A 72089-nucleotide genomic window follows, 5' to 3' on the forward strand; every position below is an offset into this window, starting at 1 on the left:
TTTAGTAAATAATAGCTTAATTTTCAGTCAGTCTGCCTGGCACACATGGTTTTGTATGAGAAGATTTGGTATATACTTTTATTATGTATTTATAGTGCATTGTTTGTAATTTTGGAGTTTGATAGTTCCAGTCCTTTTTACTTTGATTTTATTGAAAAGAGTGTATATTATATTCCTCAAAAATTCTCATTTTGTATTCTATCATATGAGTCATATGAATCATATGAGTGTCTCTTAAGGCTAATTCACACTGTACCGACAGATTGCGACAACTGGCAACAGATACACTGGTCAGGTTTTGTCTGATTAGTGTGTCATCATCTACTGGCATTGGTTGGCGCTTGTTTTCGCCAAATGAATCGACATTTGTCGGCTCTTGGGATATCTGAGAAGTGGTCGGCTGTCAGCACTGGTCTGTGTCTGATGGTGTGGTGTGAACTGGCCTTTAGTGGTCCCTCTTATCGGATTAATGCCCAGAGCTTTGGAATGAGTGGTGTGCCTAGAAATCCTTTTCATTTCTTTTCAAACTTTTACTGGCTCGGTTAGTTTGACATCCAATGAAACCCTGTGCAGCAGAGGCCCTTGTTCAGAGGCACAGGAGTCAGTAAATAAAGCCAGAATCTGTATTTTTGGGTGAACTGTTCCTTTAGTTATTATCCATTGAATAACTAGGAAATTGTTTTCAGAGACTAAGTTAGCTGCAGTTGTTGTTGATCATCTGGTTAAAAATAAAGCATTATGTAAAATCTGTAGTTCTTGGGACCATGAGACTAGCATTAGAAAATAACACATTTTTTGTTTTCATATACCCATATATTTATTTCTTGACATTATAGATTAAATTATAGAATAAATGTGTCGTTATAGAATAAATATATTTGTACAATGTTTATGTTTTTCATTTTTAACTAATTCGAACTACATTTTACCAAAAAAAAAAAAAAAAAGAAATCTTAGTAAGTTTACCTGACATCAAAATGCAGTTTGTTCCCTTTTTCTGTTCATTTATGATTTTTATATCTAATTTTAATTCTTCTGTTTGAGATATGCACTTTATTGATGGATGTCAGTATTCTGGAAGAAATAGGTCATTCACTACCATCTTTCAACACACACTTCTGTTTGTTTGTTTATTAACATGCTAAAGTATTTATGCCTTCTTTCCTTTTTTTAATATACCTTTTTAATAATTTTTTGGTGACTTTCCTGATTCCTAAAGGGTAACAATGGCTGTTGTATATGCTGAAGATTAATTTATTTAATACATTGTTAAACAAATTTTCCGGATGAAAGTTTTATTATTTTGATAATTCATTGTATTAATAAATGCTTGCTAAATGGTTGACTGCTTTAATATATTTAACATGTTCAAGGTTTGGAATTTGTTTAGTATGTACTTGAAGCTTTTTTAACATCCATGAGTATAAAGGAGTATGTTGTTACAATGTTGCAAACAGTCCTGGAAAGCAGTGATGCTGGGAATGAACATTTATGGCCCGGAGCATTAAATATACTCTTAAAGTAGTGAACCCTTTGTGTATAAATAGTGAAAAAACACTTTTTGAGCTGTACTGTATCAGTTTTTACTTTTGTAATTTTTGCACAGTACAAGACATTGTTCAACAGTTATTGTGCATGTGATGAACTGATGAACTGACTTTATTCCTAATGTGGATCTTAAATCCTTGTGTTATTTATCTTAAGGACATCAACATATGTACTTTCCATTTTCACAATATAGTGTTTTTTTTAAACATTTGTAAAATCATAAATATGACTTATTATGTCCCTGTATTGTGTACTTTACTTTCACCATGTTACTTATTACTTAGTTACTTATTTCACCTATGCTTTTATTTATAATTCAGATGTTACTGTATGCTCTTAGTGGTGCATAAATTCCTTTCAGTCCATTATAAACCGCAAACTTTTTTTTAGAATCTTCTGGTGCTAAATGTGGACTTTTCTGGGAGTTTTCCATGGGGTAGTTGAGAGTTTAAGCTCTTAATGTAATTTGTAATACTTTCAGGGATGAAATGTGTGTCTAAAAATTATTTTTAAGATCAGCCAGGACAGATATAAATGGAAAAGTAATACCAAAATTATTCCAGAAACTGCGATGTGATGTAAACTCTTGTTACTGTTTTGTGATGGGTGTTACAGTAGTAAGTCTATGCAAACAACTGTTCTCAAATGTGAATAAATATCACTCATCAGGTCTCATTTAGCTACCTGTACTCTGTTTTTATGCTCCCTGTGTACCATGATCCATTGCACAGGGACTCCATTAACAATAAATGTGTGTTTGTGAAAGACTTTTCTCTGGGTTTCTTTTTTTGTACCAGTTTTTGTACCAAATAAATTTAAATGGCTGCTTAAGATGAGAAACTTCCTACTGTATAAGAGCTCTGGAGAAAGCTGTAACCGCCAGCCTGAGGACGTTGTGCGCATTCAGCATGCCTGTCTAACTGAAAGCATTGGACTCTTATGAGACAAATCACAGTTCAGCCCTCATATCAATGTATTTGTCAATTCTGCACATGGCACAACTAGGTGACTCATTATATTTGATCAACAGAAGTGTGACACATTTATGAGGGTATATGGCAGTTCTACAGTCATTTTTGCATGGCTTTGTTATGTTCACTGGGAAGGAACTGTTGTATTGCAGAGCAAAGCAATAAAACAAGTGAAGCTTAGGTCAGGAATACATTACGAGTTGTTCTATATTCACTTTCAGACTTGTTTATGAAGCCCAAGTTATTTTGTTAAATCTTAACACAATCATTATGAAAGTGTGTCAGGAAAACCTAAGAAGCAGGCCTTACACAAATACTTCTAATTATATTATTATACAATTAGACTGATAGCTCTATTAAAAATACACGTTTGAATACATTCCTAAATACACTTTGTGCATCACAATCTTTATGAAAGAGGGAACACAAATAATGATCGCTGACTTTTGAGAAATGGGACAGAATTTTATCTGCCGTTATTTTTGAAAATGGCAACATTGATGCTAGAAATGTATATTTTTTTCCACTTAATTTTTAATCAAAATTGTGACATTACCTTATCTCTCATTACCCATTAAACCATCAATATTCTGAACGCATAATATTTATAAAAATATTATAAAAAATGCACCATTAAGAAATGTGTGTTTGTGAAAGCCTTGTAGGGTAATTTTATATTCATATGCACGGTTTGACATTTAGAATTGCATAAATGTCTTTATGAATTATATTTACTTATTCCTATTTCATAAAAATAGATACTGGCTTTTGAGATTTTCCTTAGCAATCATATTCAGATGACATATTGTCATATTGTGTGCAGGTTTTGTGTTATAGGCATTTGAGTAAATGTCTTTGGTTCCTCACAGTTCTGCTCTGACATTTACTGTGAACGGCAGAACATATGCATTGCCATGGGAGTATTGCCTGACAATTACAGTTATATATACAGAAGAAAATGAGAGCTGTTAAAAGCGCTGATTATAGGGTGGAATCGGGACAGAGCCATTTTTCTGCCCATGCCACAGAGACGAGCCAGGAGGCTTCCTCTGAGAGCTCCACAAACCCACACGCACAGAGGGATTATGGGATAGTACAAGGACTGAATACTCTCTAGATGTGCTAATAACCTAGCATTGTTAGCATAGAAAGGTTGATTTGTGCCAACACTTTGCGGGATCCAGCAGGGGGCATGAGAGAGTAGCAAAGCTAAAGGTCTGTAATAGGCTATCTGAAGAAAGCAGTGTGTTAGCATTTCCATTCATATCAAAGGCTGCATCCGAAATCGCATGCTTCCATACTATGTAGTTGACAAAAAATAGTATGTGAACAGAATAGTTTGTCCAAATTCACATTATTATAGTCATACTACACATTCATACTATAGAACATACTCTTTTAAGGGTCGCAAAGTAATTACTTATTCAATAGAAATACATACTCAGAGAGTATGAATGGTTGGTTCCAAAATTGCAAGCGCATACTTGCATTCTGTCTATGAATAAAGACACACATACTGTTTTTAGCCTACTGTGTAGTAGGAAAGTATACAATTTTGGATGCAACTATTGTTTTTTTGTCTGCTATAAAGTAGAGAAGTGTGTTTTTGTCTACTATATAGCAGAAGTATACATATCCAGATACAGCCATGATATCTGGACATAGGTTTTGTTGAGCCAATCACATGAGCCGTAAATGTCATGTGACTAATTACTGGAATAAAATCCAAGTAGGTATAACTGCTGACCGGAGATCATTACTAGTTACTGTCCATTTCAAGCTTTTGTTCAAAATTATGTGATCTATATGCAGCTTGCAAAATGTTTATTTTGTTAGAATAACACATTTTGTTATTCTATTCAAATTTTGTAGATGGGCATTTGTATAAATGTAATTAGGGGTTGTAACTTAAATAGGCAATTCATAAAACAACATAATTGTTCAAGACAAAATACATAACTGTATATTGAGCAAGATGCTTTATTTTGATAAAATATTTTTTAGCTTGATTTTGCCATGGCTTAAAGGTATAGTTCACCCAAATATGAATATTGTGACATAATTTACTCACCCTCATGTTGTTCCAAACCTGTGTCACTTTCTTTTTCTAGAGGAACACAAAAGAAGATGTTTTGAAGAATGCTGGTAACCAAACAGTTTTGGTTCCTATTGACTTCCATTATATTTTTGACCCTACAAGTCAATAGCAACCAAAACTGTTTGGACATCTTCTTTTGTGTTCCACGGAAGAAAGAAGGTCATACAGGTTTGGGACGACAAGAGGGTGAGTAAATAATGACAACATTTTCATTTTTTGGTGGAATTTGCCACTGCTGTCATTTTTGATTTGTATCTTGAGAGTCAATACTTCATAAAGCAATGCCATTAGACAGTTTCTGCTCTCCAGATGTGACTGTTGGTAATCTGACAGTGAGGGATAAACTCAATTTAAGAATATTATACATGTGTGTCTCCACCTAGTGGTCATTGTTTTAAAATGTAAACTTTATGACAGCACCTGAGGGCAAGCAGAGATGTGATGTGTTGGATGCACATGACATACATAAACCGGGAGTGATTCTAAAAAAAATTCTATGCATTTACTAGCATGTTTTGCTTGGTTGCTTAGGACTTCTAAACAAAGGATTCCAAAAACTGTACAGATTTACCACACATTTTGAGACATGATTTGAAAATAAAAAATCTCCCCCAGAAATACCCAAATACACAAGTGTAAAAAGACCATGCTCTGTCACCTTAAATGTGTCACTACAACAACATGAAATGCCATATTCTCTCCTGCAGGCCTCCAGAAGTTCTATCTCATAAAACCTGCTTCATCTCTGAACCTCACTCAGTGAAAGTTAATGGAAACGGCAGCAGTGGAGAGATTTCCCCTTTAACCATCTCTCAAGTGTGAAACCGTTCCCTCTAGGGTCCTGTATGAACACGTTTTGTATAGGCTGGGTTTAAACTTTGGAAACGTCACACTCTGTCTCCCTCCACTGGCCTGCATAATTGAAAGTGCCTATGCATGAAGATATAGCCAAGATGGCATATCAATGGCAAATTATATCAAGGGCAGATTTCTTAGAAAAGGGCTTTTCACATTTAACACATGATGTTAAAGGTGAAGTGCGCAATTTTTATTTTTGATTAAAACGCTTTTTGCTATCTAATGTAAGAGACAACTTTAAAGAACCCATTCATAAACATCCTGACCAGCCCAACAAAGTAATCTGCATGAGTTTGAACCAGTACTGTCTGTCCACCAATGGCAGATGAGGAAGCTACTTCCATCATGAAATAAACAAAAAAAAAAAAAAATTTTTATTGTATTTAATGTATGCATTTTATACAATTGTGACCTTTTCTTGCAATTCTGAGTTTATATCTCAATAAAAAAAATTATTGTCATTTTGAGAAAAAAAGTCTGAATTGCAAGATATGTACAGTCAGAATAGTGTTTTGTGTTTATACCAGAAAATAAAAAAACTATATTTTCTATATTTTTACATCTCACAATTCAGTTTTCTTCTTGCAATTTTGAGTTTATATCTAACAATTCAGACTATTTTCTCTCCGTTTCAAGAAAAAAAAGGTTAGAATTGTTTTGTTTTTACACCCCACAATAAATGATAAAAAAGTAATATTCCTCACCAATGCAATGCAATTTTATATCTCGCAGTTCTGAGTTTATATCTCTAATTCAGACTTTTTTCCTACCAACTCTGAGAAAGAAATATCAGAATTATGTTTTGTGTTTATGCCATGAAATTTCAAAATAATTAAATAAATACATATTTGTATCTTTATTTATCTATTTATTTAATTTTTACAATTGTGAGTTCTGTCTCGCAATTCTGCATTTTTACAATTGTGTCTGAATTTGTCTGAATTGTGAGATATAAACTGAAAATTGCAAGAAAAAAACTATTAGGAAAATAGAAAAAAGAATTAGTTTAAAAAGTAGCAATTACCTTTTTAATAATGATTGGTGGAAATAAACTTATATGAAGAAAGTGTTTTTAGAAAACATTTTTATAAAAATAGACTTTTTGCAATTCTATTTGGTGATGGTCAAGGATCAAAACACACTTTTAACTGTTGCTTGACAAGGGCTTAATACGTCCTAAATGTTAATCAAAGGTAATAATTTATAAGGAAACAATAAACAAGGATGCCAGCTGAAGCCAGGAAATTAATCCAGGAAGTTTCTTAACTACAGTTTACACAGTCGCCAGACATCTGAAGTATATGATTTATTGTTATTGCCTCGTAATTTCCAGCTGTGATTTTATGATTCAGAGTGATGGCGCTGTCACTTAAACCATGAGAGGGTGGGGTTTTCTTAGCCCCTCCCATGCTCTTTGAAGGGGTTGTGAGATCCAGTTGTGTTCTGCCCTGCTGCTGTACTGACCTCTCCCACGCAAAAATAAAACTCTATACCGTACAGCTTTAAAACCCTCCATCCTTACCAAATGGCTTATATCAATATTTTGTTGGTGGGATCCTGTCACTTCCCCCACCTGCCTCAGTTCACTCCTGCTGTTTCCTCTTCCTTTCAATTAACTTGCAATGTGCCCACCTGCCCAAACATATTACAATAACTACACTAGTACAAACATTATTCTAACTCACAATACCAAAGGTCATTCAGGTCTGATAAAATATGGGCCATCATTATTATAGTCTCAGCCTCAGATGACCTGTCCACAGACCATCCACAATCTGGTCACTGACTATCTAATGCATATTGCACACAAATCACTGGATTTACCAGAATTTTCGAATGGCATTAAAAAAAATATTTTGTGTCTGAACAATTACCCAAGAATAATATAATATAATATAATATAATATAATATAATATAATATAATATAATATAATATAATATAATATAATATAATATAATATAATATAATATAATATAATATAATATAATATAATATAATATAATATAATATAATATAATATAATATAATATAATATAATATAATATAATATAATATAATATAATATAATATAATATAATATAATATAATATAATATAATATAATATAATATAATATAATATAATATAATATAATATAATATAATATAATATAATATAATATAATATAATATAATATAATATAATATAATATAATATAATATAATATAATATAATATAATATAATATAATATAATATAATATAATATAATATAATATAATATTTATATTATATTATATTATATTATATTATATTATATTTATATACTATATCAATGTAACATTTATACAGATTCCATTAAGTACAGTATTCATTTTTTTTAAATAGTTCTACAAATGTTAACATTTGCAAAATGATAAATTTAACATTTATTATGCATTTTCCTAAAATGACTAAAAATAGCCATTGCTCAGGCATTCATCATCATTGCTTTAAGGACACAAGGAACCTGCTCTTGAAACCTAAATGTTTAAGATGGGGATGACGCTATGCCTTCCAAGGATATGCGTGCCCTCCTCACCAAGATAAAGCACCATAGCCCTGTGTCTCAATTCATCTTAAGCACTGATAAGCTTAACTGTATGCAAACACTGAGTAAAGTGACACATGGCTTCCTATAGCCTGTATTTACTGCATACTAACTAAACAGTGAACAGAACCCCTCTGCAGAACCCCTCTGTGAGTGGAGAGTGGAAAACAGATTGAACAAGTTACTCTCCAGAAGGCTGCCCTTCAGTTTAGCAGCTAAATCTAGATCTAAATCTAGCAGCTAGATCTCTGACACTTTTCTACTAGAAAGGCTGCAGGAAAAGGTCAGCCAAATCCCTTTTGTTCAGAAGTTTTATATTTCTATAAACTAGAGAAAGAAAATAAATTATAATTATTTTATCATTGAAAAAAAAAAATCACATGTAAGGACTAATATATCATTTTATATCTGTATTTTGTAGATGCTGTGCCTATGGCACAATGATTCCCCCATTTTAACCGTGACTTCAGGAATAATTATATTAATGATATCAACCATAATTAACAAGCAGCCATCTGATTAATTTAAACCGCTCTGAATCTCCACACTCTAATGTGTTCTTAAACAAACAGATATCGCAGGAAAAAGGCAAATTTATGGCTGATGGAGTGGAATCCATCAAGATCAGGGAAATGTGTAATTAAAGCGAGGTTATGAGAGATGGACTCGAGTTCCCCTCCCTCGCTCCCCTTGCTTCCTCCTGCTGTCTTATTAATCTCCTCTGTCGGTCTGTTGTTCTGATTATGGATGTCATACAGCAATAAAGCGAGTCAAGATCAATAATCCTGAAATTAAAAACGAAAGTGAATTTCCCCAGCAGGCCACACTGCTGCTGTTACGGTGCATGAATACTCACGTAGAGCAAAGCGAAGCAAAATCTGTATCTAAAGCTGATAATTCCCTGCAGGCAGGTGGAACCCGGAAGCATCCTTAGTCAAAGCATGCATACTTGTAAACATTGTATTGGAACATAATTATTAGAGCCATAACAGATTCCTTCCTTCTTTTTATGGGCTTTTATGCATTTTTATAGATAGGACAGTAGAGAGAGGTGACAGGAAAGCACTGGGAGGAGAGAGGGAGCGGGATCAGCAAATGACCTTGAGATGGGAATCGAACTTGGGTCACCGTGAGCACAGTTGCAGTGTATGTCGACGCACTAACCACGAGGCTATTGACACAGACATTCTATTCTATTCTATTCTATTCTATTCTATTCTATTCTATTCTATTCTATTCTATTCTATTCTATTCTATTCTATTCTATTCTATTCTATTCTATTCCATTCTATTCTATTCCATGGAATCCACATGTGAATTTTTAAATTGTTACACTGACCACTCCTTTCTACTAAAGTTCAGATGTTCTTGCTTGCAGTGATGCATAAACTCTGGAGCATTTTCAAATCATACAGCTGTCATTTAAGCAAAAAGACATTCTTAAAAGTAATGTAATTATGAAAAATTATTTTGTGTGACTGTTTATGCCTTTTTATGGAGTCAATTGTAAGCATTAATAATTTCAACAATTTTGTTCAATGCACTGTGTGTAAGCTATATACAGAGCAATGCTTTTACCCCATTTTTACATACATTTTAAAAATGCATTTAATTTAACATTTTATTAATTACATACAAAGTATTGCATGATGTGGCTCCAGAATATAGAGCAAAAATGGCAAGAATAAATCATCATGAAGAGCTGGCTGTTTCTGACCTTATTTCAAATCCTGTTTGGTCAGGGGAGTCATTTTTATTTATTTAATAATCAGTTTAACTTTACTGCTTCTGGCCAAAACACCAGTTTATAACTCATGATAATGCTTCGATCCCCTGTTTTCCTCACATCAAAATCCACCAACATATTTGTTTGGAACTGTTTTGGACTGTTTTCATTTGTAAACTGTGCTTGATCTGTGCATATTTCTCTACTGACTCAGACTTTTACATTGTAGAATGCAATGTTATGGATAGAGGACATATTTTACAAGGAAGCAAAAAGTGAAGTTAAAAATGTCTTATGAAACGCAGTTTTTCACTTCACAAGATGTTAATTGATGGACTGGAGTCGTGTGGATTACTTGTGGATTATTGTGATGTTTTCATCAGCTGTTTGGACTCTCATTCCGACGGCACCCATTCACTGCAGTGGATCCATTTGTGAGCAAGTGACGTAATGCTACATTTCTCCAAATCTGTATAGATTAATAAACAAACTCATCTACATCTTAGATGTCCTAAGGGTGAGTACATTTTCAGCTAATTTTCATTTTTGTGTGAACTATTCCTTCAATAATCTGTGTAAGCGTAATTAAGGAATAGTTCTGTTTATTTTTTTATTCATTGTCCAAAAGAAAAGTTGAAGTTAAAGTTTGCAAATGTTGAATGTTGAAGCAAAATGAAGAAGTCTTGTGAATGCAATAAAGAGTGTATCTCTAATCTATAATCCCTTTCACTGTAATCCTGGGAAACAACAGAACATTTGCAAAACAGATTTCTAAAAGTAAAATCAGTTGATTTCAGAATAATATGCATACTAGAGACAACATTTAACATGTAACATATTAATTGTTTGTCCTCCCACAAGAGTAGTCTGCAATGCAAACTTGCACTGATCTAAAAAGGTCAGCAAAGGTCTTTGTAGACATTCTTGCTTTTCTACTCATCTTCTGTGAAAGACAGAGATTACAATGATTCATCAATGTCATGGATTCCCTCCTCCAGACTTCACATCCTGTGGTATCCGTACAGATATCTAACCTGCTACTGCATCACACTCCCCTTTCCCCGGAGATGGACATCATCCCCCCGTTTCCTCTCCGAGACCTCCACAAATCGATGGAAAATTAATTTACAGGCACCAGTAGAGAGATGACACACTAGAAAATTATTTACTTCACGCTGACAGCCTGCTTTGTCTAAACACAGCAAGTTATGTTTGGGCTAGCTGAAGGCGGGTCCATCGGTACGAGTGGCCATCAGTAATTGCAATGATTTATCTGTTCTGACCCGCCCACTTGCTCTGCTCCTGCTCATACGAGAGTTTTCCAATGTGCACTATATGAAAAGAAAAACATGTTATTTAGGCAAATTTTTCACTCTTCTAATGCATTACATAGGCCATTACATGGCTAAATTTGGTTGTCAGTTCACCTTTTAGTCACCTTTATCTGTTCTGTACACACACAGTTCAGTAATTTGATTGACAACAATGATGTACCTAAATGCCTATCAAAATTGCAATACAAGAAATTGCAGAGAACAAGGTAATTCGTGACTCATTAGACTTGCCAGATCTTGCTATACAAAACCCAGCAAATAAGAACAAGCCCATAATAAACTTCAATCCAAACGTGTTGTCTTCGAAATAAGCCACATACAAAAATATTGCGACATGCACCTGTCTACTTTAGTAAAACGGATCACTTTATGAGCTGAGCCCAAACAATAAGCCCAAAGATGCTTAATAGGAGGACATGAGTTGACATATAAGTGAGCATGGCAACACTTCAAGAGCACATTCTGCAAAGCAACCTAACAAACATTAGCAAAACATGAAAGTTCTATCGACGATAGTTTATTTAAAATCACAGAATGTAACGATTCTTTGATCACTGTAATATTACTTTGGTCAAAAATATCGGATATCAAACATGCGAGATGGCAAAATGTTACTATGATTACAAAGGTGTCAGTCACTGCAATTTCGAGAGTGTATTCTGTCAAAGTCCCTTTAGGGCAAGTCATTTCACTCGGCGACCATCTTTGAAATGCCTCTCGGGCAGCTATTTCATTCATGCAAGTACAGCTCCTATCTCTTTGAATGGGGAAACATCAAATTCTCCAAAGCTGTTGGCCAAGCTTACAATTAAATTTCATATTTGAAATCACCAATGAAATCTGACAAAAACTGTCTCATAAATGTTGTTTATTATACTCAAATAGCATTAAAAAAAGCTTATTTTTTTGGACTATTCCGCCATATTGCGCATTACACTTTCTTCCATTTGTAAGTAATAGGAGTGTAGGGCATCTTGGTATATCTAAAGTCTTTGGTTCTGTTCTGTACATACACAAAACGGTAATTTAGTGGATTCTCTCACGTATTTAAATGTGGTTGTCACTCTTGGAACTTTTCAGTGTGTATGTAGCCTTCAGGTAGTGAAAGACCACATTGACAAAAATTCTACACAGTGTGTATGGAAACAATTAGTTGCATATTTAAATGTGTATCACAGTTGTGTGTCTTTCTTTTGTATGCACAGTACAAGAAGTAGGCTATTGACTCATTGGTGTTGCCTGATCATGCTAGAAAATGTAGTAAAGTAAATAAGAACAAGCCCATAATTAAATTAAAGGGGTCCTATTATGCTCTTTTACAAAATCTTGATTTTGTTTTGGGGGTGTACTAGAGCAGGCTCTCATACTAAGTTGTTCGAAAAACACATTATTTTCCACATATTTTACATTATTACAACACCTCTCTCCCCGGTCTGGCATGAACTCCGGATGATTGTAAACACTCTAAGTTCATCTGTCTTGGGAAAGCTAGCGTGTCTCCGACATGATATCACAAATCCCGGAAAATATGTGTTGTAGTCCAAACGAGTCGTTCGTTGTAGTTTTTGAATAGTTGTTAAATAAAATATCTCCTTTTGAAGTGGACTTTGAGCTTTGTAACTTTGCAGATATTTTTTTATGCTCAAACAGCAACATTACAGACTAACTAAAGTTGAAAAAGTGAAAAAGCATAATAGGAAAATCTAAATGCCTAATTTTGGAAATAAGACACAAACCAAGAAATGTGCACCTGCCTTAACTCCGTAACCTAGATTGCTTTATGAGCCAAGCCCAAAGACATAATAAGTGGACATGGCAACACTTCAAAAGCGTGCTCTGTGAAGCAGCCTTCCAAATATACACACAAATGAGTTAAAATGAGTCTTATGGTCACTGTATGTACAATGTTTAGTTAAAATGAGTCTGATGAGTCTTATGGTCACTGTAAAGTTACTTTGGTTAAAAAATAGTGGATAACAAATGCGAGAGATACCAGAACGTTGCTATGATTACCACATGTCAAAAATGGCAATTTTGAAGTTCTGCTCCGTACACACACACAAAATTACAATTTAGGCGACTGATTCACTCCGATATTTAAATGCGGTTGTCACTCCTGGATCTTTATAACGTGTAAGTTTGTGCTAAAACCAACATTCATATTTAATTGTGTGCACCACCAAAGTACAAAAATAACAAACCTTTTATTGGTCAGCAAACAGAAATTCCCACCCCAAATTATTATTATTGTCATTATTATATATTAATTTTTTTTTAATTATTATATATGAAAAATATTGCTGTATTGGGCTGGTCAGAATGGTCAGACCACAGAGTTAAAGTTTTTGGGATAATTAATCTACAAATGGTTTTCTTATAGTCTGCATTAGGCTGGAATATTAATAGGAGAAATGACACATCACCTTCAGGGCATTTGACACAGGATGTATCTGTGATTCTGATCTGCTGAGACATCTGGAACATTTCTATTCGTCACCAGCTTGTCTGTGCCATGACTGTGGGAATCACTCTTTGATTTCTCTTATTGATTTGACAGATCCTCAGGCCATGAAGCTCTGGCATGGAGAGCAGAGGCAGAATGATGGCCTTGTGTGTTTTATTTGCTCAACAAGCAGGATTTCAGGCAATAGAGTGAATGCAACAAACAGAGAAAAAATAATTAGGAAAGTTTGGAAGCTTGCAGGCCAATGGCAGAAAACTTTCTCCATCCATTTATCAAAGCGCATGATGGTATAGCACTACCATGATAGAAACAGTGTTCAATGGAGCAGATATCCCTCTGAAATAAAGTATTTGTCATAGACTATTTTTTCAGATTTAGAGATAACTAACGGAACACACAGAAGTGGCTGATATTTTACAGCTCCAGGTGAAAGGTGAAAGAACACAGGGTTTTTGTCGTTAAGTAAAACCAAAAACTAAAACTGAAAAAAAGATTTTAATAACTTGAAATAAAATCTAATTTAAAATGTATTAAATTTCAGCTAATTGCATGAGCAACATTTCTCATTTTTGTTTCGTTGAAGTACTAAAAATGATTAAAACTAAATAAACAACAAAAAAACTTTATAAAAACAATAAAAATGCACAAAAAAACTAAATTACTAATATTTTGACTAAAATTCAAATCTAATTTAAAATATTAACAAAAACTTTAATATAAAACAACACTGGTTCAAATCCTTTCAAAAAAATAAATCAGAAGCGTTGCAACTGAACTTGACAGCGAGAGATCACAATGCAATTTTATTGTACTGTATAAAAACAAGAAAGAAAAACATGATTGAGCTGACCAAATTTAGACATGGGAATAGTTTTTTTTCTGCCACAATTTAGATCAGTCACTTTTATCCATATAACTTAATTTTCAAAGAATTTTTTTTGTGACAGTTGCATTAAAAATCCACTGGCACATGCCTCTTGTCAATTTGAATGGGCATGATGCTTCTGCAGAAAACATAATTGATTTCTTATATATCAAAATAAAAATGGTCTTCATTTAATTTGTTGAGATACAGTAAGAGTACAGAGAATAGCAAAATATATATATATCATTTGGTTTTGTAAGAACTTGTTGAGAAATTTTACTGCATTTTGATTGAAGACTTTAATATTTTGGCAAGTCTAAGCACAGTTGAGACATTGTTGAGATTCTGAAACTTTAGTGATTCGAGTCTCTTTATTTGTCTTCTTTTATTAATGAAAAATACTCTTCAGCATTTGCTACTTTGAACTAAAGTTCACTTCTCTGAGAATATTCTTTTGCAGCGCTGTCATATATTAAAATAATGCACGGGGGAAGTGTGTGTTGTTTCAGTGTAGCTCCATCCCTCTGCTGGATACCATGAGAGAGCTTATTCAAAACTGTATATTCTCCTTATTTCCTGAGATCAGCTATAAAGAACAAACACTATTAAGCTCCCAATCAATATAGGGGACATCACCTCTGTTATCACACAGCAAAGTAGATTTATGCTCCATGCCATCGGAAAATAAATCACATATTCATACTTTAAATTAAAACAGTGAATGATGGTGTTTAGACAGAGAGAATGAAAAAATGGGCATACAAGCAGATTAGATATTAGTGCAATAGACATAAATGAGTATTAAAAATAAGTCTAATCCCATTTTTGGAGTTTTTCTTTTCCCTTTGGCAATTAAAGGGCATTTCTCATATCAGAGGAGGGTCCAGTTTAGAGGGTTTTACTTGCTGAAATCCTATAAAATAAGAATCTAATCAGTGCATTTACATTTAGTAAAGGGCAAGCAATGTGAGCCAACTACTTAAAGGGATAGTTCACCATAAAATGAAAATCCTGTCATCATTTACACATCCTTATGCCACTGCAAACCCATATGACTTTCTGTCTTCCTTGTAATATCGTGTAAGATGTTACGTGAAAGACTATCCTGGCCACCCTTTACTGACAAAAAGCACCGTAAATGTATCATAAAAATATTCATATGACTTGTGCTATATTTCAAGTCTTTTGGAGATATATAGAAAGTCTGTGAGTTCATATGGCAAAAAAAAAAAAAGTTTTCAATTTCAAAAATATGTATTTTTATTGAGTTTCACGGTTTACAATATATATTTTTTTTCAGTATACTTTTTATTTACATATCCTTGGCTTATATTGATTGATTGATCAGTTTATATGAGACAGCTTGTGAACAGCACAATGTACATAAATCACTAAAATAACCATATGAAAATCAGCAGCATCTCATCCAATCAAAACAAACACATTAATTGATTTTAGCAGATAGTTTAGTTGCAGCTTACAGTGCACTAATTAACTCAAAGTGCTTTGTCACATTTCCTGGTTTCAGCGCAGCGGGACTCATTTTGCCAGTGATTCTTAATAGGATCTGTATAGATTAGGCCTGTAATGTCATGTGTTGTGGGAGCCAATGATGATGGTGCATTTGGGGAGAGCGGGAGACACATGATGGCATCCATCAGCTGTTTGGTACACTGAAAGCCCATGAGATTCTGCCAAGGACATTGCATTGTGCTGTCAGAGGAAGGTGATGCATGGATTTGTTAAAGGCTAAACCAAATTCTAGATCCAAGCAGGTGCTTTTCTCTTCTCAAATCCCAAATTTATGGAAATCTACAGAGAGCAAATCATAATGAAGCAGAAACCCACCAATGGAAATTAGAACAGTAGTAAAGGACACTACAAAATAACCCTGCTTGCTTCACAAAAGCAAGGTCAAATGGGGCACGTGAGGCAGTGGTGATGGCATGCTAACTTTGAATTTCAATGGCGATGGGATCACATCAGGTGTCTTCAGAAACGTAATTGGCTTCGTTCAAGGATGGCTGAGCCATTGTGGATCATTTCTTGTGGTGGTTTAGAAGTTCTTCTTGGAGATAGAATAGGTCTCCACATGTATGCAGTACCTGTAGTGTCAAATTATGCTGTGCTGGTCCAAATGTATATGCTGAAGTGCAACAAATGAAGAATGAAATGCAAATGAAGACAGGACATATGGAGCCTTAATTGAAGTTTAATGATTTGAAAGTCTTGCTTTGTTCAGAGAACAAGATACTAAACTTGAGAATAATTTAGTGTTAGCAGTCCTCTCTGTGCTTAGTAATGCTGTTTTCATACGGATAAATAAAATATCATCCACATATAATGTTAAAATGTAATTTTAAAGTCATAATTTAGTTTTTCATAGCCATGTTCTCTCTCTGACACTTAGTGTTAAGACTACTCTATCCTCTTGAGAAAGATTAAGCAATTGCTCTTGGATCTAATAAAGTTTTAACTAAAAAAGGGGGAAATGAAAATAAAAACTAAATAAAATAAAAATTAGCTCATTGAATTTAACTTATATACAGCTCACTGAATTTGAAATAGAATTTTACTTAAACCATTTGTGTTGAGATTACAGAAATAATTTTGTTGGTACTGACTGAAACTGTAAAGTTAAATTAATTCCCATCATGTGTAATGCTAGTTCAGGTGTTTTTGAGCTAGAATAAAAAGGGCAAGACTTGTTCGTGTTTAATGTTGTGTAAACCATTTCTATTACTTTAGACTTTTGTGGTGAGTGGAGCTTGTGTGTAGCTAAAGCCAGGTATGTGTTTGATTGATTAATTGTTTGTTCTTTAATGTAAAAATCTGTTACTTGACAAATGCCAACAGAATGATTTTTCCTTTCTTGCATGTTCTACAGTTGTGTTAGTAAGAACAGCTGCATTTGTACTTGTACTTGCATTTGTATTTGCACAATACTTGATTGTGATTGGTGAATCGCTGCATTTAGTGGTCAGATATTTCTGAATAAATGACAATTGTCACAGGGCTGCAACCAGTGTTTCCTATATAGCTGTCCTTGTATCCTCTCCATCGTCTGTATAAGTAAACTAGTAAACTAATTTCAACACAAATCAATATTTCACGCTCATGTATTATTTATTTGGCACTAAGAGGGACAAAGTACATTCAGCCAGTGATTATCACAGAATATCACCACTTCAGTGGGAAACAAGTCCCCTTTGCTTTGAAGAAGATGGACATACTGTAAATGTGGCGGTCATATCTTAACATTTCAGGTTTCTAACATCAGAAATCCAGGGTTTTCGGAGTGAGAGTTTTTCAGTTGTCGATAATGAACTTTCTTGGACTAAGGAGGAAGTTTTGAGATCTAGGGTGCAGTATGTTTTCATAGTAAAATCATTTTATCTCAAAAGATCAAGGAACATTTGATTCCTTTTGATGTGACCTCATTTAAAGATGTATTTCTAGCTTGTTTGTGAGATTGTAAGTTTAAATGCTAGCCTGAGGTTTCTTGTTGCTGCATGAGGCGTTGCTAATGAACATTTGTTAAACCAGTGGGAAAAAAGGATTGGGAAGACGGACTTCTGCCAATGTCCAAGACAGTAGATGAGCCATCACTTTACTATAAACAGCATGGATCCATAAAATATTCTCATAAAATGGTTATATGATCAGAGTGGCAATCATTACTTTAATTAAAAAGAGCTCTTTTTAAAGAATATGGTTGCATGCACATAATGTAATATAGCTTATTTATCAAAGTAATAGATTAAGTTATTCTTTTTCTTTATGTGTAGGCTATTGGTTATTCAAATTGAAAATATTTTGAATATTAAAATTATTTAAATTCATGAAAATAAGTTGGACTGTGCGTTAAACCCGTGCTTATGAATTATTAAGTAGAAAGCCTCAGGTAAGCGTCATTCAGCACGCATAGCTCCGCCCTCCAACGCAGGCATTGGCTGCCTCTTTTAAATATTCACAGCAGGGGCTTGTAATTGGATGGATTCTTACACAGCTGATTTCATAAAGCAAATTCTTGGGAAGTTGTGTAAAATCACTAAGAGACATACTCAAGGTCCACAGGGAATCTCTTAATCTATGAGGAGGGAAGTCATTTATGAGAGGCGCTGGACTTTCATAAGTAAGTACCGGTGCTTTTATGTTTGCCGCAGCGTCTTTGAAGTTAAAGCGGCTCCTTTGATCTGATCTTTCACTGCGCATCTAATGAAATGTTCTCAGCCGATCAGATGAGACGAGACAACTGTATTGATAAATAGTCGGGAGATCATAAGAGAATGCTCGGCTTCAGGTCCATTTGCGCTTTCATATTTTTCTTTATTTGCTTCACTTGTTCTGCTCATCGGATTTTAAGACTTTTTAAACAAACACGAAACATCACAATAATGTTTTTCATTTGTTTCCAGCATAGTTTAATGAATTGCATGCCTGCTTTAATAATAATGATGATGATAATAATACTAACAATATCATCATTATCATCACTATTATTATTATTATCAATAACAATTCGTATTAGTAGTAGTAGGTGGAGTACTATTATTACTATCCGTTTATTTTCAGATCTATTTCATTATTTTTGTTAACCATATTTTGAAACTTTTTTCTTACTTTTAAAGATGAGAAGCTGTATGTTTTCTCTAAGTTTACTTTAAAGCAGTGTCTTGTTGTAAGACGAGAGATGCTTGAGGGACTGGCTGTGCTGGTGTTTGTCGCAGTCCGATCAGAGACCAGAAATGCATGAGTACACACTCAAGATGAGAGTAAATATTACTTACAAGGTGAAGGTCACAGAGAGTTTATGGTTTAGTATTAAACATTGTGAATATATATGCTATTGTTTATGTATATGAAATTACAAACTTTGATTTAATAGTTTTAACATACGGGGAGAAATGTTCATATGAGATCATAATGCATATCATCTAACATCTCTGTTGTAACTGCAGTAAGTGTGTTGTATGATGATAGCTGCAGTGAGATGAAGCTGATCGCATCAATTCTAGCTGCTGCAAGGACAGATTCACCTCTTCTTGTGGTTCCTCTGCCTGTCTGTGTCTGGATTTATGACCCCATAGCAGTGAAGACTTTTTAGTTTGGAACACGTCCAGCTCTCACCTCATCCGAAAAGCTTTTACATCATCATATTACGATGACAGATGACAGTACATACGGTACTCTCCGAGCACTGGTGCTCCACTGCCCTTATCCAGCCATTTGGAATGTTAAAGCTATAAACACTAAATGAATTACAATAAAATGACATGTTTACTCTGCTTTTACTGTTTTTGCTGTTTTGAGTTATTAATATGAAAGGGGTAATGTTAGTAATATAGGACAGGATAGAACAAACTGACAACCTCTGCTTAGGCCTTTAATCAGTCTGGCTATGTACATTCTGTCAACAACACTCAAATTATCACTCTGCTCAAACCTTTGGTCCAGTATATGACTAATACAATGCTTATTTGAGTGCTTTGATTACACTTTCATCTCAAACAGCGGAGCATATATTAAGACAACCTTAATCTAAATTAATTACATGGCTTTGATGTTAGAGTTCAATGGGTTGATTAGTGGAGCAGAGACATGCATATTCCTGAAATTGTTGCTGCAAACACATACACTCATCTATCTCCACTTTGTGTTTCACACCAGCGTGTCATCTCTCTTACTTTGCAACATACTGCACATATGGCTTTGTTGGCTTTCCCCTACATTCTAAACTGAGAAAGAAAATTATATATATATATATATTAGTGTCTACACCGAGGCATAGTAATGTTCTGTTTAATATAAGCACTGCAATTTTGTTGTCTGCCACTTTAAATGCTCAAGCTCTTTAAATGTAGACACTGATTAACTGTCGATGTTTCATCGTTCATCAGCTAGAACAATTTTTTTTAAAGTGATTCCAATGATATCATTCCTCTGTGCCATTATTGTTATAGTTCTGGTTGGACTGGTTGCAGATAATTACCAGTACCTTCTCTTTTTTTATTATTGTCATTATTTACTCACCCTCATGTCATTTCAAACCTGACATTCTACGTAGAACACCAAAGAAGATCTTTAGCAGAATGTCCCAGCTGTTCTCTTCCATACATTGAAAATGAATGGGGACCCAGACGATCAAGCTCCCAAAAGCCCCATAAAAGTAGCCCATACAAATAATCCTCTGACATACGATATTTTTGTGTAAGGAACAGACTTAAAATTAAGCTGCATATCAACTTGAAAATCTTGCTCCTTTACCACTTTCATTGTAAGGCAAGGCAAGGCAAGGCAAGTTTATTTGTATAGCACATTTCATACACAATGGTAATTCAAAGTGCTTTACATAAAATAAAATAAAAACAATAATCACAACAATAAAACAAGGAATTTAAAAACTTTGAAAATTATTATTAAAAAAATTGATTTAAGAGATTTAAAATGAATTTAAGAAAACGATTATACATATAATATATTGCAATCAGTTCGGACATCGCACAGTGCTCATTCAATAAATGCACAGCTAAACAGATGAGTTTTGAGTCTGCATTTAAATGTGACTATATTGTATGGATATTCCCATTAAGTTATGGAAACGTTATTTCTGAATGTTCTCTAAAAAATGAAATTGTGCAAACAAACATTATAGGAATGTTGCTTTTGAATGTTCTCTAAACCTCTTAGACGAATGTCCATCTAAAATCTTACAGAAAAGCATTCCATAAATGATGTAGAATGTTTTTGTTCTAACTGTTTGAGAACATTATTAAAAAGACCCAAACATTTGAATGAACATTCTAATAACAACTGGAAAAATGTTTGCTCTTAAGTTTGAGATAACCCTTCCAGAACATTCTGAGAATGTGAATAACTATTTTTTTGTTCCACTAAAAAGATATGTGGGTTTGTAAATTAAGGCAGAATTTTTACTTTTGGGTTACTGTTAGGACTAAGGCATTGTTGTCTATGGCTGTGCCTGCATTTACTTATGTTCACATGTAGATAGACAGATAGATGGATGGATGGCTGAATGGATATATCATAAATGGGCAAGTGAGTTCTACATTCTCTTAACAAATTTGATTTAATGATAGATAGATAGACAGACAGACCGTCAGATACTTAAATGGATATATTGACGGCCAGACAGATATATTGATAGAAATATCATGTCCTCATACTCTTTGTCACTTATGGATTTTGCCGTCTTAAATGTCTGTCTCATGTGCAGTGAAACGGCTTCTACTCTCAGAGCTTAATTTGGTCCATTCTGACCTGTCACATGTCTGCAGTCTCTGTATTTATGTCTCTGTGCTGTGAGTGTAATGCTGGGAAGGTAATTGCCTCTTAACACTGTAGAAAGCAATTCAGTCTCCTAAAACTCAATGAAAGTGGAATATCTCGATTGTATGGCTCAGTTCAGGATGTTTTACAGTTCCTCTCACTTCAGTGAGTCATAATCTCCTTGAAAGCATTTTTTCACAGATCGGGAGGTGTGCATGACTATGATCTTGTCTTGAGTTTTTTTTTCTTTAAAAACTTGATGAATTTCACAGGTGACAATGTCAGCTTGGATATTACTGCTCACTGTGGGTGTGTCTGCCCTGGGACTGTCCTGGGGTCAGCGAACTGAACCCATGTTTGCCTCAGTAACTCAGAATGTTTTCCCACCGGACTATGAGAATAACCCTACGCAGCTCAACTATGGCGTGGCTGTCACTGACGTGGATGGAGACGGAGATCTGGAGATGTTTGTGACAGGGTGAGTGTACTAGTCTTCAGATCACATGCACTGTTTTCAGCAGAATAATGAAGTGAAGCATTTATGACATTTTGTTTCTCTAGAGAAAATACTTTTATCAGTGTCTAGAAGTTATATGGTGCTTTTGTTTGATTGAGCTTACATTTTTGCGATATTGACACAGATATTTTACATTTTAATATTAAATAGGCCTATTTATTATCCTTATAGTATTAAATTTTTTTTTATATGAAAGGTTTTATTGCAGAACAAGGTGTATAAATTAAGGATTTTAAGCTGTGGCCCTTTTTCTTGATTTGTTTGAATTATGTAACTTAATATATAGCTCTACCTTTTTTCTTCTTAGCTACAATGGCCCAAATCTGGTGTTGAAGTATGACAAGTTTAAGAAGAAGCTTGTTAACATTGCGGTTGACAACCGCAGTTCTCCATATTATGCACTCAGAGATCGACAGGGCAATGCCATCGGAGTGACAGCATGTGACATAGATGGTGATGGCAGAGAGGAAATTTACGTCCTTAACACTAATAACGCCTTCTCAGGTATGAAACACATTCATAAATGAGGCTTTGAAGGAAATGTTACAGTAAATGGATGTTAGTTTCATGTAAATTGTTCATGTCGTTTCATGCAGGGAGAGCAACGTACACTGACAAGCTCTTTAAGTTTCGTAATGGGCGGTTTGAGGATCTACTGAACGATGACATAAATGAACATAGAGACGTTGCCAATCGCGTAGCTGGCCGGTCAGTCGCATGTGTGGACAGAAAGGTAACACCTCTACTAAGTTTGCTTCAAATGAATGCTTTTGGGAAAGCTCAGTGGCAGAAACATTTTCCTCACTAAAACCAACCAGGTGGAAAAAGGAATAATTTGCATGTTTCCCGCACTCATTTTAAGGTCAATCATTTCCAAGTATGGATCAAATTATATGGGAAGTGTTTTCTTCTCCATTTAAAAGCTGATAAGCTCAATTATTTTTCTACCTCTGCATTTTTTCCTTTACATTTGCTTTTAGTATTGTACCTGTGGTCCATTTTTAGATGGGAAACCACAGCTGTTGTGAATGTTCTCTGCTAACATGGAACATTCTTAGAACTTTGGCTCTTAAATGTGGGGTATGTATTTTTTCAAAAACGCTTTAGAAAACTGAGTTGGGCCGAGTACCAAAACAAACTTGTAGCCAATCAGCAGTAAGGGGCGTCTATTCATGATGCGGAGGAGAGAGCGCTTAGTGCACAGGACGGACATTAGCCGAGCCAAGTGACAGAAAGATAGAGATGGCGGAAAAAAAAACAAAAGGGGAAAACGTCTGCGGAACAAAAGAAGGCTTACGATAAGGCAAGAAGCAGGACCCGTGTAAATATCGGATCAGCTTTCCAGTGCTGAAGAGAACTCAAGGAGCGAAAGGCCTGCGATCGGACTCCGAGGTTGCTTTGATTCTTCTCGATAGGTGAGTAACACCGTGTCTCGCGCCGTGCCGCAACAGCTGGACCCGACAAAGCGACCGTTGAAAATCATTTGAAATTTGTGTCAATACGTCATAAATAGAACACAGCAGCAGCAGTTTTCTGTCTGGGATTTGTCGTGTCGCGCCGCGCCGCATCCAGTGTAGACAGCATCACTGATTATAATGAGTTCTATATTATTTTGTCACGCCCGGTGTAGACACGGTATAACATTGGTTTTGCTTTGTTTCACAGAACTAATCCTTGCCTGGGTTGCGTACGTATGTGTGGGGCGGAGCTATCAAAATAGGGGCGAGACACTTTTGGGGTAGGGGCGTGTTTGTTTTGGTGATTTGAAATATCAACATTGGCTACCAGAAATCACTTACCCCACCTTTAAAGTTATGAACAAACATTTTTTCCAGTAATGCTAATAGAACATTCGTTCAAAGTTATCTGGTCTTTAATAATCTTCTTAAAACATTAGCACAAAAAAGTTTGGGCCTATACATCATTCATGGAATGTTTTCTTTTTAAAACATTTGAGTTTAGTTATTTTTCAATATTACTACTTGTTTCAGAAGGTTCAGAGCACATTCAAAAGTAACGTTCCCATAATGTTTGCAAAATGATGAAATGATTCCCTTAACATTCATATAACCAAGAAAATAAGTTTTTAAAACATTGAAAAAAACATTTAGAATGTTTAGAGAACATTCAAAAATAGTGTTTTCGTAACTTAATGGGAATGTTAGCATAACGTTCTTAGAACATGCAGTATGTTTCGGGTTATTCTCAGCTCTAAAATATTGCACAGACTAGAAATTGCTCTTCTTGAGTGCAGTCTGTATAAAATGATGTTTAGAAATGCTCATCCAGTATTAATGAATGACTGAAAATCATGGAAATTTCTTACTCAAAGCATTTGGGAAGACTGTTAGAGATAAATGTGAATAGTAAGTTGTTTTTCTACCTCTGCATTTTTTCCTTTACATTTGCTTTTAGTATTGTACCTGTGGTCCATTTTTAGATGGGAAACCACAGCTGTTGTGAATGTTCTCTGCTAACATGGAACATTCTTAGAACTTTGGCTCTTAAATGTGGGGTATGTATTTTTTCAAAAACGCTTTAGAAAACTGAGTTGGGCCGAGTACCAAAACAAACTTGTAGCCAATCAGCAGTAAGGGGCGTCTATTCATGATGCGGAGGAGAGAGCGCTTAGTGCACAGGACGGACATTAGCCGAGCCAAGTGACAGAAAGATAGAGATGGCGGAAAAAAAAACAAAAGGGGAAAACGTCTGCGGAACAAAAGAAGGCTTACGATAAGGCAAGAAGCAGGACCCGTGTAAATATCGGATCAGCTTTCCAGTGCTGAAGAGAACTCAAGGAGCGAAAGGCCTGCGATCGGACTCCGAGGTTGCTTTGATTCTTCTCGATAGGTGAGTAACACCGTGTCTCGCGCCGTGCCGCAACAGCTGGACCCGACAAAGCGACCGTTGAAAATCATTTGAAATTTGTGTCAATACGTCATAAATAGAACACAGCAGCAGCAGTTTTCTGTCTGGGATTTGTCGTGTCGCGCCGCGCCGCATCCAGTGTAGACAGCATCACTGATTATAATGAGTTCTATATTATTTTGTCACGCCCGGTGTAGACACGGTATAACATTGGTTTTGCTTTGTTTCACAGAACTAATCCTTGCCTGGGTTGCGTACGTATGTGTGGGGCGGAGCTATCAAAATAGGGGCGAGACACTTTTGGGGTAGGGGCGTGTTTGTTTTGGTGATTTGAAATATCAACATTGGCTACCAGAAATCACTTACCCCACCTTTAAAGTTATGAACAAACATTTTTTCCAGTAATGCTAATAGAACATTCGTTCAAAGTTATCTGGTCTTTAATAATCTTCTTAAAACATTAGCACAAAAAAGTTTGGGCCTATACATCATTCATGGAATGTTTTCTTTTTAAAACATTTGAGTTTAGTTATTTTTCAATATTACTACTTGTTTCAGAAGGTTCAGAGCACATTCAAAAGTAACGTTCCCATAATGTTTGCAAAATGATGAAATGATTCCCTTAACATTCATATAACCAAGAAAATAAGTTTTTAAAACATTGAAAAAAACATTTAGAATGTTTAGAGAACATTCAAAAATAGTGTTTTCGTAACTTAATGGGAATGTTAGCATAACGTTCTTAGAACATGCAGTATGTTTCGGGTTATTCTCAGCTCTAAAATATTGCACAGACTAGAAATTGCTCTTCTTGAGTGCAGTCTGTATAAAATGATGTTTAGAAATGCTCATCCAGTATTAATGAATGACTGAAAATCATGGAAATTTCTTACTCAAAGCATTTGGGAAGACTGTTAGAGATAAATGTGAATAGTAAGTTGCAGCCTGAGGTATGTATTGATCATCAACAGAATTGCAGAACATCAGCATGTGGAATCTGAGGGAAAGTGAGTTCTTGAGGGTGTTGAGTGACTGTTCACATCTCGCTACTGTCTGATTGTTTCAGCCTGATAGACTCTAAATCCTCTGCGGCCATCATTTGCTGCCCGCCATTACCATTGAGTCCTGCCCCCCTCAGCCAACCAATATGATTGTTCATTTCCAGTGTTCTGCAGTGTTTGTCTCTGACATTGAATCATGTGCTGTGATAATTAGAAAACACAAGGCCTCATTTGTTTCTTTTTGTAAGGAGACGTAATAGGTGGGAAGTGCCGCCTTCATTTGTCTCACTGCATGTAGGTTATCAGAGTTTCCACCGTCTGACCATGCTTCACTGGTACCTATAATCCCAGATGGCATGATGAATGGCCAAACATGTCAATGATTTGTATTTAGCCCAAAACACAATAAGCTGAACAGCATATTCCTGCAATTACTTCTAGACTGCATGCTGTTGTGTGGAGCAGTCAGCAGTGAAGGATGCTCAGTAATCCTGGGGAAGAGCTGCAAGGGATTGAAATGGATTTTTTCCACGCAAAGTCATTTGACTGGGCTGATGATAGTGAGATGGTGCTGCTTAAAAGTCCTTTATCAATGATTTTATGATTTAAATGATTTAGGACTATGCTTATAATAGGTTTGGAGAGAATCAAAACAAAATGTGTTTGGTCTTCTTAGAGTTCAGTTGGGAACCAAAAAAATCACCCTGCCATTTGATACTTTGTCGATCCACAAATAAACTTTCACAAGTTGAAATGAACTGCTGATGCAGATTGTTGAGTTTGCCTAATTTATTTCTAACTACAGTCATACAAGGTCACAGAAATATTAAGATCCAGAAATCTGGGTTAAATATTTATTCATATAATTTAGTGCTGTCAAACGATTAATTGCGATTAATCGTATCCAATATAAACATTTAAGTTTACATAATATATGTACAGGTGCATCTCAATAAATTAGAATGTCACGGAAAAGTTATTTTATTTCAGTAATTCAACTCAAATTGTGAAACTTAATTAATCGCGATTAATCGTTTCACAGCACTAATAAAATTACATTCATTGTATTATATTTATATTACTGTATCTTCATTGTCGATTCATTCAAGGCAACACTAAATAATTGTGATTTTACAAAAAGTAACTAGTAATTTACCAATGGTGCCATGCTCTTTAATCGAATAGTTCACCCAAAAATTAACATTTGCTAAAAATGTACTCACCCTCAGGGCAAGTTGTAGATGAGTATATTTCCTCATTGGAAAAGATTTGAAGAAATTCAGCATGACATCACTTGCTCACAATGAATCCTGTGTATTTAAGACATTTATAATTTCAAACCGTTGCCCCCTGCTAATATACAACTAATATGTCACTTTCTCCAGTGAAAAAGTCATCACGTCTGAATCAGAAGAGAAATACGCACAGATCAAGCACCGTTTACAAGCAAAAACAATCCAAAACAGTTCTGAACAAATATTTTGGTGGATTTTGATGTGAGAAGACAACAGAAGACAACTTTTTCACTGGAGAAAACATTATCATGGATTATAGACCTGTATTTTGGCCAGAGGCAATGGTTTAACACTGTAATGCCTTATGGATTTGTTTCTTACAAATGTACATATTTTTGCTTCACAAGATGTTAACTGATGGACTGGAATGGTGTGGATTACTTTTCTATTATTTAGATTTTTTCATCAGCTGTTTGGACTCTCATTCTGATGGCACCCATTCACTGCAGAGGATCCATTGGTGAGGAAGTGATGTTAAATTTCTCAAAATCTCTTCCTATAAAGAATCAAACTCAACAATACTAGTGAACTTTTTGCTATTCACTTTTAATGGGAACCTCAAATAATGGAGTTTCCCCAATGAGTAATAATTGTTTTATATAAATGATTTAATACAATATTTGTATTAAATAATACAGTTAAACAGTCTTAAAACATATACGGTTCCGTTCCCTACTCAGGGAACCATGGTTACATAAGTAACCTGAGACGTTTTCTCTGGGAAGTTGTGAGAACTGTGTACATTGACTTTTTAAGTCTAAAAATGAGTGACAGCAGCTGCCACAGTTGTAAAATGACCCCTGTATATTGTATATTCCCTTCAGCTTCAGAGACATTGATATTCAAATGCAATGTGTAGTTTTTCTCTCCTTGAACCAAAGCATTGTCATTTGTCACTTCAAAGTGGACAGGAAGACACATGGGCCTGTTTCTGTAAGAGATGGATTGATCCTCACATTCACCCATCTTCATGGGTTAGTGATTACCTGCATTATGTGCTTATTGCAGCTTTCCCTCCCAAGTGCAGTTTATTTATTTATTTTAGTTGTGCACAAATGACTAAATACTGACTAACAACTAAATATTGTTAATAATGTTGTGTGGTAATATTTGCTTAATAATAATAATAATATTATTATTATTATTTTTTTTTTATGTTCAGGTGGGCTGTACATTTTACACCAACATTTCAACACATAATTTTCAACCCAAAAAATGTTTGCAGGAAACTAGAGTTGGTACAAAATATGCTTTGAAAGTATTAGTTTCGCATACTTTGCTGGCCCTTGTTACTGGCAACATTTCTGTAAATCTAATTCTTTATTGATAAACAGAGCATGAAAAACATGGAAATCATGACATTAAAACCTAAGCTGCTAATACATTATGGGGTAGCATCTGTTTTAACTCCATTATGCTTTAATCTGTATTTTCTGACCTGAAGTGGCAGTTATGTAGAAACCAGAGAGCGTTTGACATTTTCATTGTTGTGCCTCATTAGGATTCTGGTCACGAGCTGCTGATATTTATATACTTATGTATATATTTCTTTATTTCACCATTTCCACGCTGTTGGATCGTGGGTGTCTTTATTGAAACTGTGTGCGTAAGTTCATTTGCTTGGCTACTTCACTGACTTCATGTCCACAGGGAATCTTTCTGATAATGGGGTGTGAAATTAATATCCAAGGGGAGGCAGCTGAAATATGTGTGTGGTGTGTGAGAGTATGTGTGCGTGTGTATGCAACTGTATGTGGATGACTGTCTCAACTTATTTATCTTATGTTATATGAAGATCACATACATGTTTTTTTTTGCTATGTTTTACAAATCTTTACTGTGAGAAAATGAGTTAGAGTATATTAGATTTTCCACAAATTACACGCCACTGCAACTAACGATTTTGCCCCTAATTGAGTTTTATTCTTTATGGCCCCTAATAAGGTTAGTGTACTTGTTTACTAAGGAGACAGCAGTGTCAGTGAAGAAGAGCATTTTTGAGACAAAATATGTGGTGTGTAATGTTTGTAAATCACAATAAAACAAAGTGCCACCTATGAACAAAATAATTTGTATTTCAATGTCAATCAAGTTGCAATTTTGTGACTCGAGCTGTAAATTTATGCAAAAAGTATGAAAATATTATTTAATACTTTGTGTAGTATTACCATTCTTACCAGTCTTAACCATTCTGCAACAACATAAAACATTATAATAATTTAATGGGTAACACTTTACAATAAGGTTCATTAGTTAAATTTCAACAACGTTTTATTTGATTTATGTTATACATGCAGTTTTATTTTATTTATTCACTTCACATTTCATATTTCACATTTTATTTACATTATTCACCAATTATTGCATGTACAAATGGCACAAAACATGGAATGGTTTCAACTACAGTATGTTTTATTTCATTTATATTATAAATGCATATTATCAAATATTTTTTATTTATTTTATTCACATATTTCATATTTCTTTCATATTGTTTACATTATTCACATATTATCACATGTTCAAATGACACAAAACATGGAATGGTTAATTTTTTTATTTTTTTTATTTTGTAGGTCAGAATTTCATTTTTTTTTACATTTTTTTATTTATTATTATTATTATTATTATTTTTAAGTTGATCCCTCCTCCAGATTTCTGTTCAAATGTCTTGCATGCTCATATTTAGCATTAAGAAAAGGCTGGTCCTGTTGGGCTTTAAGAAATAAAAGCACAATTTTCTTTAAAGCTGCTTCGAAACATTGTTCACTGTGAAAAGCGCTTTACAATATAAAGAATTACTTGCTGCTGTGATTCAACTAGAGGTCAGAGCTGTAGAATAGTGATTGCCGGGTAAGATGTGTGGATGTAAAGCTGGTTAAATGCACATGTTCACACTCCCTGTAATGTGATTATGGGCAGTCAGAGTCTGTGTCAGCAAAAGCAGCAGAGAGCCGCTGCTGGGGAAATGAGCTGGAAAGCCACTAACGATTTCTTCTGTGCGTTTGGTGATGATGGCCGTCTCTGCTGTGTGTTACAGGGGGACGGGGGGTCGTGGTCGGTCCCATCCTCAGCCAGACCCTACCTGATATTTTCTGTGACAATGAGTACAGCCCTAACTTCCTGTTTCGCAACAACGGAGACGGTACATTTACAGATGTGGCAGCACAAGTGGGTAAGCAAGAGCTGGCGCCTTTCTTTTTTCTGCTGATTTTATTTTTGAAAGGTGAGTTTGTTAGCCTTTCACAGCAAACATGCAATGAGATATTTGTATTTGTTGTCGCAGGGGTTGATGACCCGATGCAGCATGGCCGTGGAGTGGCGTTAGCAGATTTTAATCGGGATGGGAAGACTGACATTGTCTATGGAAACTGGAATGGGCCGCATCGTCTGTTCCTACAACTCAGCAATAATCGCAAGCAAAGGTTTAAGGTGCAGGTTTTAAAATCACTATTTTCATATTCTTTTAGCTGTAATAGAAGCAAAAAGGGTTTACTGCAGTGCTTGCCAGGCCAGAAACTGTAACACAGTTACTTAGCTGCCTTCAAAACACTGGTGGAAATGCAAATCTAGTTTTTTTTTGTTTTTTTTTATTAGATGTGACTATACTGAATGGTAGGTTTCATCTTTGTTATGTTGAACAAAACATGATCCCTACATTTTGATCTGTATAATTAAATCCTTCTGAGAGAAGACAGAGGATAAAATAATACCATCTGCTGTCTGATTAGAGTATTCAATTATTCTCTAATCATTGTTCTATTGTTTGCGCAGCGACCTGGCTCTCGTTTTATCTGGTAAAGCACAGTGATTGTAATTAGTCACAGTAAGATCGAAGAACCTCTTTATTTTTCTGAGACTTACACAGGAAGTTTTATAAACCTGCTGATAGCTTGACTGAATCAAGTCTGAATGTTTGAGAAATGTTTATTTTTTTATTTTTCGCATAACCTACTTTTCAAAAGTTTGGGGGTCAGTATTGATTTTCTTTTTAAAGAAATTAATACATTATTTCAGAAAGGATGCGCTAATTTGATGGCGATGAAGACTTTTATATATTTTTTTACAAATTATTTCTATTTCAAATAAATGGTGTTCTGTTGAAATTTAAATTTATGAAAGTATCCTGAAAAAAGTATGTCATGGTTTTTCACAAAAAGTAGCGTAACTGTTTTCAATGTTGTTTTATTGTATTTTAATTAATTAAATGCAGCTTGGAAAAAAAAAAAATGAACAGACCCTAAACAGTGTAGTACTGTATGTGGCTGATATTTGTTAACTTCTTTATGGTACAGTAAAATAAAACAATATAAGCTACAAGAGGCTGTGCATTATAGTGATTTTATCACAACTTTTATAAAACAGTGGCAAAATCTATGTTATGGCAGACATATAACAAAGAATTTATATAGCTTAGATTACATTTGAACTTTGAATAATTTGATGAAAATTCTTTGTTCATAATGAAATTTGAAATGTCTTGTAATATCAGATATTGTTGGCAAACCTAAGAACATTGTGATTTCTTTTGAAACTCTAGATGAGACGCATATGAGATCACTTGGGTATTTTTCTCAAGATAAAACTATAATAAATCTTAAAGAACCTCTATCAGCTCTCTTTAAGCACATTGTTGTCTAGGAGAAAGATTGTGCATTTTTTGTCCTGTGGGGCCAATCAGAATTTGTAAGTCTGCTAATCTTGAACTAATGGTTTAATTAGGCTATGTAAGCAAGCCTGTCCTTAAATAAATAATAATAATTAAAGAAGTAATGAACACAAAATATTATCTATTTATTTTAGTCATGAACCTTTGGATCTGTATCACCCGAGTATGTCAGGTAATTGTGTTTGGTATGGATGGATCGGCGCTGTGTGTGTAGGTCTTTCTCAGCTTTAGCTTGATCCCAGTGTTAGCGGCAGTGATTGGCTTCTTTAGCACAGAGATAAATGTCAGCAGGAAGCTGTTTTATGGGGGTCAATTGTTGGGTTAATGTCTCATGGGATACCTTACAGAAGGATTTGTGCATCAGCGTAGGACATTGTGACCTTTGCCATGTATAATTGCATTGTGATTAAGATGCTCTGTTATACCGTGTGTTAATTAAACTTTGGCTGAACAAGCACACCAGCTATAGTGGAAGATCATGTGTGAGTCATAATAAGTTTATCTATCTATCTATCTATCTATCTATCTATCTATCTATCTATCTATCTATCTATCTATCTATCTATCTATCTATCTATCTATCTATCTATCTATCTAGCTATCGTTCTATAATTCTATCTATCTATCTATCTATCTATCTATCTATCTATCTATCTATCTATCTATCTATCTATCTATCTATCTATCTATCTATCTATCTATCTATCTATCTATCTATCTATCTATCTATCTATCTATCTATCGTTCGTTCGTTTGTTCGTTCTGTCTATACACTCGTCTTTCCATCTACTGTATCTGAGATCTATCTGAGATGCTCAGTATTGTCTCATGCTCAGCTGTACCTCCTCTGCTGGTTCCTGTCCAGAGATGGCCATCACCTCTCCTTCAACCAGACAGCAGAAGGTCACTTCATGGGCTTTCACCTGCAGGCTTTATGAGCCCTATAATTAAAATTGGGGTTAATACTTGAGAGAGTGCCGGCATGCTCAATAACTCTTCCATGACTCGTTGCTGCACTATTGAAGCACGACGATAGCAGTTACTTTTTTCTGCTCCCACTGAAGTTTTTAGACTGTGATTTACCTGCAGCTTAGATCTTTATGTCATAGATATCATACATTTGACTCTCCAAATCTTGAAGCTGATGCTCTCCTGTCAGCGAAGGAAAAAATACTTTCCCGTCCCAGTTTAATCTGTAGAAACAACTGTATTATAAGGAAGACGTTCTTCAGGGGATTTTCCCAAGTGTAAAGTGTGTCAACACTGTGGTGTTTAAAATTTTGATGTGCTGATATTCTCTGTACCAGGACATCGCCACACAGAAGTTTTCCATGCCATCTCCTGTTCGTACTGTCATCGCAGCTGACTTTGATAATGACAATGAACTGGAGGTTTTTTTCAACAACATTGCCTACAGAGGACCATCAGCCAACAGACTGTTCAGGTGTGTACTCTACTGATATGCATAAGCTACATCTTAGAGTGGTGCAGAACACATAAAGGAGATATTTAGCAGGATGTTCACACTGATTTTTCTTTTTTTTTATAGTATTTAATAATATTTTGCTTTTATTTTTATTTATATAATAATAATTGCTTTTAGCATACTTTATTTAAATTTTAGTCATTTTGTTTTGTGCTATTTTAATTTGTATTTTTTTGTAATATTTCTATTTAGCTTGAACTGATTTTCATTTCCATTTTAGTTTTATAAATTATTTGCATTTAGCTAATTTTATACAATTAGTTCATTTATAATTTTCATTTACGTTTTTTTAAAAGTCTAATATTCATATTTTATTTTATTTTATTTCAGCTTTAATTTTAATGACGTAAACAATTCTTATAGTTTTAGTTACCAATAAAAACTGCTGGTCACTATTCCCTTCCATTGTATGGAAAAGAACAACAACTTTCTGATAAAACTTTTGTCCCATAAAAGATATCAGTAGGATATAAACAAATAAATTTTTTTTTTAAATGATAACAATTAAAAAATGAATGTAACAATGAATGTACAGTAACCTGTCTTGGATATTTGTATATATTTATACAATTGCTTACTTGATCAAAATGACATGTATTATCATTATGTAACAGAGATATTTCTTTAAAATTTACATTGTAAGGTAGGAAATAATTATGGAAACTCTCTCTCTATTTTGGGGATTTGATGGTAAGCCCAGGCGGCACGACAAGCCAGCAAGTCCAACTGCCAGACCACAAACAAACCCAGTCCAACCACAACTCTATCTGATGGGAAATTCCCCCAACATCTGACCTCACCCGTTACACGATGGCTTTCTAATGAGGAGACTGGATGTAGCATTAAACCGAACATTGTTTCAAATTAGTTTCTAATCCCATACTCAAACAGTCTGGACCTCGGTTCTCAGAAAGCAAAGATTTAAGCTTTTAATATAAAGAAACCTTTTAGTTAGCATTATTAGTCATCAAAATATAAAGTATGATCTTCCAGCCCTAGAAATGTTTTAACTGAATCAATATTGCGGGGGTTTCATGAGCCCGTAAATTAATATCTCCTTTGAGACATGTTGTATAACATGCAGCTGACAAGGTACATTTGTCTTTGACTGTTCCTTTGTGTGGAGCTCTCTCAAGCCAAAAGGCAAAGAGAGTAAGTAATTAATCTTTACCATGGCAGAGTTTCTCGGAGAGAACACGGAGATCCACAGATCGAGGAGCTGAACGTCGGGGAGGCCGCCGAACCAGAGGGACGGGGAACCGGTATGAAGGATTTGGCTGCTTCATTCCATTAAAATAGGACTGTTTATTTTGTAGAGTTTTACAAATGGTAAATTAAGATTTTCCCCTTAAAATAACTTGAAAATGAACCAAAGCTTTTAATTTATTATTATTATTTATTTATTTTTTTTAGTTATGAAGGACTATCAATGTTCTCAACTTCATATTGTTTCAAAACATTTATCATGTAAACGCTAAAACGCAAATCAGCATATTAGAATGATTTCTGAAGGATCATGTGACACTGAAGACTGGAGTAATGGATGCTGAATCAAAAATTAAAGCTTTACCATCACAGAAATAAATTACATTTTGAAAATATAATAAAACAGTTGTTTTAAATTGTAATAATATTCACTGTATTGTTTTATGCATTTTTTTTCTTTCAAAAACATTTAAAAAACTTACTGACTTCAAACTTTTAGTGTAACTACAGTATTGGACAGTAGTGTATGTTAATTGGGCACACATATAATGGAGAAATTATCATCTAGGTGTACTAGATCAGTGGTTCCCAACCCTGGTCCTGGAGGCACCCCAACACTGCACATTTTGCATGTCTCCTTTCTCTGATACACCAATTTCAGGTCTTGAAATCTCTACTAATGAGCTGATGACCTGAATCAGGTGTTTAATTAAGGAGACATGCAAAACGTGCAGTGTTGGGGTGCCTCCAGGACCAGGGTTGGGAACCATTGTACTAGATGAACAAACAACTAAACTGTGCAGTGATGGGATGATTGAGTTTATCTACAAACTTTAATCCTAGTTGTCTCCTCTCTACCACTAGATGGCATTATAAATCCAAGCTTGTTTGTAACTGTATCGTGGCTCATTTACTGACATTTAGAATCGAGTGCAGTCACCACTCAATCTGAATTATCATCATCATCATTAGAAAGCCACTGTATTAATGTAGAACTGGTCTAAAGTTAAATGTTTTTTTTTTTTTTTTGGTATTAATGTTGAGAACCAGAAACAACAATTGTTACAGCTGTGTCTGAGTAGAATGACCTGTATTTCAGGAGCAGCTGTGATTGATTTTGATGGAGATGGACAGCTGGATCTTCTGGTGACGCATGGGGAAAGTGCAGCTCAACCCATCTCGGTGTATCGAGTCACTCAGGTGAGGACGTGTTTTAGACCTGTCAACCACTTTTAGGCAAAATACTAAAGGTTTCATGGAGAAATAAGTTACACATGGTTTTAGTATCAACTTCATCTCAAATGTTTTTAGTTTTTTCCCCCCTGCAATTCCTTAAGAGAAGTAAAAATGCGGTATTCACAAATGATACAACTGTATAACACGGTCATTTGTAACTTGAATGCGTGCTGCTTCCGGTGTCATTCACTTCCAGTTATTTTACCTGTACAAAAACAGTAATTTATGCTGCTTATACTACTAACTGGAATTATATATTATTATAATTTATTATCATAATCATAAACACACTGGTTTGTAGAGAAAATAGTTTTAATATTAATAAAACCATTTATATTAAGTTAATACTTAACTTTGATGTTTTTCTAGTTATTACTAATGGCAGCTTAATAAATCGGAAGTCTCAAACAAAATAGTACCTCCAGGTTGCAAGGATTATTAGAAATAAAACAAAAACATATAGAAATACAGTGAATGTGGATAGCATATATCAGATAATATGGTTTAGGAAGAATTTGAAGAGTTATTTTCAAAATCGCATACATCTGGCGAATTATCTTGGAATTATTTCGCAGTGGTAAAAATCTCCATTTGCTCTCCTTTTAATCTCATTGCTGTCTAGAAGAAAATTTATTAATTAATAGATCTAATTTGCAATTTTTAGGCATGCATCATGATAGCTTAGAAACAGTAGGGTGACCATGCTTACTCTTTTCCCAGAATTCAAAAATTTTTTTGAAAAAAAAGGTTTTTGCTTCATTTTCCTATCGACGTGCTCTCTGCAGTCTTCATATATTATATGTACACATAATTGCATTGCTTTGACAGTTTTCTGTAGATCCCACCTTCTCACACACCACTATGGGTTGATTATGTACAATGCCTGAACACAACTGGTCGAACTACTTTTCAGTCATTACCTTCATCAAAGTATGAAAACAAAGCCGAAAACCAGACATTGCAGGCAATTCCAGACCAGGGCATAAACAAAAAGAGGATGTATGGTCATCCTAAAAAGAGTATTTTGCATTTCTAGTTAAAGTTTATCAACTGAAAGTACTGTTCTGAGTTATTAGTTGTTGGTTTCTCATTACAGGGCTCATCTAATAAATGGCTGCGTGTGATTCCACGCACACAGTTTGGGGCTTTTGCGCGTGGGGCAAAGGTGATAGTCTACACCAAGCGAAATGGCCCTCACACACGCATTATAGATGGAGGATCAGGGTATTTGTGCGAAATGGAGCCAGTGGCTCACTTTGGGCTCGGTATGTATTTCTTTCCCACTCTCTTTCCCTATATAGAAATACAGTGAATGTGGATAGGATATATCAGATAATATGGTTTAGGAAGAATTTGAAGAGTTATTTTCAAAATCGCATACATCTGCCGAATTATCTTGGAATTATTTCGCAGTGGTAAAAATCTCCATTTGCTCTCCTTTTAATCTCATTGCTGTCTAGAAGAAAATTAATTAATTAATAGATCTAATTTGCAATTTTTAGGCATGCATCATGATAGCTTAGAAACAGTAGGGTGACCATGCTTACTCTTTTCCCAGAATTCAAAAATTTTTTTGAAAAAAAAGGTTTTTGCTTCATTTTCCTATCGACGTGCTCTCTGCAGTCTTCATATATTATATGTACACATAATTGCATTGCTTTGACAGTTTTCTGTAGATCCCACCTTCTCACACACCACTATGGGTTGATTATGTACAATGCCTGAACACAACTGGTCGAACTACTTTTCAGTCATTACCTTCATCAAAGTATGAAAACAAAGCCGAAAACCAGACATTGCAGGCAATTCCAGACCAGGGCATAAACAAAAAGAGGATGTATGGTCATCCTAAAAAGAGTATTTTGCATTTCTAGTTAAAGTTTATCAACTGAAAGTACTGTTCTGAGTTATTAGTTGTTGGTTTCTCATTACAGGGCTCATCTAATAAATGGCTGCGTGTGATTCCACGCACACAGTTTGGGGCTTTTGCGCGTGGGGCAAAGGTGATAGTCTACACCAAGCGAAACGGCCCTCACATGCGCATTATAGATGGAGGATCAGGGTACTTGTGCGAGATGGAGCCAGTGGCTCACTTTGGACTCGGTATGTATTTCTTTCCCACTCTCTTTCCCTAAAAAGCCTGCCTAAAAAAATCTTTGCGGGAAAATCACATTAAGAAAGGAACAGCTATGAAATTGACCAGACCTGTAAAATATCTATTTCATAAGTGCATCCACCGTCTCGGAAATGTTCGGGGTCGCCGAGCAGCAGGAAAACAAACGTTCGCTCTGCTGACTCATTACAGAGAAACAATTATGATGTAACTCCAGGTAATGTTCAGCGGGGGGCTTCGGGTCTCAGTAACATAATCCTCCGCGTGGAGGCCGGCTCCTTGAATATCCTCACAGAATGAAGGTCCGGAGAGAAGCCTGCAGGTGCAGCAGCCGGTGGCAGCAGACCGGGACCTTTTCCCCACGGCTCGGCCGTGTTACAGATGCTTGGAGGCACATGGCTTCATCTGGGAGCTATCGGACAGATTTGTGGCAGGAATAGGCTGCCAGCTGGAAGCTCAGATTGTTCTGAATGTGCTGTGAAAAACAAAACGATAGCCATCAGTGGTCACTGGATCACCCTGAGGGCTCATAAATATGTGCGTACGTGTTCAGGCCTCTCATCGATGTTTCTTTCAGTAAGAGTGTTTGCAAATTGATGTAAAATATCTGCTTTACAAAATAAATCCATATCAGATTATGGTATCAATTTTTTTATTTTTTTTTAAACACATTTTAACACATTTTATCTCACAATTGCAGCTTTATTTCTTGAAATGGTGACTTTGTCTCAAAATACTGTATGACATAATATCTAACAACGGCACCTTATATCTCACAAGTGCATCTTTATTTCTCACAGTTGTGACTGTACATTTCACATTTGTGAGTTTATATCTTATAATGTGACTTTAGTTTTTAATAAAGTTCTCAGTTATGTTTCAGATTAAACTGGATTTTACAAATTTGCTTAGTGACCTAATTAGTTTAAATAGAGCAGAATCTTAATTCTTAAAAATTCAGACTTTCAGAAAAATCTGAAACTTTTCAAATTCATTTTTTAGAAGAGTTTAGAATTTTTTGATTTCTTTAACAAATACATACCATGGTAAATAAAAAAAATAAATTAAATTTAATTAAAAAATTTATCATGAAAAAAACATTTTTTAAAATATATTTTTAGACTAAAGTAATTAATTAAGATTATTAGATATTTCATATTTTTTTTATTTCTCAGACAAAAAAGGTGCTTCATAAAATATGGAATTTTTTAAAAATTAGATTTTTTTTTTCCATTTTGAATTTTTAGATTTTTCAGAATAAAATACCTTTATACACCTCAACAGAAAAAATAATAAAACATTTTATTCATTAAATTTTTTTATTTATTATTATTATTATTTTGATTTCTCAGACAAAGAAAAATACATGTGATGGTAAAATCTAAAAAAACACAACTATATATTAAATATAATATATAAAAAAAATGTGTTAGTGTACCATGGTAATTTTTGTTAGTGAATATTATCAGGATTACATGCAGTTACCTAAACCCTGCAATCAACAATAATTTTTCACATGCTGAATTTGAAGATTGCCTTTGTTAAATAAAAACCCGACAGATGCTCAGTTGTCCTCTCCAACTAAACTGCGTCTTTCAGTAACTGCTGGTGAAATGTCATGCTTTTTGTCTCGCGAGGCACCTGAGCCAGCCTTGGTCCTGCCAGGAGCCCTGTGGATCTGTTTACCTAAGAAATGTTGCTTTAATTAAGAACTGGGAAGGCAGTCAGCTTCTCTCCTGCTTGACTAAAGGCTATAATGGAAAGAAAGTCTAGCGCCCACCCTGTCCCTCCTCATTTTAACTCCTTTGAAGTTCTGCCTTCCTCCTCCACCACATTAATTTCCAATGGATGATCTCTCCGTTCATGATCACTACGACAGTCTCCTCTAATGGCCGTGTTAATTACTGTCCCCGCCGTCTGTGAGAAAGTGTCTCTGACAATCATATTGAAGGTAGTAAATGGATGCTTCTGTAAACCTTCTTAAATGAAGTGCTTTCCAACCACCGTGCCATTTATATGGCTCCTTATTTCAGCCACCGAACAACAGACAGATTTCATCGGTCTGGCATATGAGAACCTCATTGCTTTAATGCCTCAGTGACTGCTATGCCAGAAACTCTCTGGCCTGTGAACCCCACACACCGGCAGTCATGAGAAACCGGTTCTGCTGACATCAAATGAGACGTGTTCAGGCCTCGCTGCTCACGACGCTGCCCACAGCTGAGACTGAACGCATTCTTGTGCATTTGTTTAAGAGTCTACGTGGTCTGTGCCAAACCAGAGCCTATTCCAAACTGGCTTTTGCCGAGAATCTTCTTGGGAGGGCCCTCTCTCCAGAATGGTATTTTTCCATGGAGAGCTGTACATTAAGAAAATAAATCATTCATTATGTCTCCTAAGCCTGAGGGGAAGTTATAAAGACAGACTGTTCGTGAATTACTGAAAGGATTGCTGCTTTGCCGCCCTGACAGGGAAAGATGTGGCCACCAGTGTGGAAGTGTTCTGGCCAGATGGACGTTCTGTGGCGAGAGCTCTGGAGCCCAGCGAGATGAACAAAGTGATGGAGATCTATTACCCTGAGAATGAGGAAGAGGTGACCCAAGTGGTGGAGATCGAGGTACATACCCTTCCTGTCAAACTCACGTGTTCTTCTTTATTTGAGGGGTTTAATTGTTGTACAAATGCTCTTTCTTTTCAAAGTGTGGACCAGGATTTGAGGTCAATGAAAATGGCCGTTGCACTGGTAAGTTTATTTGAGCGACATGACCTTTAACATCCCATAGGCCTAAATCCCATAAACATATGCACACACACACACACACACACCACAGGCTGGTCCCCACAATGTCAAAAATGTCAGGTTTTACTATCCTTGTGAGGACATTTGGTCCCCACAATGTAGCATAAACACACACACACACACACACACACATACACTACTGTCCAATACTGTAGTTACAATAAAAATAAATATTTATAACAAATTCATATGACTTCTCATATGTAGATTTGTATATAAATAACAAATACTTAACATATATATATATATATATATATATGTATGTACATATATATGTGTGTAGTTAAATATAAATAAATAAATAAAATAAATGATAAAAATTATATATGAATATTACTATATAAATAATATATAAATTAGTGCTGTCAAATGATTAATCACGATTAATCGCATCCAAAATAAAAATTTTTGTTTACATAATACATGAGTGTGTACTGTGTATATTTATTATGTATATGTAAATACAAACACATGCATGTATATATTTAAGAAAAATATGTTGTTTATATATTAAATATATTTATATATAATAAAAAAATAATAATTTAAATATATAAATGTATATACATGTAAACATTTTCAAAATATATACTGTATGTGTGTGTATTTATGTATACATAATAAATAAACACAGTACATATACATATATTATGTAAACAAAAATAATAATAATTAATCGCGATTAATTGTTTGACAGCACTAATATAAATATATGAATAATACTATGATCTGTTATACCCAGTATTACTGTGAGCAGTAGACTGTGCACATGCTCAGGACATATATAAGTTGTTGGCTCTTAGGGACATAAGTTTGAGTCCGGCCTGGATTATAGTGTGTCCCATCTACAGTATAGTCTCATGCAAGAATGAAAGCAAAAAAAATCCTAAAATAAAATAAATGCATTGGGTCATTACTTTGGCGACATGCTAATGGAAAACTGTGAGTCAAGTGATTTACATATGAAGCCCTGTTTGATAACGTGGTGCAAAGCAGTCCAAATCAGTCACTCATGAGGTTCCAATTCAGTTAGGATTTTGCCTTAATAGGAATCTTCCTATATAGGCAGTAGACAGCATGGCAACTCAGCAGGTTTTGGAACAGAAGCTGTGTCAGTCATCATGAGTTTGGGGTAGTAGGAGCGACTTCTTTGTTCCATGCACACATACAGTATAAAGATATCTAAAAGTATTCACTCTCACAAAAAAATGTGGTTGTCACTTCTGAAACTTCGCATATTTATTCCACTCCTCTTCATTTTCTAGACCAAGACGAGTGCACACAGTTTCCGTCTGTCTGTCCCTCTGAGCGACCTGTCTGCACCAACACCTACGGGAGCTTCAAGTGCCGTGCAAACAAGAGGTGTAACCAGGGATACGAGCCTAATGACGAAGGGACAGCATGTGTAGGTGAGTTGAGACTAAAGCCAGATGATTAGAGTGGATTGATGCAATAAGGAGCCCCTGAGAAAAGCTGTTTGCCCTCATTTCACACAGGTAGAGTTTCACTTTTGAGCTTTGGGGCAATAATGTCTCAAACTGTGCTCAGATTTGCAAAGATACCAAAGTTTGCAAAGTCAGAAATTTAAATATGAACCCAAACATTTCTCACTTCCAAGACCAAATTATGCAAATTAATTAAAGGTGGGGGAAGTGATTTCTGGTAGCCAATGTTGACATTTGAAATCACCAAAACAAACACGCCCCTACCCCAAAAGAGTCTCGCCCCTATTTTGATAGCTCCGCCCCACACATATTTACGCAACCCAGGCAACGATTAGTTCTGTGAAACAAAGCAAAACCAGTGTTACACCGTGTCTACACCGGACGCGAGTGGCGCGGTGCGACAAAATACTATGGAACTCATTATAATCAGTGATGCTGTCTACACCATAGATATATATACATATGTATGGTCACCACTGGATGCGACGCGACATGACAAATCCTGACAGAAAACTGCTGCTGCGTTCTGTTCATGATGTATTGACACACATTTCAAATGATATTCAACGTTCGCTTTGTCGCGTCCAGTGTACTAGACAGACTTTAGCTGTTGCGGCACAGACACAGTGTTACTCACCTATCGAGAAGAAACAAAGCAACCTCGGCGTCTGATCGCAGGCCTTCCGCTCCTTGAGTTCTCGCCAGCGCTGGAAATCTGATCTGATATTTACACAGGTCCTACTTCTTGCCTTATTGCCTTAAGCCTTCTTTTGTTCCGCAGACATTTTCCTCTTTTGTTTTTTATCCGCCATCTCTATCTTTCTGTCGCTTGGCTCGTTAATGTGAGCACTGAACGCTCTCTCCTCCACATCCTGAGTAGACATGCCCCTTACTGTTGATAGGCTACAAATTTGTTTTGCTAGTCGGCCCGAATCAGTTTTCTAAAGCGCTTTTGAAAAATCGCTTACCCCACCTTTAACTGTATATTCTGATTTTACATAAACTATTTTCTAATATCTTTCTATTTTAATTTCTCCCAATTAACTTTTGAAATTTGTGAATACACTGTAAAAAAAAAAACTTTAATGTAGGATTTTTCAGAAACAATTTTCACTTAGAATTCACTAATAATAACATAAATAGTAACACACTGAATTATATGTGAAATGTTGAAGTTATTTTTATTTAATCATTCAACAGTAGGTTTACTCGTATGCTTGTGTACTACAGTAGTTTTCATTTGAGTCTTGGTTGTTGCTTTAGGAAGTTGTTATTTATTTGTTTGTTTGTTTGCTATGATCATGACCACGAGATCTCAAAAATGTGTCAGAACTGTGCTCAGATCTGCAAAGGTACCAATGTTTGCAAGTCAGAAATTTCATTATGAACTCAAACATTTGTCGCTTCCAAGACTAAATGCAAAGTTAGTTTACAACTCTATATTCTTATTTAACATCAACTATTGATGTAATATCATTCTGTTTTCATTTCTCCCAATGATTGCTTAAAGTAGAATTAAGATGCATTTGAAACCGTTTTCATTCAGAAATGAATAGAAAAATTCAAAATTACAAAGAAAAGGCAAGCAACTAATTGAATTAGACAACATTTTTTAAAGTAGATTGTTTTTTGGGTAAAAGATGCTTCAATAATCTTTATTTACAATGTCAAATAAAAACTTTTTTTTACAGTGTAGTTTGCTTCTCTTTCCTTTATCTCTGCAGCCCAGGTGGCTTATTTTGGAGGAAACAGATCCTCAGCCTTCAAGCTCTTGGCTTCCCATCTTTGGCCTCTCGTACTAACTCTTCTCGCTGTCTTTACTGCTTGCTTGGAGGCATGAAGGGCAGTGCCTCCCCTCTCCTGACATCTCTTCCACCCTGCTTGGTCTCCGATTCTCTGCTTTCCTTTCATTTTCGCACTGAGGTGTTTGGGAGTCAGCTGTAAAATGAACTCTCCATGGACCTATTGCTCTTGCAATGTCGTCACTAACAGACCTGTATAAATAATGCTTCGCTTTCCAGTTGGGAACCACAAAAGATCCCTGTTTTTAAGATAAAACAAGTATTCCCACACAAAGATCTTCATGTTCATCAACTGTGATGTGGGATAAGATTGTGATTGTAATGATCTTTATAAAAGGCTGTGTCCCAGCGTGTTACAAGCGATTATGAGTTCTAGCGCATTCAGTCTCAAATCGGCAGCAGCGTGTTAGCAGGTTTTTCAGGAGAGCATATGCCTGGCCATCTGTTTCACGCAAGGTTACATTCCTTGTGCTCTGAATAATACATTCACGAGAGATTCATACCATACACTTTTGACCCTCACCAGTACTCACGACTGCCCTTGGGATCGGTGCATGTTTTTGGCATGGATGAGTGTTGCAAAAATGAGTGTTGTTTCATTTAACAAAATGTTGTTCAGATTTATACATGTGGGATTTCACAGTGATCTAGCTGCAGAAACATAGACCCAGACCACATCGTGAAGTAAAACTTTTATTTTTATTCATATTTCAAATTAAATCAGATGTACATTGTATATCATTTGGAAATTACATGGCATATGTACGCACCTTTCAAAATTACTAAAACTTACAATTTTAAACAAATAATTAAAACAATTTCAAAATAATGATTATAAACAAACCAAATTTGAACAGACTTTAATGGTGTTATAATGTGAACAGTTAAGTTTCTGATCAAATGTATTTTCTATCAATACAGCCAGATGGAATGATACATATACAGTATAATTTGAAAATGATGTATGTACCTTTAATAATAACTAAAAATGAAATTGAAAGCCAAAATTAGACCCAAAAAAAACCCTTATGCATTCTAGCATATGATATATAAGAACATCTCTCTCCTGCTCACATTGTAATACAAGGGCCTGAGGAGATTGCAGAAACTTGGACTGTGCAGTTATTTCCATATGGACTCTTTGATTTTGATCTAAGGAAAAATCCAGTTGCCAGAGCATTTTTTGGGCTCGGGGAGCAGGATGTTTTGGGGTCGGCTAGTATGGGAATGTAGAGGAGGGATAAGGGCTCGCTGCAACAGTGAAGCCCAACCCTGCTGCATGTGTGCTGGGGTAAGATCACACACTGACCCTGGCTCAGTGCACGGAGCAGTCAGACGAGATTAATGAGCCTGGCTCCATAACCCACAGCGTCCTGCAGACAGCCCTGCCATTCTTCACCTCTGACAGATCAAGTGCTGGCATATTTCACTCTGCTTGTCTTAACACTTGATGCTGCCTGGCAACATACACCACCCTACTATGGCTAAGAAGTGGTTTCTGCAGCAATTTCAGACTTAAGTTGATGTCACCAGCCAAGCATCTGCGGTGCACGGTGACTTTTTCACTCTGTCATTGTGACGAGATGCGGAGCTGACGCAAGAGGGGAGGAAAAGTTAACAAGTCCAGCTTTACTGGCATTTGAGCATCAAAATCAATCTAACAAGATTCTTCTGACTTTATAGCAATGGGTGGGTAGTTAACAATATTTAATTTAATTTTCATGCATTTGGTATTTTTATGCAAAAAAGGGGCAAAAAGAAGGTTTGATATAATATTTAATGTATATTATAAATATTTATATATATTATTTATTATGTTTTAAAGAAATATCTTATGCTTACCATGGCTGCATTTAATTTAAACAAAACTACAGTAAAACATTAATATTGTGAGATGTTCTTACAATAAAAAAAACTTAAACACGTTTTAAAATGTAAATTAAATTGTGATGGCAAAGCTGAATTTTAGCAGCAATTACTCCATGATCCTTCAAATAGCATTTACTGAAAAAATATTTAAAAATAATCAAATATGAAATTTTGTAAGTAGAAAACCTGAAACAGTATTTACTTGTAAAACATATTCTAATAATCTTTGTTTTATTTATGAAATTATTCTTATAGTGTGATATTTGGTGATCAGAAAAATTTCTTAGTTATGCTGCTTAATATTATTGAGGAAAATATGAATATGTACTGTATGTATTCAGGCCGGTCCCCACAATGTCAAAAATTTCAGGTTTTGCTATCCTTGTGGGGACATTTGGTCCCCACAATGTAGCATAAACACACACACACACACACACACACATACACTACTGTCCAATACTGTAGTTACAATAAAAATAAATATTTATAACAAATTCATATGACTTCTCATATGTAGATTTGTATATAAATAACAAATACTTAACATATATATATATATATATATATATGTATGTACATATATATGTGTGTAGTTAAATATAAATAAATAAATAAAATAAATGATAAAAATTATATATGAATATTACTATATAAATAATATATAAATTAGTGCTGTCAAATGATTAATCACGATTAATCGCATCCAAAATAAAAATTTTTGTTTACATAATACATGAGTGTGTACTGTGTATATTTATTATGTATATGTAAATACAAACACATGCATGTATATATTTAAGAAAAATATGTTGTTTATATATTAAATATATTTATATATAATAAAAAAATAATAATTTAAATATATAAATGTATATACATGTAAACATTTTCAAAATATATACTGTATGTGTGTGTATTTATGTATACATAATAAATAAACACAGTACATATACATATATTATGTAAACAAAAATAATAATAATTAATCGCGATTAATTGTTTGACAGCACTAATATAAATATATGAATAATACTATGATCTGTTATACCCAGTATTACTGTGAGCAGTAGACTGTGCACATGCTCAGGACATATATAAGTTGTTGGCTCTTAGGGACATAAGTTTGAGTCCGGCCTGGATTATAGTGTGTCCCATCTACAGTATAGTCTCATGCAAGAATGAAAGCAAAAAAAATCCTAAAATAAAATAAATGCATTGGGTCATTACTTTGGCGACATGCTAATGGAAAACTGTGAGTCAAGTGATTTACATATGAAGCCCTGTTTGATAACGTGGTGCAAAGCAGTCCAAATCAGTCACTCATGAGGTTCCAATTCAGTTAGGATTTTGCCTTAATAGGAATCTTCCTATATAGGCAGTAGACAGCATGGCAACTCAGCAGGTTTTGGAACAGAAGCTGTGTCAGTCATCATGAGTTTGGGGTAGTAGGAGCGACTTCTTTGTTCCATGCACACATACAGTATAAAGATATCTAAAAGTATTCACTCTCACAAAAAAATGTGGTTGTCACTTCTGAAACTTCGCATATTTATTCCACTCCTCTTCATTTTCTAGACCAAGACGAGTGCACACAGTTTCCGTCTGTCTGTCCCTCTGAGCGACCTGTCTGCACCAACACCTACGGGAGCTTCAAGTGCCGTGCAAACAAGAGGTGTAACCAGGGATACGAGCCTAATGACGAAGGGACAGCATGTGTAGGTGAGTTGAGACTAAAGCCAGATGATTAGAGTGGATTGATGCAATAAGGAGCCCCTGAGAAAAGCTGTTTGCCCTCATTTCACACAGGTAGAGTTTCACTTTTGAGCTTTGGGGCAATAATGTCTCAAACTGTGCTCAGATTTGCAAAGATACCAAAGTTTGCAAAGTCAGAAATTTAAATATGAACCCAAACATTTCTCACTTCCAAGACCAAATTATGCAAATTAATTAAAGGTGGGGGAAGTGATTTCTGGTAGCCAATGTTGACATTTGAAATCACCAAAACAAACACGCCCCTACCCCAAAAAGGTCTCGCCCTTATTTTGATACCCCACACATACTTACGCAACCCAGGCAACAATTAGTTCTGTGAAACAAAGCAAAACCAATGTTATGCCGTGTCTACACTGGTCACGAGCGGCGCAGCATGACAAAATACTATAGAACTCATTATAATCAGTGATGCTGTCTACACCATAGATATATATACATATGTATGGTCACCACTGGATGCGACGCGACATGACAAATCCTGACAGAAAACTGCTGCTGCGTTCTGTTCATGATGTATTGACACACATTTCAAATGATATTCAACGTTCGCTTTGTCGCGTCCAGTGTACTAGACAGACTTTAGCTGTTGCGGCACAGACACAGTGTTACTCACCTATCGAGAAGAAACAAAGCAACCTCGGCGTCTGATCGCAGGCCTTCCGCTCCTTGAGTTCTCGCCAGCGCTGGAAATCTGATCTGATATTTACACAGGTCCTACTTCTTGCCTTATTGCCTTAAGCCTTCTTTTGTTCCGCAGACATTTTCCTCTTTTGTTTTTTATCCGCCATCTCTATCTTTCTGTCGCTTGGCTCGTTAATGTGAGCACTGAACGCTCTCTCCTCCACATCCTGAGTAGACATGCCCCTTACTGTTGATAGGCTACAAATTTGTTTTGCTAGTCGGCCCGAATCAGTTTTCTAAAGCGCTTTTGAAAAATCGCTTACCCCACCTTTAACTGTATATTCTGATTTTACATAAACTATTTTCTAATATCTTTCTATTTTAATTTCTCCCAATTAACTTTTGAAATTTGTGAATACACTGTAAAAAAAAAAACTTTAATGTAGGATTTTTCAGAAACAATTTTCACTTAGAATTCACTAATAATAACATAAATAGTAACACACTGAATTATATGTGAAATGTTGAAGTTATTTTTATTTAATCATTCAACAGTAGGTTTACTCGTATGCTTGTGTACTACAGTAGTTTTCATTTGAGTCTTGGTTGTTGCTTTAGGAAGTTGTTATTTATTTGTTTGTTTGTTTGCTATGATCATGACCACGAGATCTCAAAAATGTGTCAGAACTGTGCTCAGATCTGCAAAGGTACCAATGTTTGCAAGTCAGAAATTTCATTATGAACTCAAACATTTGTCGCTTCCAAGACTAAATGCAAAGTTAGTTTACAACTCTATATTCTTATTTAACATCAACTATTGATGTAATATCATTCTGTTTTCATTTCTCCCAATGATTGCTTAAAGTAGAATTAAGATGCATTTGAAACCGTTTTCATTCAGAAATGAATAGAAAAATTCAAAATTACAAAGAAAAGGCAAGCAACTAATTGAATTAGACAACATTTTTTAAAGTAGATTGTTTTTTTGGGTAAAAGATGCTTCAATAATCTTTATTTACAATGTCAAATAAAAACTTTTTTTTACAGTGTAGTTTGCTTCTCTTTCCTTTATCTCTGCAGCCCAGGTGGCTTATTTTGGAGGAAACAGATCCTCAGCCTTCAAGCTCTTGGCTTCCCATCTTTGGCCTCTCGTACTAACTCTTCTCGCTGTCTTTACTGCTTGCTTGGAGGCATGAAGGGCAGTGCCTCCCCTCTCCTGACATCTCTTCCACCCTGCTTGGTCTCCGATTCTCTGCTTTCCTTTCATTTTCGCACTGAGGTGTTTGGGAGTCAGCTGTAAAATGAACTCTCCATGGACCTATTGCTCTTGCAATGTCGTCACTAACAGACCTGTATAAATAATGCTTCGCTTTCCAGTTGGGAACCACAAAAGATCCCTGTTTTTAAGATAAAACAAGTATTCCCACACAAAGATCTTCATGTTCATCAACTGTGATGTGGGATAAGATTGTGATTGTAATGATCTTTATAAAAGGCTGTGTCCCAGCGTGTTACAAGCGATTATGAGTTCTAGCGCATTCAGTCTCAAATCGGCAGCAGCGTGTTAGCAGGTTTTTCAGGAGAGCATATGCCTGGCCATCTGTTTCACGCAAGGTTACATTCCTTGTGCTCTGAATAATACATTCACGAGAGATTCATACCATACACTTTTGACCCTCACCAGTACTCACGACTGCCCTTGGGATCGGTGCATGTTTTTGGCATGGATGAGTGTTGCAAAAATGAGTGTTGTTTCATTTAACAAAATGTTGTTCAGATTTATACATGTGGGATTTCACAGTGATCTAGCTGCAGAAACATAGACCCAGACCACATCGTGAAGTAAAACTTTTATTTTTATTCATATTCATATATTTTATTCATATACATACTTCAATAGAAATATGTCAAGGTTTCATTTGAGTGTTGGTTGTTGCTTTGATATGATATGATGTCTTTTTATTAAAAAATTTGCCATGACCATAAGCAAAAATTAAAGTAAAAATTACTTTAAAATATTTTAACTTTAAAATATAGAGTTCAGTACAGTCATTTTCTATAAAAAGTGTCCGTGGCCATTGTCCAAGAAAGAGAGAGAAAAAAACACCTTAAAGGTAGTCCATACAACTTCTGTGCAGTCAAGACAAATAATAGTTTTGTGTGAGAAATAAGCAGAAATTTAAAGGAATGGTTCATGCATATTGTATAATATAAGTTGGAAATATGTGAATACAATGAAAATAAGGATTTATAAGGTAGGATTTATTTGAAACAATTTTCACACAGAAATTGCTAGAAACTTTTTAAAGACTTTCTCAGCTTTAAATACTTCAATAGAAATATGTCAAGGTTTCATTTGAGTGTTGGTTGTTGCTTTGATAGGATATGATGTCTTTTTATTAAAAAATTTGCCATGACCATAAGCAAAAATTAAAGTAAAAATTACTTTAAAATATTTTAACTTTAAAATATAGAGTTCAGTACAGTCATTTTCTATAAAAAGTGTCCGTGGCCATTGTCCAAGAAAGAGAGAGAAAAAAACACCTTAAAGGTAGTCCATACAACTTCTGTGCAGTCAAGACAAATAATAGTTTTGTGTGAGAAATAAGCAGAAATTTAAAGGAATGGTTCATGCATATTGTATAATATAAGTTGGAAATATGTGAATACAATGAAAATAAGGATTTATAAGGTAGGATTTATTTGAAACAATTTTCACACAGAAATTGCTAGAAAATTTCACACTAAAAAAACCTCACTGAATTAAAATTAAAATTTTGAATTTAATAATTTTGAAAATATTAAGACTATTTTATTCTCATGTGAACTATTCATTGCAAAATGAATGTTTCATGCAAATATGAACATTGTCATTATTTACACATCTTCAGTTTATGTTTAGGCTTGTATTCTGTTATTTATTTTTATAGAACATAGAAAAGAATCTTCACACAACTTATTTTCCTCATAAATGACCATGCCTGTCAAAAAGCTAAAAAAAAAACCTAAAATAGTTGATCCATACAGTCTTTTAAAGGGGTCATATGACGTTGCTGAAAAGAACATTATTTTGTGTGTTTGGTGTAGTGCAATGTGTTTATGCGGTTTAAGGTTTAAAAAAACATTATTTTCCACATACTGTACATTATTGTTTCTCCTCTATGCCCCACCTTTCTGAAACACGTCGATTTTTATAAAGCTCATCGGTCTGAAAAGCGAGGTGTACGCTGATTGGCCAGCTATCCAGTGCATTGTGATTGGCCGAATACCTCAAGCGTGTGAGGGAAATGTTACGGCCCTACCATACTGTGATGCCGTGTGTGACACGACAAAACCAATAAAACCCATTACAAATGAGGCATTTGTAGCATCAAGTGGGGACATAATTACTTATTATAATGACTTATACTGTCTTTTTACGCGTTGCATTGCGTATCACGCTGCGTAAACATAAAACCATGTCTGCATTTGTGATCGGAGAAACTACCTACAACAAGCGCTACTCTACACTGCTCAAAACTCACGTTTGAATCATCAGTGGCAAATTCTTTAAATATAAAAACTTACTTACAGGCTGTGAGTCATGAAGCGCCCGACTGTCCTTGCAAAGTTGGAATTGCCCCACTTTATAGAAACAGCATTGTAGGCTATACTCTCCCAGGAAACAGACCTCGTCCTCCATAAAATGCGCTGCACACATCTGAATATTTGGGTTGAACTGTTCTCTGTTGTAAATACAACTTAACCACTGATTTCTAGTTGTGTCCTCTTTTGGAAGGCCAAACAAAGTAGTTTCGCTTTCACAATGAAACACACAGTGTCTCCACGACATGGCGGCGGCAGCAACAATACTACAGCGAGAATCAAAGTTACGCCTTCTTCCTTTGCGTGAACATTTGGGCGGCGTTGTGACGTAGACATGTGGGGACGTGTTAGAACGAGGCGTTTAGGTAGGCGTGGTTGACTCTTAACTTTTATAAAGAATATCTCTTTGGATTTGAGACTTTAGTCTTTTCAGCTTTGCAGATCTTCTTTATGCACCAAGAGCTTGTAACACTCCAAAGAGAAAGGAAAAATGTATATCGCATCATATGACCCCTTTAAAGATATAAGATCGTTTTTATGAAGAACAGACCAAAGTTTAGGTCATTTTTCAATTAAAATTATGGTCTGTTTCTCACACAAAGCTTGCCAGTGGCTTCAGAAGTCTGGAAAGAAAGCACACAAATCATATGGACCACTTGTATTGTGTTTTGTTTAGGTCCTTTTAGAGGATAAGTAAATACATAATGACATAATTTTATTTGTAGGTGAACTAACCTTTGAAGTCATTATTCACTGGTAATGGCTTTGGATTTTTCCCCTTATTCTAAACCAGTCGGCTTAAGATTACGTCGGCTATGTATTGTAGATGTTTATTTTTTTTATTCATTTTTATAAATTGATTTAATTGAGCCTTTTCAACCTAGTTATTGGGAATATTACAGATTGCTATGCCGAATATTCACCAAAGGTTAATGAACCGTGTGAGGCTCAATGAAAAGGGCATTTTAAAATGCTGTACGAGCTCTGTTTGTTTGGATGTAAATATTGTTATTTCCTACAGAATGTCCTTGACTGAAATGATACTGCTTGCATCTGTGTTGCTACAGAGCTCAGAATCCACATTCGCTGCATTTTTTTATTTTTTGTGTATTGTCGTATAACATTTGATATGAATTCACTGTGGTCTTTGATGGAGGTGTTAAATAACTTCTGAACTGAATGATGTGTGCATTGGCTAAAGACCCCTCAGTCTCCAGGGGCAAATAGTTTCTCTTTATTTTATTACGCTGTTCTAATTTTCCATGTCATGACAAACATGTGCCAACTGCTTCGGGAAAAATGTCAGATCTCACAAGAGCTGACAGATGCCACCTATAATAATTATTTAAATGATACATGTAGTTAGAGAGCAGATTAAATCAAGCTTACCTCAGTGTCATGGTTACAAGGAAAGGCAGAGTGTGGAATCTTAATAAATGCATGTCATGGTAAAGGGATATGTGAAAATATGATCTGTCTTTGTAATTTCTGCCAAAGCGATTCTGTTGAAAATGCCAGCATGAGTTTCTATGCTAGTCTAGAGTGGTTTGAGCTGCTTAACCAGCATGGTTTTCCAGTAAAAAGACTGGTTAAGCTAGTTAAGAAGCTTGGTGGGCAGCAGACCAGCATGCAAAACACAACATACACTGGTGTTTTCAACAGGGATGAATACTGAAGTACTGAATGATTAATCCGATTATTTTATGTGCGGCTCCCGATGAAGATGTAATCTCCACTTTTATGTAGAAATGATTTATATGGAAATAGCACACAAGTCTATACTTTCAGTGAAATGATGGCAATGTTGACTTGATCCCGTCTTTTGGTTTTTGAATGAATAGTTGCTAATTTTCTTTGCAGAATTCACTATAATTTGGGATCCATGTGTAAAATAAAGTCAATACCTTTTTCTGTTTTGTTTATTGTCTTGTTTTTTGTCGCAGCAATGTTCAACATCTATGAGCCTCCTGAAGCCTGCTACCACCTCAAAGTAAAAAAAAAGAAAGAAAAATAATATATTATAAAATAATAATAATACATACATGAGGCAGAAAGGGGCTTCAATTCTCCCTCTATACAAGGCTAGATTTTCTCAGTAACACTTTATAACCTTAATTACAAATATTAACTAACATTGCTATATTAAAATAAAACTTAAAAGCTTATTAGAAAGTTCAAAATGAGTTACTTGTTAGAAATCATAAATGCTAGTTTGAATCATCCACACTACTGTTTAAAAATTGTTGGTAAAATTGTACTTATTTTTTTTTATTCAGTAAGTTCACATTAAATTTATCAAAAGTGACAGTAAAAACTTTTACATTATTCATACAAAACAATCAAACAAATTATTTTATTTTGAACTTGGATTCATCAAAAAAAAAAAGAAGCATTTTCAACATTGATAATAATAAAAATGCAGTGTTTTTTGATCAAATCAGCATATTAAAATGCTTACTGAAGGATCATGTAACACTGAAGACTGGAGTAATGATGCTGAAATTTCAGCGTTGCTATCACAGGAATAAATCACTTTTAAAAAAAAATATATATTCAAACAGAATTTTATTTATTTCAATTTTAGGGGCTTCAATTCTCCCTCTATACAAGGCTAGATTTTCTCAGTAACACTTTATAACCTTAATTACAAATATTAACTAACATTGCTATATTAAAATAAAACTTAAAAGCTTATTAGAAAGTTCAAAATGAGTTACTTGTTAGAAATCATAAATGCTAGTTTGAATCATCCACACTACTGTTTAAAAATTGTTGGTAAAATTGTACTTATTTTTTTTAATTCAGTAAGTTCACATTAAATTTATCAAAAGTGACAGTAAAAACTTTTACATTATTCATACAAAACAATCAAACAAATTATTTTATTTTGAACTTGGATTCATCAAAAAAAAAAAATCATTTTCAACATTGATAATAATAAAAATGCAGTGTTTTTTGATCAAATCAGCATATTAAAATGCTTACTGAAGGATCATGTAACACTGAAGACTGGAGTAATGATGCTGAAATTTCAGCGTTGCTATCACAGGAATAAATCACTTTTTTAAAATATATTCAAACAGAATTTTATTTATTTGAAATTTATTTTAATTTATTTGATCAAATAAAATCTTTTGAATGGTATAGCCGAAAAAATTACCTTAACCTGCTTGAAAACCTTGTTTTATAAGAACAGCTTTATTTGTTATGATTCTCACAAAACCATACATTTTAAACAAAAGAAATATATGAATTCATGAACTAAGTTGTTTGAATGTTTATTCAGTGTCTCAACATCTCCAAAGCAAACACAAACTTCAGCAGGTGTATGGAGGAGTCACTTTAAGAAGAGCAGGGCATGTTGGGCACACGGGTTACCCGAGGCTGTTACAGCTTGCTTTCCTGCAGGGGCTCACTCAAGTATTCAAGACATATTTCAGATTTCAGCCTCCAAGTTAGCTTGAGAGACAAACAGATAAAGAATGAGAATGAAAGGGGGAAAAAATGGAGCAAGATCAAATCTGTGTTTAAAAGGGTGAAGTGTATGGCAGGCAGCACTGGGCCATGGTTCTCACGGTTCAGTACTAGCAGAACTCATACCACCGACGTACCTGTTTACCCAGGTGCTCTCCTCTGGCCATTACTGGGCGACCAGCCAACAAGGTAGACGAGAGACGTGGTACCAGACACAACGCTGAAAGACATCTCACTCAGGTCAGCTTCTCATCAGGATGATTTTTATGTGTTTTCCATTTATTAAAGGTACACATGGTTTCTTAAGAAGTGAGAATGACCTAATGTTACAGAGAGAGATGGATATAATACCTCTCTGTGCTTTTTTTCCCTCCACATTGTAAAGTATGGTTCTGTGACACTAGCAAAAGTGAGTTTTGACCTGTAGTTGATCAGGGTGCGAACTACGGGGGAGCTAGGGGGAGCTCGGCTCCCCTTAGTAAGACATGGGCTCCCCTGAAAACGTGCATATTAAAATGCTTACTGAAGGATCATGTAACACTGAAGACTGGAGTAATGATGCTGAAATTTCAGCGTTGCTATCACAGGAATAAATCACTTTTAAAAAAAAATATATATTCAAACAGAATTTTATTTATTTCAATTTTATTTTATTTATTTCAATTTATTTGATCAAATAAAATCTTTTGAATGGTATAGCCGAAAAAATTACCTTAACCTGCTTGAAAACCTTGTTTTATAAGAACAGCTTTATTTGTTATGATTCTCACAAAACCATACATTTTAAACAAAAGAAATATATGAATTCATGAACAAAGTTGTTTGAATGTTTATTCAGTGTCTCAACATCTCCAAAGCAAACACAAACTTCAGCAGGTGTATGGAGGAGTCACTTTAAGAAGAGCAGGGCATGTTGGGCACACGGGTTACCTGAGGCTGTTACAGCTTGCTTTCCTGCAGGGGCTCACTCAAGTATTCAAGACATATTTCAGATTTCAGCCTCCAAGTTAGCTTGAGAGACAAACAGATAAAGAATGAGAATGAAAGGGGGAAAAAATGGAGCAAGATCAAATCTGTGAGAGGAAAGCAAACAGTCTGTTGAGATGTGAGATCGCTGTGTGTTTGTTGTGTTTGAATGCTACAGTAGGTCCCAAAGGCTGGGTCTGTGTTTAAAAGGGTGAAGTGTATGGCAGGCAGCACTGGGCCATGGTTCTCACGGTTCAGTACTAGCAGAACTCATACCACCGACGTACCTGTTTACCCAGGTGCTCTCCTCTGACCATTACTGGGCGACCAGCCAACAAGGTAGACGAGAGACGTGGTACCAGACACAACGCTGAAAGACATCTCACTCAGGTCAGCTTCTCATCAGGATGATTTTTATGTGTTTTCCATTTATTAAAGGTACACATGGTTTTTTAAGAAGTGAGAATGACCTAATGTTACAGAGAGAGATGGATATAATACCTCTCTGTGCTTTTTTTCCCTCCACATTGTAAAGTATGGTTCTGTGACACTAGCAAAAGTGAGTTTTGACCTGTAGTTGATCAGGGTGCGAACTACGGGGGAGCTAGGGGGAGCTCGGCTCCCCTTAGTAAGACATGGGCTCCCCTGAAAACGTGATTTGTGAAATTTTGAGAGGTCTCAAAAAATATTGACAATGTGTTATTTTGACGTGCAATTTCAGTTTTGTGTAATATGATCATCGTGGATTATTATGTGTATAATTGCAAAAATATCATTCATTCATGCATGACGGCGATTTAAACCTAATTCACTTCAATAAAGATACATACTATTCTTGTCATGAGCATCAAGGTGTGGGGGCGCTGCGGTGCAAATTCCACTCATGTTTAGTACATGTTAAAATTCGTTAAAAAATATAAACGTTGGACTTTGTGGTCGATTCTGTGTTAAGGTAAGGCATGTTATTCGCAATTATGTGTTGTGGCTGGGTTGTTATAGGTCTGCGATGTCTTAGGCCTAATTGAACGGAGGAATTATGGTATTCTTCTGTAGCCTGATGACGAGTAACTTTAACCGTTGTTCGAAGACATCCTGATGCTTTGTATATAGACTATTTGTGGGTGGCTGTTTGTTGTTTCACTTATCAATTTGTGTAGATAAAGTATAATAGGGTAAATCTTGTATAGTGATTTATCCTATATAGTGCTTGCATAAAGCAAGTAGTGCATACACTTGTAGCTGTTATGTATCTTTGCAAGTCATTGTAAACTGTCTTTTGAGGCACGCGCAAGTGCACGAATCCCCCCAGTGCAATGCTCTACCGGGTGGGCTACCGAGCAAGTTTACTAATATCAGAAAAGCAATAAAAAATGGAGCTGCTTATTAGTTTACAAATCATTCACTATGGTAAAAGTGTTTTAAGTTCATAACATCTTTATGTATTGATAATCTTCCCCGTAGTCATAATTTGTGTGAACAGTTGTTGGTGTTTTACTGGCACTAGTGTTCATTTCAGCTGGAGAATTGTGTGTATGGCTACGTTTTAGGAGTTTTGCAAAAATGTTGGTGCTGTAGAGGCATGTTTTTCAAACAAGCTTATATTGCAGAAAAGGATAAAATACACCACAGTGTCAAAGTTATAAGAACACCATCTTCAAAAATAAATGGGAATAGCCCTTTAATTCCACTGAAAACGAGTTGTCTTATATTAATAACCATGCTATGATTTAATGTTTAAAAGCACATATGGGTGTGCTCTTTGGGTGTCCACATATATTTGGCCATATACTATATTTGGTGGAGGCAAGAATAGATTCATAGTCAAATTTAAATCTATTATTCATCTCCTGGCCAGTTTTTCGGTTCTCTCTCGCTGTTCACTACTGTGCTGCGCTGATAAACTATTGATGAGTTGAAAAAGAGCGAGCACTTAGATGTTGAAGAGAATGGGAATAAAATTGGTACGGATGGGTTGTATTCTAGATGGAAGAATACAGTAACTCGGTTTGGGAGGTCTGAACATCACTGACTGCCATTGTTTGCTGCCATTGGCGTTCCTCACATTGTAAATAGGCCAAACCAAATGGCTCCTTCTCATAAATGAAGCACTTGAGGACACTTGGCTATGATGGATTAAAGAATTAAATCTTCTAGGCTTTTTCTTCTGATCTCTGCTGATTTGTTTGGGCATTTATGAAACACATTGGACTGATTAAAATAATTCAAGAATAATTTTGGTCAGTTTTCATGTAATACTCTTGCTTGATGTTTTTGGATTTTATTCATTCATTATTTTTTGACCAATATTCACATTATTATCCCATTTGACACGGGTTAGCATGAATGTAGTGAATTACAGGAGGGGTTAGGAATGTTTTAAGCAGTTTGTGCAATGTATTTCAGTCGTAGTGTGTGGCCGAAAGATTGTTTTTGAATGGAAGTCAAAGGCATTGAACAGGTCAACGTCTTCCTCAGAAACAAACAACATGCTGTAGCCTTGAGTTAGACCCTCCCTTTCATAACATTGCTAAATGTATCTGACAACAGAGCTTATTGCAAAAGCACATATTTAGATTCAGTGTACACTAGATGTTGCATTCTACAACAGACACAACACATTCAGCACTAGTCTTTGAAGTCGAACACCGTTAGCCAAAGCCAACAAGGACGGCTTTTGAAAGGACTGATCCAAATTCAGCCAAACCATAATATTTGCAGACACTAAATCCAGACAGAAATGAAAGAAACGTCATGGAGACTGTATTGTGTTCATCCTGTCTTATGAAAGCTCTGCAGGCTGAGTGTTTAAATAATAAATTAAATGTGCCATGAAGATTGAAAGGATCGTGTTCACAATTAAACTGCCATGTAACAATCAGAAGCAAGAAGAATTGGAGTTTTCCTCTCTGTTAAGATCTCATTCACACTCTGGACTGAATGTTCTGGAAAATTAAATGGAGACATATTGTTCTAGATCACTGGATTTGAAGATGGTGTAAATACATACGCGTGTAGTGTTGAGCAGTAAATAGTCATGATAATATTTTTAAGTTAAATATAAATATAAAAAAGTATAATAAATATAAATAAAAAAAATTCAATATACATATTTATAATAATATCTCTAAATAATATTATATCGTTAATGATAAAATATTTTAGAAAGTTTTAATATTTAAAGAGCCAAAATTATGGATAACTGATAAGTGTGAGCCAGATTTGATCTCATTTAATAAATTGTGTTCTTTAAAGTGGGTTGTTCAGTAAAATGTTGTAAGATTTTGTATTTTTAATGTGGCATTGATGATTTCTTGATCTTAATGAATTTAATCAGGGCAGTTTTGTGTATATCGAAACCGAAATTAGATAATTTATATTTGAAAACAACAACAAATTGCAGTGCACTTCACTGGCTTATCCATCTCTCTGCCAGTCAGAAAAATCATTTTAAAGCAACATTTCCTGGAAGCTTCAAAATGATTGTCACTTTATTTAAAGTGACCTTACAATAATGTATAACAAAATTTGATCCATTTAGCATATATGATGACGTCTGCTTCTCAGACAACAATAAGTCTTTCAGCCTCCGCCTGCTATAGTCCTTCTATTTCATTCCTCTTTGTTTTTAAAAGTCCAGAACGCCAAGCTGGCCTGTGTTCTAACGCTGGATTGATTTTAATTTTCCCCTCGGTTGACAAAGAGGATGACGTTTGCTTTTTAAATGGGAAATCAACGGCATTTCAATAAGTCTCTCATCTGCTGACCCTGACCTGTGTGTTTACCGCTGTGGGGAATATAAGTAAATACGCTCATGGAAAAGCTCTTTCTCACATTGCACTTAGGCCTTGAATTCATTATAGCTGCTTTTTTTGTTTTCTTTTATCATTGTCCCAAACGATATGACTCCAGGGTTTTAAGTAACCTTTCTTTAAATGACCATACTATCTGCTTTTCCCTGGAGATGTTGCAGCAATAACCAAGAAGTTTGATGAACATTTGTGAATTTACCCAATTCACAATTCATTGATGTTTGATGAACATTTGTGAATGTAAAGGTGTTTCATAAAGTCTTTCATTTCTGCACTACTAGCATCATCAAATAGAAAAACGGCAACACTTTATTTTAAGAACCAATTGTCACTAATAGCTGCTTATTAGCATGCATATGCTTATATTTTAGATGCCTTAATCCTACACCATACCTAAATTTAACAACTACCTTACTAATTATTTCTTGAAGAGATAGTCTCTAGAAGCATCTTGGAGATGTTGCCACAAATCTTCTGGATTGAGTCTGTCTCAGTTTGTTCTGTTTCTTCATGTTATTCCAGACAGACTGGATGATGGTGAGATCAGATCTCTGTGTGGAGCACTGGCTGTTGTCAAACTCCTTGTGCAAACAAAAATCTCACTGGATTATTACAGTTATTGGCAAAATGAATGTTTGGAATGTAAACTGATATTTCCTACTGACACCCTACAGCAAAAAATAGAAATAACTGACTTAAAACGATTTTTTTAGCTGGTGAAAATACTAGTGTTCTAATAATTTTGGCACTGTATACACACACACACACACACACAAATATAAAGTGCACTTTATATTTACATGTTCTATATTGTTTCAAAAATATTCAATATTTTTTACGTATCGGTGTATATGTGGTTAAGTAGCATTGATTTTCATCCATTATATTCCCTAAACGTATTTTTGTCACTGTGTAACTGCAACATGTTTAAAACTGTAATGGATGTTATACTATTTCACCATAAAAACTCTTAGAATGAATCTTAAAATTGTTCTCTAAGAAACAAAGCATTTACTGAGTGATTTCTTTTGTAGCATTTTTCCGAACAATCCTCGTGGAGCAAATCATTTTTATTCATTGTTGCCATTTGAAAATCACAAAGCTTGGTTTATCAGCAGGTGAATCTGTTCCTCTGCACTACAGTAATATCCTGGAGGAAGAACAGAGCCAATGCAAATGCCCCATAAAACTGCAGAACCAAACGCAGCTTGGGGTTGCCAAAGTCATAACTCTAATCCCCCGTCTCTGGCGCAGAATACTCGTCTGTCACATCAAGGGCAATACCATTTCCTCTCAAATAAGAATATATGACTTCTTTGCTAGCCAGTAATGCTGCTTAATGTCTTATGGGAGAGAATGGCTTTTTGGAGAGTGTGTGAGCTGGACCTAGAATTAGCCTGTTGAGATTGAGCAAAATGATGAACCTGCCGTGTTTGTGAACCGAAGCTCACACATGCCCAGAAATCAGTCTGTTTTCATTTTAGCGCTGCCTGTGTATGTGAAGGGGAAAAAACTCGGCTGATCTCCGTTTCCAGAGGAACAACAAAACATTTTATTTCTGTTGGCATTCCGGATAAAAGCAGAAGACAATAGCTCTTTTCAGAAACCTGCTCACATCCAGACATTTTGGGGATAAATATATATTTTTATATAAATGGTATAAAACTCTTTTTTGATACATTATTTGAATGCAACATAACGGTAATAAACAAACCAAACCAAATATTTGCTGCTTTGCTATATATTCTCGATTTCAAGGTATAGTAGTACAGATAATAAAACACATTTGTCTCTGTAGCAGCAATGAGCCAGAGATTTTATAATATTCCTAACAGAAGTGATAAACAGTTAATGGAAAGTTATGATTCTACATTAAGAAGACATGTGCATTTAAATTTTTTTAAATCATACTCCAGTGTTGTTTCTATACAATTGGACCAAAACAATATAATCTATAATACAAAACTAGTATTTACATTTTGCCATATCAAAGTACTTTTTAAAACACATGTAATGTTTCTCCTATAGGAGACATGTAGGATTTTCCATTTTACCTATTCAGTCATACACGTCCAATACACGTTGTTGATGTAAACTCAAGGAATGACGCTAGGCACTCTCTGCCTGACACTTTATTTGAATTATATATGACCTGTCTAAAATAGCAGGCTTGTCCATATAAACAAATGGTAAAATATGTCTTTTTAATGTAACTTAAATTTTTTATGTCATGTTTTACTGATTTGTATGGATCAGCCCTGGGCCCTTTCAGACTAAATATGTAAATGTTGAAGGGCCTCTCATACTCCATCATTAGAGTTGAAATCATTCAGTCAAACCAAGCCAAGAAATATTTCAGATTTGAAGTCCGTTTTGTCAAACCATATGGCTGTGGGTGAGAGAGGTTTGGCAGATTTACTTGTAAAATCTTTCCTGAACAACTTGTCACTTTCCAGCCCAACAAACAATCAACATGAACTCAAAATCAAAATATACTTTCTTAAAACATGTTCCTAATGTTATTGTGTGCTATTCATTGCTGCTTGCAATTCCAAATAATCATTTTAAAAAAATGCTGGAAAACCAAACCAACTCTAATCTCGAAAAGCCAATTTTTCATAATCCATTCAATTCTCAAAGGATAAAATTAGGTCCCACTGTAAATAGTTCTCAAAAATATATCATATGACACAAAACAAAAGGGTTATGAACAGGTTCATGATGACTTAAACACATTTCTTCATAATCACCTTCCCAACTCCCAACAGCATCATTGTAATAGGACAACTACAGAAATTCACTCACTAAAGACTGAAGTCCACATGTAGACAAAAATACACTCATGCATTATTAGTGCAAGTCATGTACAATTTACAGAAGTTCACAGTCCTGATGGATCAGCGCCAGGGTGGGTATCGCCACAACAGTGAAACATGAAGGCAGCAGCACAGGAGATCTATGAACGCTACCATACTACAGATCAGATGAGTGGCTGTCAGAACTGAGCTGAGAAGCTCATAGGTGGGTTATAGTAAGTTTGGACAAGTGGGGAACTGTAAATAAAATGGGGAAACGAATGACGATGAACAGAGAGTTAAAGGGGTTGTATCATGAAGAATCAAATTTGCCTTTAAAAAGTGGTTTCACTGAAAATGCAGTGGAAAACAGACCATTATAAAACCTTCTTAAACATCAGCATATTACCACTCACTTTAAAATGGCAACGATGCTCATTCAGCATTGAGAAAGTTGTCTGTCACTGTGAGGAATGATGGATGAAGTAAGATGGCTCAAGGAGGTTGTTTATCTCAATGGCAGTTATTCGGCTTTAACAAGGTCCCCAATAATTTCAGTCCTATTTTGCTCTGATTGTTTATGTAATACATTTTACGAAGAGGCTGTTACAGCAGTTAAAAACTACAGTATATTAGACAGCAAATCCACAAGCTTGCAGAAAATTGTTGTATCTCATTTGACATGCAAAAGTGTGTCTGCATGTCTTAAAGGCACAGCAGCAAAACAAAAACACACAAAAAACGGCCCATTTAATTTTATAGGTCAGAAATGATGGAAAACATGGACAGATAAATTATGACAAAACATGGTGGGGGGAAAACGGGAAGAAAAATGTACTTAAATAAATAAATTGAATCAACAGTGCTTGTTTGAATAGAAAATTGAACATGTATGAAACAGACACTCTCAGTTGCCGTGATCATGGTTGTTTTTGGCCTCCCATATGTATAGTTTGGGGTCAGTAAGATATTGTTTATTGATTGATTGAGAAAGAAATGTATAATGTTTTTCAGCAACTATGTATTAAATTGATCAAAAGTGAAAGTAAAAACTTGTGACACTGAAGATATTACTTTAGGTAATGGCTGCAAAAAAATTCAGCTTTACCCACACAGGAATAAATTACATTTTAAAATATATTAATATAATTAGGAGACAGTTACTTTAAATTGTAATAATATTTCAGAATATTACTGTTTTACTGTCTTTTTGATCAAATATATGCTGCCTTGGTGAGCATAAGAGACTTCTTTCAAAGATGTTTTTAAAAGATGCCGGGGTGAGTTGATGGAAAACATGAAAAAAAAACAGTTTCAAACAATATTCATAATTAAATTTTAATAATGCATTAATAAAGCAATGGAAAAGCAAATGTGGCCTGCATTCTCAATACAAGCATGCCTGCTTTCCTTTAAACTGTGCATTTTCTCTTTATTCCAAAGCCATAATCACCACAGACACTGACTGCTAATCTCAATATTAGTGGGACTTGTCCTCAATCAATATGGTTGATGGTTATGGTTACCTTTAGTCCTACAGTGAATGAATGTTACAAGGTAACATTTGTTCGTGCAAATGAACAGTTGTGCCACTTGTATATGTGGTATTTCAGTGCAAAATCCTTAATTTGATTCCCTAAAAATAATAATTTACAAATGATACCTCATTCATATGTAAATTAGTTTTCATATGTTCAAGTATTGCCTTATATAGAACGCTCATCACTACATTCCTGGCGCATTACTGCCCACTTTTTTTCTTAAACTCCCAAGTCAGTCATAGCAGACTATGAAAAAGGACTTTATTTCTATTAAGAAAATAATGAGCATGCATTCTTGCATGAATTATGCAAGAATGCATGAATTAACATGAAACCAACAAGAGCAATGAAAAATCTCGCAGCTTATTCTGAACAGCTGGTGAGTCAATCTTCTCTGAACCTCATCAGTCAAAATAAACTTTATCTAAGGTGCATTTACATGTTGGACCTGCTCCTGTCTACATTGGCTCCATTGACTCCCTACACAAGCACAAACCAGAGGTAGAGTTTATAGTGCAAAAAATAATTACGTAATAAATAAATGCCATTTGCGATTATCCCCCACAAGATCTTTGCCTGGTTTGGGCATATTGTCCATGACACCAAAAACTGAACCTCTGAGGTGCAGGTATGTGGTGGAACTAACAGAAGGAACATGAGCCTAGAGCGCTGCAAAGGTTCAAGCCTGCCAGTGAACTGAGGCACTGCTGAATTTGGCCCCTGCAGTACATCATGGGGATGAATAGGGAGAGCTCAGTCACTGTCCAAACTAAATAAGCACAAAAGCCCTGCTGGAAACTCCAGCTTAAGCTGATCGCTGTGTCATCTTAGACCAGCAACAAACAGCTACTGTATTAGCTGGTCATGCAAGTTTAAGGTGGTTTTTGGAACATGGTAGCTGGTAAACCAGCTAATTGCCAGCTTTTTAACTGAATCAAATGTCTCAAAACTGACAAATTCAGAATCATCAATATTGTTATTGAACTGAAACAACATTAAACTGACTTGAGCTCAACAATGACACTACTGACTTCTGTAGAGCAGCTTATACAGTAGCTGAACTGAGTTTGTTTCATAATTGATGGACCTTACAGTTATTGTACAGAACTGAGCCAACACTGGCAGAATTTGAATTTGTCGAATATTTGAAGTTTGCATCAATTCAATTATTTTCCTGTTTATTACGATGAAGCTGCTTTGAAACAATCTGTTTTGTATAAAGTGTAACCTGTAAATAAAGCAGTTTATTTGAAATAAAATAAATGTTAAGTGAAACATAATGAAATATAAAAAAAACTTCTTATTTTATTTCAGCCAGTTTCCAAGGCAACATTTCTCATTTTAATTTAGTTTAATTTGATGTACTAAATACTTACAACTAAAATTGAAAATAAACTGTCCTGTAATAAAAAAAATATAGATATACAGTGGTGTGAAAAAGTGTTGGCCCCCTTCCTGGTTTTTTTTTTTTTTCATATTTGTCACAGATTCAGATCATCAAACAAATGTTAATATTATACAAAGATAATGCAAGTAAATACAAAATGCAGTTAAACAACAAAAACGAATACAAAACACAACCAAATTATTAAAACTTGAACTAAAATTAACAGAAAAGCAGAACATATAAAAATAAAATCTAATTCAAAATATTTAAGGCGCTGTTATGTAATTAGTTTGACTGTGCTGAAGCATTAAAAAAACTATTTGCAGGTATTTCACATACTTTTTTCTCTGAAAAACAATGCTACAAGCCAGTTATTCTTGTCAAATGTGCGTTCCATGTCAGAAAGTATGTTTTTGTTTTGGTTTTTGTGATTCCACCCACAATTTACCCAATAGTATTTTGACACCCCGGGTTGCTAGTTGGTTGAAAACACAGCATATTGCAAAAGATCTGGGTCATAGATTGCATTCACATAATTCCTACCTAAAAACCTCAGCATCCATATTCAAAGCTCTATGACCAGAGGTACATTAAATTTAGGATAAATCAGCTCATCAACTTACAGTGTCAGACTCATCACCTTTCATTGTCAGTTGCGATCGTTCATATTGTGTGCCCTCAATCTGGCAACCCTTGTGAGCGTAAAGTCTGAGAAGGAGGGACAGGAGAAACAACTCCCTCGAATATTTTGAATTTGAACCCATGTCAACCCATTTGCAGTACTCATTTCAACCGGTAGCTGTCAATATTACATACTGCACCTTTGATTGTGTTTATGGGGTGCAGTTTAACATGTGTTAATGCTTCGTAAAAAAACAAACAAACAAAAAAAACATATTATTTTTCACATAATTTACCTTTATTCCACACTGCTCTGCCCCTTCTCTGAGAAACGCGCTGATAATTTCCTGCTTTTATGAAGTCCCGCCCTCAGAAATAGGCAATGGGCTCTGATTGGTTAGCTAACCCAGTGTGTTGTGATTGGCTAAACCGCCTCTAGTGCGCGTCTATTCATCCTGCCCCTCACCTCAGCGGCATGTGCTCCGGTTGTATTGTAAACAACGGCGTCGTTAATATCGTTTATCAGTTTGAGCCCGATTGAGAAGCAGAGGATATTATTGAAGAGGATTGCGCAGAACCTGTGCAAGCACGGCTTTTAATAGTAGGCCTATGTTTTTTGTTTGTTGTTGTCTCATACTTTTAGATATGCTGTTATTTGTAAATGCTAATGCTTATGTTAGCTTTTAATATATGGTTTTATCCTGACTAAAGCTTTTATACAGTATGGCAACTGCACGCGCGTCCATGTTTAACGCTTCTCATAGCTATGTGAAAATAAGTGTATAATTGGAACAGTTCATTGTTGGAGCTGAGCTGAATGAGAGAGCGAGAGATGCAGAGCGTGTGCAGAGCAGGGGAACGCGAGGAACAGTATTAAGAACCGCTGCTTTAGAACATTGATTTTGAAACTTGTTCATCCATTAGAATTAGAAAAGACGAAATCTCTGTTTGCATTGAACTTTCAGCTTCGTAACTTTGCAGATATTGCTTATGCTCATACAACATCATTACACACTAACTAATGTTAAAAAAGTGAAATCGCAATCAGCCACCCCTTTAACAAAAACTATAATGCTTCAAAACCATCTAAATCTGGATTTTCCAGAGTTAAAACACAGTGTGAAATCTGTAGGAAACACTCTGTCCATTGTACCTGTCTGCTAGGCTAGCACTCTTTATTTCAGTATTGAGGTCGTCTGATCAAAATGTGTCTTGTCACTAATGGAAATGCAGAGGAGGCTGAAATAAATGAGGTGGAGAATGGGAGGTGTTTTTGTGAGTTAAAGCTCCTGGCTTTGCACTTGCTGTTTGGAAGAAGCGAGCGAGTGAGCAGTACCTGTACTTCCTCTCTCTCTCTCTTTCTTTAAAATCTGGTGCTCTCATGTTTCAACATGCGGATTTTAGGGAGCGTACTGGCCACCCTGTACCCGTATCCCTGGTGCTGCTCCTCCAGTCATTGAGCCGTGCTACTGGACGGAGAACTTCCAGTGGAGCTGGAGCTGGTGGAGCCACTGTCTTCAAAGACGGAGATTTCAATCTGGAAAGCCATAGTCAAGGGTTAAATGCTGTGATGTTGAAATATAACTGTCACGTGTTGGTTTCTGTTTAGTTCCTCTCTGTCCTTATTTGGTTCATTTCCTGTTCCCATAATTAGTTAATTATGGTTCATTTCATTCTATTCACCTGTGTGGTTTAATCATCTCGTTTGCTCCTTTGTTTCCCTTGCTTTATAAAGCTTCAGTTTCATTCTGTTCTTGGTCCTGGATTAATGTTATTTTTGAGTGGTATACGTGTGTTGACGTACATTAAAGACTCATTACTTCTACTCCTTCGTCGTGCGCATTCTCTACAACCACGTTCCATGACAATAACAGTGTATGAAAAATGTAAGGACCCCATTCAATTGTTTAATGAGCATTGTTTCTTGTGATGTCATGCCTTTTTAATCAGGAAATTTGGGTGAATATATCAAAGGGTTTATCAGCCAGTTTCAGGTGGCATCGTATTTACATTAATGCATTTGGAAGATGATTTAATCCAAAGCAACATATTGCATTCAAGTTACACATTTTATTAGTTCATGCAATCGAACCAATAAATTAGTCTTGCTTGCACCCTACTGTTTGCTTCATAAAATGTTAATAGTATTTTAATTATATGAATCAAAATTGTTCATATATAATTTAGATTTTATATTTTACAAATGTTGTTAAATAAAAATATACGAACAGGAGTTCAAGATCAGTATTCATTCATAGTGTCAGTCTTTTATCCCAGAACAGATTAAAAATGTAAAAGTTTGAGGTCAGTAAGATTTTTTTTTTTTAAAATACAGAAATAAATACTTTTAATTTGCAAGTATGCATTACATTGATAATTGCTCAAATGTGATAGACAAATTATTTCTATTTCAAATAAATGCTGTCCTTTTGACCTCTCTATTCATCAAAGAAAAAAGGTTTCCACAAAAATATTAAGCAGCACAACCTGTTTTCAACATTGATGATAATAATAATAATAAATGTTTGTTGAGCACCAAATCAGCATATTAGAATAATTTCTGAAGGATCACGCGACACTGAAGACTAAAGTAATGATGCTGAAAACTCAATCATACATCACATGAATAAATTACATTTTAAAACATATTCAAATAGAAAACATATTTTAAATTGTAACAATATTACAGTTTCTACTGTATTTTTGATCAAATAAATGCAGCCTTGGTGACTTCTTTCAAAGACATTAAAAAAATCTTACTGACGCCAAACTATTTAACGGTGGTGTAAGTACAATAAATATTTGTTTTGTAAAGTACACATAACATTTAGAAGGCCTTAACATTTATAGACATGCTCTAAAAGCCTCAAAACCCAAATTTGGATGGTAAAAAAGGTTCTAGATGAGAGTTGGACAGCTATTAAAGGCATTCCCTCCTAACAAGAAACTTAGACCTAATCAGATGTTGAGAATATGCAATATTTTGCAGACGTGGTAGCATAGCAATAATGGAATTTAACCCATCAACCGAATGATTTAATTTAAGTTGAAAATATCTTTCCTATGATTTAAACCAAAGCTCTGTGATGAGTTACTGGTGGTCAGTGTGGTAGGAACTGAATGGCTTCTATTGTTTGCCCATTGCTCCTAAGGTGACAGCTGGTTGGATTGCGCAGGACTGTGAGCTGATGACGGGTTGCCAAAGCCAGCCGGGCCTGCAGTCAGCGGGAAGAGGGAGGAATGGGATTGCCAAGCTAGCTTGATGGTTCACTGGATAGATTTCCCAAAAGGAATCACCCAAAATTATGGAATCCAAAGAATAATATGTTCTTGGAGGATCTTTTGGGAGTGCATTTACTGTCATACCTGAAGACTGTGGACATATAATAGACTTTGAGAGAAAAGGAACACACAATAGTTTCTTGAAAGATGCTGAAATTTCATTACGTTTGACAATTTAATATATATTGTGAAAAAAAGGAAACCAAAATAATAATCAAAAAGGAAACGGGTTGCCAAGGCAACTAGCAGACAATTGAGGTGCATGCAGTGCATTGAGCCTGATTTCTGCAAAGTGACAAGCATTCAGCCAGGCATCAAAAGACTTGACAGGAGCAATGCCGCAACATCTCATTAGGTGAGTTGCTTAGAAACAATTAGTCTAGTTCACGCTGACCCAACAAACGGCAACATTTTAAACTTCTATAGATGCCTGTTGGATTTATAATGTGAGAATCATAACCAGTATTTTCAAAATGGTTACACACTGACCCAACAAACTGTTATAATTGGATATAATTTGGTTGTAATTTGTTGGAATACCGTGTGAATAGGTCTCAAAGCTGCATTTATTTGATCAAAAATACAGTAACAAAAATAATTTTTATATGGTTTAAAATGTAATTTTTTAAACATGATGGCAAAGCTGAATTTTTAGCAGTCATTACTCCAAGCTTATTTGTGCAAAACAATTTTTTATCAGAAATTACAAGTAAATAATTACAAAGTAAGCACTAGTAATTACACATGAATTTGTTTTTGGAAGAAAATCTTAAATAATATTTTCTTGTAAAATGGAGTCCAATCATTTTTTGTTTTATTTATAACTTCCAAAGTTTTTTTTGTTTTTTTTACACAGTACAATGTCACATGATCCAGAAATCATTCTAATATGCTGATTTTGTGCTCAAGAAACATTTCTTATAAGAATGTCAAAAATGGTTGAGCCATGAATGGTTGACCATGGCCATTTGAAAGTATTTTACCCTAAAGTGACAGCTAAAAGTTTTTTTTTTCAGTAAGCAAATAAAATAAGTCATCAAAGTTTATAGATTGTACATAGCTCTTTCAAGGTGGTGCCAACACTTAAAAAAACATCCCAAGTGTTTGCAAAGGATACCACTCTCATGCCTCTCTCGATGGGGTCTGTAAGGAGCAAACCTCTGGGTGCATAGATCTTCTCATTCTGCTCCTGAATATACATGCTGATCTTTTTCAGGATCTGTGGGGGTCACAGAAGAGACACAGTGAAGAGGAAAGCGAAAGGTGATTATGATTAAAGTAAGCATAAGATAAAAACGAAATGAATGCATAAAAAAGCCACATGATACATCAAACTTGTTCTATACGCTGAGGTGAATACTAATAAATAGACAGTGTCATACAAACAAACACAAAATACCATCATGGTAACATGCATGACACTAAAATAATGCAATAAACATTAATTTAACAACATAAAACAGTATTACAGTTTTTAACTATCTAGAGTAAGGGAACTTACCATAGGTTTTTTGCAGCCTTTTACCATTAAAATTAGAATATTTTTTTACTGTGCATTTAAAAAATATATATTTTTATCATTAGAATTTTAATTATGTAATATTTGAATTATTATCAAAAACAACTATAATATAGCTTATCTAAAACAATACAAGTCTATAGTATTATAAAGCTAAATAAATGTGCATAATATTACATTGTATATTGTCAAAGCCATTTGTGAAAACATCAAAGCTGTATAACAGTAGTTTATTATTTTAGATTACTCAAGCTTATTTGTTTGACTTTTCAAGTGAGCATTGCAAAGGCTGTCTGAGTTTCTCTACCCCAGTGGGGTGAAACTGTGCATCACTTTGCTTTCCACTTTACAAAACCGGCCGTGAAAATGGACGAGATGTTTGTAATAAGGGAAGAAAAACGTATCTGTTCTGAGTTCAGTGGCCATGAACAAACTTCAGGATGAGCAATGACTCACAGGAGTAAATCCAACACATGCTGTTAATATGCTACTTGGCGCAACCCAAAATGAAATATGTTTTTCCAGTACAAAGTGTACAAGCACACTTTTATCCAAAAACTTGCATACATTTATCATGATAAAAGTTTCATGTAAATATGCAGTGAGCTCCAAAACCCTGAGACCACCAGTGGAAATGCCTTTTCATTACAACTTATATATCAGCATAATATATTGAGTGGAAAGTTG

The 72089-nt window shown here is 35.1% G+C and overlaps 2 protein-coding genes across 2 annotated transcripts in view; one reads left to right on the forward strand and one right to left on the reverse strand.

The window, feature by feature from the left end:
- Positions 1-18497: 18497 nt before the first annotated feature.
- On the forward strand, positions 18498-44346 carry crtac1b (cartilage acidic protein 1b). The gene is made up of 14 exons (XM_016293041.1): positions 18498-18567; positions 21995-22200; positions 22547-22743; positions 22836-22988; positions 30444-30578; positions 30690-30835; positions 33380-33516; positions 34738-34820; positions 35864-35964; positions 37097-37265; positions 40585-40730; positions 40814-40856; positions 42179-42322; positions 44083-44346. Exons 2-14 carry the CDS (start codon positions 22001-22003, stop codon positions 44196-44198), a joined length of 1770 nt encoding a protein of 589 aa, XP_016148527.1. The 5' UTR covers positions 18498-18567; positions 21995-22000; the 3' UTR covers positions 44199-44346.
- Positions 44347-67637: 23291 nt separating this feature from the next.
- golga7bb (golgin A7 family, member Bb) overlaps positions 67638-72089 on the reverse strand; it is a 23499-nt gene continuing 19047 nt past the window's right edge. The window contains 2 exon segments of the mRNA XM_071582431.1: positions 67638-68138; positions 71001-71102. Coding sequence (XP_071438532.1) covers positions 68055-68138; positions 71001-71102 — 186 coding nt within the window. The 3' untranslated portion in view covers positions 67638-68054.

This window comes from Sinocyclocheilus grahami, unplaced genomic scaffold (assembly GCF_001515645.1).
Source record: "Sinocyclocheilus grahami isolate Dianchi unplaced genomic scaffold, SAMN03320097.WGS_v1.1 scaffold297.1, whole genome shotgun sequence".
Classification (NCBI taxonomy): domain Eukaryota; kingdom Metazoa; phylum Chordata; class Actinopteri; order Cypriniformes; family Cyprinidae; genus Sinocyclocheilus; species Sinocyclocheilus grahami.

Coding starts and splice junctions, on each gene's coding strand:
- crtac1b (XM_016293041.1), top strand. CDS start 22,001: ATGTCAGCTTGGATATTACTGCTCACTGTGGGTGTGTCTGCCCTGGGA. Junction 22,744..22,835: donor CACTAATAACGCCTTCTCAG/GTATGAAACACA, acceptor CGTTTCATGCAG/GGAGAGCAACGTACACTGAC. Junction 22,989..30,443: donor AAAGGTAACACCTCTACTAA/GTTTGCTTCAAA, acceptor TGTGTGTTACAG/GGGGACGGGGGGTCGTGGTC.